Here is a 72,089-nt window from a genome sequence, read left to right as displayed (position 1 = left end):
TTGTGGAATTTTTAACTTGTGTTCAATTCATTGGCTACATCTTTTACTAGGATAACAATCCTGTCAAGTATGAGCTCGGTAAATATTTCAGAAAAGAAGATGGAAATGTGAAAGTTTCCGTGCGTCAGGTGCAACAGCATACGAACAGCTAACATGCCTCGTCAGAGTGGAAGCTAAAAAGTCCACGAAAATTTGATTTAAAACCTTTATTCGTTCCAACAAAGTTATTGAGATTTTGTTGAGGATTCAACCATCTACGACAACAAATTTTTTTTTTTTAGAATTTACAGCTCTTCTAAAATATATGCAAAGCAAACTATTGATCAAATTGCTTGCTATGATTGTTTGGATGTTTGTAAACGACAGGCAAGTAGTCTGTTTACTATATACTAGAATTTGTTTGGACAATAAATATTAACTTCAATTCCTGTCAGTTTGTATTTGTCCAATCAAATCCCAGTATGTATTGAAACTCCGCTTACCTATTGTTTGAAAACATCCAAGCAAACATAGCAAGCAAGTCAATCAAAGTTTTATGTGTATGCTTTTATAGAAAAGCTGTACTATATAATGCAAAGAAGCGTTTAAGTCTTTCGCCAAATCCATTTCTTTTTGTCCTATGTAAACTTCCGTACCATTTTCTTCCATTCATGATCATTAAATTGAACAGTAAAATATTTCTTGGTACGTTCTTAATTCCTTTATAAGTCTTATGTAAATATAATTATGACAATAACTGTTGTGAGCACAAGAATCACTGCACACTTTTAAAGTTCTGCTTCATCAAACATTAAAATGTGAACTTAAGTTTTGAGACCTTTTTAATCGACACGATTGGGATTTTTGTATATGAGAACATGGTTTATCTATTAGTTGAAAATGCGGCTTTGAACTAGCTTTCAGTACCTGCGAGCATTCGTTGTTCAATAATGTGTGTCTTTGTGTTATTATTTTATGTGATAAATTGTTGTGTTGGTATACCACTATAACAATGAAGGAGGAAACGAGGAGGGTTGGTTGGTTGGAAGTGGGGAGGGGTATGCGGAGCGCTAACAAACATGTCTATGCGGCATGGGCTTTGATCATTGTTGAAGCATCAATGTAAGGGTATTTAATATCTTAATAAAACTATTCTTATTTTAGATACTATATATTGGTATCTTATATTGGACGAAAGATGTTGCCCTTTTATGTAATTATGTAATACAAGTTACGATCATTTGAAAACACATATTAAACAGCCAAATGGATGCACAAGAGCTAAAATAGGAGTCATAGATCCTATTGACAACAATTATCTGCCCAATTTTATTGATTTTGTAACATTTGTTTCAAATATGACCAACTTCTTATCCAAAATCACCAGCACCGTATCAGGACCCACCAGCACAATGACAGGACCCACCAGCACAGTATCAGGACATGAATAAGTTGAGAAAATGCTAAATTTTAATAGATTGAATGGTTTTTTCAGAAAATAGTTTTGTCGTGTGGATTGCGGTATAGAAAGCGGACTCTATGAGCATTTTTGTTTTATTTTTCAGTTCTAGATTTTCTGAAAATGAGCATTTTTGTGTTACGCTTACTGAAACAGTTTAGAGGGTAAACTTTTTAATGGTTTATATATGAACTCCATAAGAAACAAAATTGAAAAATCTCAACTGTTTTCTTCCATTTGTTATGAGTGAAAACGTCAAAAATCAGTCATTTTCGTCTTTGTTTACATTTTTTCATTGATCACCAGCACCCGTCAGGACCGAATCACCAGCACAGAACGTTCTCTCGCAGGACAACCGTACCCACCGTGCTATTTATTGATGAATGGCAGTGTTATTCACCGCTGGTGTAAATTAGCACCTAATTTGTTCTTTGCAACTAAATAAAAATCAACTGAATTATTCCATGTCACGTGACGTGTTGCCCAATAGATTTTTTTTTTTATCAAATATGCAAGATATAATATGTGTTATAATCTTAATTACTATAAAAACAAACAAATATATATCAAAGAAACACAAAAAGGAATTAAAATAAAGCAAAGATGAAAAACAAGAATACAAAAAATGTTTATCAGTAACAATCTCAACAAAACTTTTGCCATCTTATATCGGAAACTAATACCGTCATTAAAAATTATATCTGATTTTTTTTATTTACGCTTTATATTAGATGTATATTTACTTTTTTTTTGTGGTTTTGTTACTTGAAAATACAAGACCCCCGTTTTATAGTCGAATCTGAACGAGAAAGACACCGAGAACAGGAAATGCAATAAATATGTATTAAATCCCGTAAAAGCAATCTATGTAATTTAGAGTAAGTAACTCGTAAGTTTCGATTGATTTATGAATGTAACAGAACTCATGGAATATAAGTAAATTATTCTGAACAATTTGACATAATTCCATAAAATTATAATATCAGTCAGTCGGTACACAATGTTGTTAATACTACTTTATATACATTATTTCAAATGTACAGGTTTTAAAGCCATGTGTATAAAAGAGAAAATATTTTTTTGGAGCCCTATATAACTTGCTATTCAGTTTGAGAACAGGCTCCGTGTTAAAAACCGTACTTTGACCTATAATGGTTTACGTTTAAAAATTGTGACTTGGTAAGAGAGTTGTCTCATTGGCACTCTTACCACATGTTCTTATATCTATGTATAGTTATACTACCAGTATTTGTTTTTGCATTTAGTTAAGAATTATTGTCTAATACTTTCTTTTTAATACAAATTAATATTTTCAAAATATTTCGAAGTGAATTTAACTTTAAGGTTTAGCCTTAAAACTATGGCCCTTCGATTATATGCGGATAATTTTTTTTTAAGACTTCCAAACAGCAACCGTGATACCATGACATGATAAAATAACATGCGTATAATTTATATTATAAGCCAGGGGCCGTGTCAATGAAAGTATCATAGGACATGTCCTAAGATAGGTCTTAGGACATTATTTAGGATGGTCTTAGGACGTGTCTGAGACATGTCTTAGGATGTAAAACAAAGCTGTCTTAGGACAGTCCTAACTACGATGGTCCTAGGACCATCCTAACACATTTATTTCGTTGAAAATATATGTAGAGATTTGTATGGCATAGATTGAATTGTATTTTAGAAGCTATATGTAAAGAGAGGGAGGGTGACGCTTATATAGAAAACAATAAACGCAAAATAAAAGTTAATGTTTTTACGGAATACTAATAAATACGTTATTTAAATATGATAAAAGATATAAATGAATTTAATACGAAAACAAAAGTAAATGGTCACAAAACTTTGTGATATTCGTGCTGCAATTTTAGTACATAAACTAGTTTTGTCCTTAGATCCACTCGATTTCATTACATGTATCGAATCAGGATTAGGTAAAAAAGAAGAAAACTTTTTCCCATATTTGAAATATTTAAAATATGTTGCTTATGATGATAGTATTGTTTAGGCTTCAAAAAAGGCAGCACGAAATAATTTAATATAATACAATTAAATCTTTAACAAACATTAAACAATATTTTTTTTTATCAATTTTATCTAATGATAGTTTAATATAGTATTAGTATTTTTAGTATTGAGTTTATGCCATATTTGTTGTTTTTATTACGTTTTAGGACGATGTAACCTTTAGGACTATCCTAAGACACCTAATTGTATATCCTAACTTTAGGACCAAATTTAGGACATATCTTATTTTAGGAGACTTTCGTTTACCCGACTTAGGACTAAGACGTGTCCTAAGACCATCTTAAGACATGTCTTAGTCCTAGGACAGCTTCGTTGACACGGCCCCTGGTAACTTTGATAACTATTAACAAATATATTTTTTAAATGACAGGACGTTATGAGTGTCTAATTATCCCTCACAAACTGATAGATATACCTCACTTTAGCTAGTTATAATATTTCTATACAAAAGTCAATTAATCTTTATGAAACTAAAGATGTTTACGTTTATGTGTACTGGAATTACATACTGGATATTTATTGTTTCACTTTGATTAGCTTACCCATTTGTTTTTAAAAAGAATAAAAGTATAAACAATTATCTTACAAGTTTGCGGATTGCTATCAATCAAGGTTTTATCCGCCATTTTTGTGAGAAAGGTATAAATGCTTAACCATTAACGCCATTACGAAAGTATAAGCAGACGACAAAGAGATTAAAATCAAATTTACATAGAAGAAAAGCAATTTCCTTTAACTGTGGTATAAAATATTAGAAATACAAAGTAGCCAGTCACCTTCTTAATATTCTATTTATTTCTAGTTATCATGAAAAACATGAAAAACACCTTATTTCCAAGAAATTGTTATGTACGATCGATGTATAAAGTTATTTTTAAACAACATTTGCAAAACGGGGAATTTTATGACAATTCCAATGCAGATGTCTTACTCAATTATTTTTGTCAGAACTAAGAGTGAAAATCTGAATCTTGCTTTTCGTGATGGCATGGGATGTACTAATAACGATGAGTAAACTGTTGATTGATAGGGTACCGGAATTTAAAAAGGGTGTTTTTTAAACGAGATATCACAGCCCTAAAGTTTCATAAATGCATTATTTTACTTAATGATTTCATAATGCACTTTTGTGTCATTGAGAGAAATGATCCCTGTTATATTTGATCATACACATTTTGATCATATAATTGATAATGGAAACGAGGAATGTCTAAAAGAGACAACCACACATGCTTGATAAACAATCTGGTCGTTGCTGCTTTTATTGACGATGCAAGTTCAGCAAAATACGATAAGCATTTTTATTAAACGCAACATTTAGATTTTGAATTCCAATTTTACGAATTTTGCAGTTGAACTCTAATACCCCAGTCCCACTAGGCCACGATCGCACTACGATCTGTGAAACAAATGCAAATTTTGATGATCATAGTGCGATCGTGTAGATCGCAGTAATGTCGTATCACGGTCGTGGTGAGGTCTTCAAGATCGTGAAGAGCGTGGCCAACTTTGAACATGTTCAAAACAATCATGGTGCGGTCGTGGCGAAATCAGGTCGTAGTAGAAGCGTAGTGAGAGCGCACTAATATCGTAGTAAGATCGCAAAGGTTGCTGTACAATCGTAGCGAAAGCGTGATTCTATTCGAAGAGACTGCGCTACGATCGCACAGCGACGTTATCACGACCTCACTACGACCATCACGTTCTCACTGCGACCCAACTACGCTTCCACTACGACTATACCACGCTGTTCACGACCATAGTACGATTCTAGCACGCCCTTTTCGTCCTAATCACGCTCTTCTTACGAAATGACTACGTTCACACTACGACCATCATTCTCATTGTCATTTTCACATAAAATATATGAAAAAGCTCCCTAGATTGTGTTTGTTTGAATGTAATTATCCATTTGCTCTAACAGCTCAACCATGATTCTCGTTTTTATATAGATTAAACCGTTGGTTTTCCCGTTTAAATGGTTTAACACTAGTAATAATTTGGGTCCTTTATAGCGTGCTGATTGATGTGAGCCAAGAATCCGTGTTGAAGGCCGGACCTTAGCCTATAATGGTTTACTTTTATAAATTGTTACTTGAATGGAGAGTTGTCTCATTAGCACTCGTACCACATCTTCCTATATATATTGATACATCTATGTCATCTCTGCTATCGTTCACTAAAAATATCGTCATTGAGCTTTATGGACAAGCAATAGGATGTTAATAAACTCGACATCATAGATACCAGGACTAAATTTTATATATACGCCAGACGCGCGTTTCGTCTACAAAAGACTCATCAGTGACGCTCGAATCCAAAAAAGTTTTAAAAGCCAAATAAAGTACGAAGTTGAGGAGCATTGAGATCCAAAATTCCTAAAAGTGTTGCCAAATACATCTAAGGTAATCTATGCCTGAGGTAGAAAAACCTTAGTATTTCAAAAAATTCAAAATTTTGTAAACAGTTAATTTCTAGATATAACAATATCAATGATAATTCATGTCAGCACAAAAAGTGCTGACTACTGGGCTTATGATACCCTCGGGGAAATAAATCTCCACCAGCAGTGGCATCGACCCAGTGGTTGTAAATAAACTCCTCATAGATCCCAGACTAAATTTTATATATACGCCAGACGCGCGTTTTGTCAGTGACGCTCGAATCCAAAAAAGTTTAAAAAGCCAAATAAAGTACAAAGTTGAAGAGCATTGAAATCCAAAATTCCTAAAAGTGTTGCCAAATACATCTAAGGTAATCCATGCCTTTTATGTTGGATTGGTCGGTCTGACATCTCTGCTTGATCATGATTCGTTACTTTGCTCCCTCTGCCTCTACATCAACTTCCACCACCATGCCCACGTGTTCTGGTAGATTTTGGCGGCATGACTTCATTGTTTCCGAGAAATCTACGATTTAATCAGAAATAGAAGGAATTGAACTGCATTGATATGGAACACGATGTTGACGTTATTGATGAGAACGTAGTAAGATCGCGCTATGAACGTAGTATAATCGTGGTAAGAACGTGTTACAATCGCAGTAAGATCGTGTTTCAATCGAATAACTCGTGGTATGGTCGTAGTAAGAACGTAAAGAGCGTAGAAAGATCTTAATAAGCGTAGTGAGGTAGCAGAATAAGCGCGGTGAGAACGTGGTATAATCGTAGCGGGATCTTTGTAGAAGCGTAGAGAGGACGAAGTAGCATCGTGACAGCAACGAAAATTTACATTTTCATGCCGCTCATACCGCGTGGTGCGATCGTGCTCTAGTGGGACTGGGGATTTAAAATTCTTAAACTTAAATGTTAGACGGTATAATTTTCAATGATTTTTATTATATCATTCATTTTGTATTTACAACTGGGCGTTTTGCCCTATCAAATTTTATAAAACGTTATTCTAGGAAAACAAAACATACGCCCTGCCAGAAAATGATGACGCTGTCATTGATTAAATGCATTCGTGTATTGACCCCTTGTAGATCCTTATGTGGGTAGTAGATTGTATTTTTATATTTCATTTTTTTCTACAAAACGCGACAGGAAAAGTCCAGTGTATTATAAAACTTCGTTAAACGCTTCTCTTCTAACCCACTAAAGAACCATAGAGGTTGAGTAAAATCCATCTGCAATTGGGCCTCCCCTAGGGATTAACTATCCCTCTATGGATTTGTAGAGAGTCAGTAGTGAACGAAATAACTTATAATATCATGCTCACTTGAATCGACATCATACTACGCACATATAACACACTAGTCAACGCGGGAACGCTGCAAATATACTTCATATGTTGCTAAATTATACACATTTGTTCAGAAATTAGAAACTAGTTAGCTTTACCCTTAGTACCATTTTATTGAAAAAATCTTTGTATAAAGTGTACAAAACAAATTTAAATGATTAAATAAGTTCCTGATAGTGACTCCGATAAATGCAAATAGTTAATGTTCAGTATAGGTGTTTTACCTGAAGAAAATAACAAGGGAATACTTATTGTTCTTGATTGTAAATATTTAGGCCATGGAAAAACTTTATTACAAATCCGCATGTACGAGAAAATTAATTAGACATTAAAGGAGTAGACAAGATTTCCTGACACGATTTGGAAGATTTATATTTAATAATTAATTTTAATTGAGAAGACTTTCCTTTTTATGGTCTGCATTTTTAATAATCCATTTCAGGTCGTTGTCCCTTGATTCGGTACCGGTATATATTTGAAACAAGTACACGCAAAATTATACTGGAATCTGCTTGTATTTACGCTACACTCAAACTATAAATGAAGTATAAAATTAAGTAAGTCGAGAACCAGCTTACACAAAATTATCTCATTGAGGTAAAAAAAAAAAAAAAAAAAACACTTTTGAAATAAGATATTTCAGACATATCGTTAGTGGTTTTGTTTTGGTTCCACTGCTTTCTTTCTTTTTTGGTAAACTTGAAATTGAATGTAGTTCTTTGCTAGTCTCTGTTATATTCACATGATAGATTGGTGCATTGTGCGGATACCTCATATGGTTCAGGACAGTAATAATTCTAGATATCTTGTGTGTTGTGTTTATGCATTATCATTGTATTCAGAGATTAAAGAAATTAGTTTAGAGAAATCTATTTCGGAATAGATTGTTTTACTCGGGATTGTTTTCTTCATCCCTCTACTTTTTTTTATTTTTGCGAACATGAACAGTGTTCAGGATGTCACGTTGTTTATTAATGGTTTTAATTGCTACAAGTAACCAGGTCATATATTGTTGCATGACCTTCGATTACACAATCTCATTTGCTCATAATCAGCTTCAAGAAAGAGTTATCTTCTTTATTGTGTTATCTGATCAGTTAATTGGCTTTTGCACAAATAAAATAGTGTAGTTTTTTTTTATAAATTTGTCTAATGAAATTATTCTGAGATCCTGTATTATTTAACATATGAAATCTATATTTGTTTCACTTTCATACTTTCCAAGTACAAAGGTGTGCAGTTCGATTTCTGATAAGCAATATTTACCTGTACTATTACTTAAATAATTTAAATATAAAAAAAAAAAAACAAAAAAAAAACCAGAACAATCAGTGGTGAAATAAGACAACAAATTAAAAAGATAAAGAAAAATGGAGACACTGTAATTTCTATTCCACTTCCCAATATGTTGCCATTTGTCAACTAACCGGTCCTTCTTTGCGATTTCAAATTTATGATGGCAGAATGTATTCAAAAGAGAACAGTTTGTGAACATCTTGATCGACCGATCGAGATCGATAGATAAACAATAAAACGCAAATAACCAAATATTTATAAAAGATAGCTCAAACACTTCAGAAATAGTTGATGCAAGCTATACTTAATCGTAGTTTTCGCTATCGCTCGGGAAAAAATAATCACGAATATAATACTTACTAATTTTAAGGGCATACTATACAGTTACAGGGAAGGTAATGACGTTGTTAACGTAAAATGTTATTTTCACGACGTCAAACTGTGACATGTCAGGAAAAGACACATTTTCGACTGATTTTTATCATTCAAACTGATTTAACTTTTAAACGAGTTCATGGATCCCTCTTTTTAAAATGACATTTGGTTTGATTACGTATGAGGATTATTTGTACCAATTTTTTTTTTTTAATTTGAAAAATGACGTTTTTGTTCTACATTCATGAAAATTTGATAAATATGAGTTATTTGTAAAAATCAAATATATAAATTTATAGGCCAATTATATTAAACAGAAATTACAAATAATTTTATAAAAGCAGCTTGTGTTTATCTTTTAAAACATAAAAGTCATGTATTTCAGTATAAAGGAAAAACTTATGTTTAGTAAATATCTGAAATTTCGATCTCATTTTACTAAAAAAAGTAGCACATGAAGGTATATTTTTATTACATATTTGATTTAATCAGGTATAAAAAATAGCCTATATGTAAATTTTCATCAAAATTTGAATACGGGATCAAAACTGTATCGTATGGCCTTAAAACTACATTAACGTATAGCTTACATCAATTATTTCGATTCTGATTTAGACAATTAAGGTAATTTCTATATCCGATGTGTATAAGTGTAGAGCGTTTGTGTAGGCTCTTACATCAACATCCCTTTTTTGTTTGTAAATAAGCAGTCGACTGGCTGACAATTTACGAAACGTGTTCACTGTATAATGATAATTTTTCATATGAGAATACCTCATCCAATTCCTCGTATTTTTATCAAAGCTAAGTATTACTTTTGGTTATATTGAATATCATTTCAATTTATGTTGCAATATTCACAATGTAACCATACATACTCAAATAAATTGACAGAAGAGACACGTATAGCAATACACGAAGTCCTGAATAACAAATTTAGTTTCTATGTATGTTAGCGGTTTTTTTCTCTCAAGTCAGTGTCTCTGTTGTTTGTTTGTTTTCCTCTTATAGTTGATGTGTTACCCTCGGTTTTAGTTTGTAACCCGGATTGGTGTTCTCTCAATCTATTTTTGAACTTTGAACCTCGGTAAAATAGTGTTGCCTTTATTAATTCGATACCTTGACGAGAATTTTTTTTAGAGCAATGAAAAGAATTTAAGAATTGCGTTGCTGTTTTGAGGGTACTATAAACAACACATGAATCAATCTAACAAGCCATAATAACATGCTAGGATAATTCTATGATTTAACTTAATACAAACAACACTTAGAACATTACATTTAATACGATCACATTCAAAGTTTATCCATAGTTCTATTCACTTGGAAAATAAAAGTTAAGTTTTCAAGGACTCACATGGAAAGTATACCTTTGCTATAAAACATCCTTATGTATTACATGGTTATCAAATATAAGCAAATTATCATTTCTAATCAGAATTTAAACATTTAGTTTTATATCATCGCTCCATTATTTGTAAGACATTATGTAATTTATAATAAAGATGTACGGCATATTTCCCATTAATATATTTAACTATACACCATTTTTCAATATTTCTTTCAATCTCTATTAGGGACCTCGATGGTCGAATTGTTTGTGAGTTGGTATCTCCTGTGACTTGTGCGTTTGACTCCGATCGTTATTGACTAGGAATGCCAGTTTTCAAGAAGATTTCGATGGTACAAGAGGCAGATTAAGCTAGCTATAATGCAAACCATGTTTTTTTTCTCTCTTTTATCGGAAAATGTCTGCTCCAGATCAGAAGTATGATTGTTGTTTTTTCACTCTTTCCGATGATTGATAATGGTTTATATGGATTTACCCTGTTTTAATTTACTTTTTGTCATGTTCTGAACTCCGGGGTCATTTGAAAAGTCGAAATGCCTTATATAAACGGCATTCAGAAAGTATAAACATACTATCAAGTTATTAAAAGCAAGTTGATATTACAGAATAGATGCACTCCGTTATCCGTGTAAAACGTAAAATCACACAAAGGAAAATTCAAACCGGAAAGTTAACCAAATGGCAAAATCAAAAGCTCAAACACATCAAACGAAGGGATAAAACTGTCATATTCCTGACTTGAAACAGGCATTTTCTTGTGTATAGATTATGGGTTGAACCTGGTAAATTTATCAAACATTACAAATACATAGTGACTAGTCAAAACTTTTTAAAACATGTTTACAATTATTATGGAAAACATGAAACGATGTATAAAGTAGTTTTTGGAGAACTTTCGTAAACTGAGAAATTTAATAACAATCCCTGTACAGAATTTATCAATTTGTGTCAGATTTATGACAGACAATCTGAATTTTGCCTTTTCTGATGAAAATTTAAAAATGTCTTTTCTGACCAGATATAACAGCCCTTAAATTTCATGAATGCAGATGCAAGTTTTCTAATATTGCTTCACGGATTTCAATATGTACTTTGGTTATGAATACTTTTGGTTCCCTTAATTAAGAGGGCTTCGTGTAAACCAATAGAAATATTATAACGTGTATTTAAAATAAAATTTGTCATTATCGCTTTCATTGATCGTGCGATTTCTTCTTTTTATGATAACTATTTATATATTAATTATTCGTAAACGAAGCATATTTTTTTTAAATTTAAATGTGCTTGTTTTTCGCTATCAAAATTTTCCTAAAAGGTATTACAGAAACACAATGGGCCTGTGATGTGAAGTTGAACGGCATATTTTCATTATGCTTGTATAACATGTTAGTGAACAACGCGAGAGTGCGGCACATATATATTCCACATGAGTTTTTTGCTAAATGCGCATTTAATTTCAGAATTTTTAGAAATTAATTCGCATTCCCCATAGTAAAATTTCAATCAGAAAGTCTATGCATAAAGTGCACAAAGTCTATGCATAACGTGTACAAAGTTTATTTTAAACGACAAGTAAGTTCTTGATAATGACTCTGGGAAATGCAAATGTTTAATATTCCTAATAGGTGTTTTACCTTAAGTAAATAACAAATGGGAACAAGTTGTACTAGATTGTAAATATTAGGCCATGGGAAAGCTGAAATTACAAATCCGTATATATGCAGAAATTGATCAGAATTTTTTAACTTAATTCGGCACCGGATTATCATTAAAATTTATAAACAAGTACACACAAATTTTCTCATTGAGGACACAAAACCGTTTTGAAAAATTGGTTAGCAGCTGTGTTTTGCTTTGTAATTTTACTACTTTTGTTCACAATTTGGTACATTTAATGTTGAATACATGTCTTTTATAATAGTATATATTGTTTAATTTACATGCGTTAATTGCTGATGGAGATAATGTCTTCAATCGGTACTGCGCAATAAGGTATACAATTGGTGATAAATAAATTTGATTCCTTCTTATAGATTGATCAATGCACAAGTACCACAAAAAAACTAAAACATGTCATCGATCGCGCAAGAATCGCACGGAAAGCCAATTTGCTTATTTTGCTCGATACAGTTTTTCTTGCCCTTTTGCCCTGTTTATGAATATGTTAATACATAAGGAACTTATAAAAAACATAGATAAGATTGAGGAAATCTTTTCCGATTGGCTCTTTATATTGAATGTCCATTATATTATATTAAAGAATACTTTTATGTACATTTATCTATGTGACAATTTACAAAACATGTTCCCTGTGTTTTGATAGATTTTTAACATGATTTGACTTCATCCAATTTTAGCTAAGAATGATATTTGGGTATATACTAAATAACAATTTTAATTTATGTTGAAATATTCAAGTGTAATCACACCCAGTCAACCACATTAACAATAAATAAGTTAATATCTGTTTTGTCATACAAACATAAAATGTGTACATCAAATATCAGGTTTTTTTTCTTTTCAAAATTCAGCGATATATATTTTTTAAATCATTTATAATAAATATGTTGAAAATATATGTTTAAAAAAACAACGAGAAAAACCCCCTAAAATTGACAAAATTGACTGCTTGCATAATTTTATAAAACTATTCTAATATTAACACGGACCTATTATATTTTTTAGAAGTTAAATTTATTCAGATTGGTCCACTTAATCTTTAGTGAAAGTATGAAAAAACGTTAAATTGTGAAACTGTGAATTTTCTCTTTCTAATAGCACACAAATTGATAAACATTGATGAAAAGTGGGAAAACCATTAAATGAGATACTTTTGAACGGCCGTGACGAAAAATGATGTGCACCACAGTATGAGTATGATTTTGTTCTCGTCAATTAATTCCTACAGATATATTACCCCAACAGTCCATATAAGGAAAAAGTTTAATTTAGAAATTTTTGGGTCACCCAGATGTGTACATCATTAAGAACAAAGCGTTTTTATCCACCAGCAAGTGGTACATTTTACATATTATATCCTTTATTTGAATTTCCCACAGCAATACACGAGTTTTTAATAATACCTTTTTTTCGATGACAGGACAAAAATAGTCTATAAAAAGCAATAAAACAGACTTCGAGAATTTAATAGCACTGCAATTTCGAAAGAGTTTATCTACAGAGATCTCCGTAAACACGTAGATTTTGAGTTGGAATCCAACACTTGGCAGATGCGTTTGACTCCGATCACAATTGACTAAAAATGCCAGTTGCCATGCAATAGTTTGGTGTTTCTGGTCGGCTTCCTCGGATTCATCTTCTATTAAGCACTGGCTGATATAATAACAAAAAGAGTGAGTGCTGAAAGTGGCATTATAAAGATATTTTGAACAAAATACACAAAGAATGAAAGAAAAAGACATTTGTATTCAAAGCTAAAATAATTTCTTATGGACAAATAAATACTCATTTTGTAACTGGTTTAACCAGCTAATGATACATACAGCAAAACAAACTAACGTCATTAAAATTCAAAATCATTGCAGACTTGTATAAAAGCTTTGCAACATTTTTTGTATAGCAGCCATTATAAAAATACTCCGTTCGTAATTTCTGGAGTGTTGGAGAATCCCATTGATGTATCCATCTCTTACATTTTTATGATAAAATTTGTCTTCATTTGTAATTGTTCCATTCCTATGCAATACACATAATATATTATAAAGTTTGTATCGAATTCGGTGTAGAATATCCGAAAACGCAGCATCCTCTTCAAGCCAAATTTCATTTTCGATAAACAAAATAGCTAGTATGGTTTTATTCGCATAATTACTGAGTATCACGTCCTGAAAAGAAGAAAAACATATCAATAAAATCGAATATAAAATTGACAACAGCTGACTTCCCTTAGGTTACCTTGGTCGTATTTGGCACAATGTTTTGGAATTTTTGGTCCTCAACTTTATACTAGTTTGGCTTTTTAACTATTTTGATCTGAGCGTCACTGACGAGTCTTATACAGACGAAACGCGCGCCTGGCGTATCAAATTATAAGCCTGGTACTTTTGATAACTATATCTTCCCACAGGACTTCAGGTGTTAGATAAAGACGTACATGGGCACTGTTTAAAAAATGTTTTTTTCTATAAAAACAAACACTTCCAGTTCATCTGTAATAGTTAATCAAAGTTTTCTATTAAATTACAATAACTACTTATTTTTCGTAATTTTGGGAGAATTCGCATTAATAATGCTAAACAGCAATACTTAAACGCTCGCAGTAAAAAGGTAGAAAAAAGAATTTGAACTCATGGATGAAATACCAATTCCCCTGTATTTCTATAACTTGTATGATAAAAATAAGTTATCGAATTAGGTTAATGATTTAAGTACAAGAACATTTTGTTCACATAAAGCCTGTCACCCTTAAAAAATAGTTGGATAATCGAATCTGAATTTGTAGAACGTTCAAAACAAAACATTTCAGTCAAATCAGGTAAAGGCAATCTTCCAATTTATTATTAATAACCCATATTATTTCTAATGATTAAACTCATTAAACAACTTGAAATGATAATGTTAGTTAGCCGCTATTTAGGGCTACAATAATCAATTATAGCATTTTTCATTTTTTTTTCATAAATTATTCAAAGTGTACACTTTTTGAAAATGACCAGACATAGCTGTGTAATTGTATTAACGGTACAACCAGTGGATGATTCCTCTCTTTAGCATGGAATTTAATATTGGACAGAAGTGCATGCAGGTGACCATTATTTCTATACACAAGTCAACAAATCTTTGTTAGTGCACAACTAATTATTCGCGTTAACCTATTCTAAAAAGTAAGTACTTGTTTAAAACATTTATGATTTATCGTTGTAACATTTTAAAAGTAGGTTAAGGTTACATGTTTAATATGTGACAACATTTTCATAAAACTACCTTCCGTGTCATCAACACTTTGAAATCAGATAAACATTCATTCAATCATAAAATCATGTAGTCAACTCATTTGTCAACAAATTGATAACATAAAGCATGAAGAACAGGAATCGAAGACATTTAAATTTACCTGACTGGTATTGTTTTTTACTAGCAGACATACTGTGCAACAACAGGCGACTATGAATATTAAACGTTAAGTCAGTGTAAATATTTGGGTATGATATTAGCAATATTATAATAATTACAGAAGGACCTGTAAAAAAAGATTGATGACTTAAGAAACAGAAGATAATGTAAAAGGGTAAAAAAGTTATACTTGACAAGAAAACAAGGAAAATATAAACAAAATTAAATTTATGAGACCGTGAACAAATGAAAATATATATTTCATGAACAATAAAATATAGTCCATGAATGTATAATCTAATACCACAAGGTTAAAGACAAAAAGAATAATAATTAACATTGAACAATCCATCTTGGAACGTGCAAATAGCAAATAACACCGAGTCTAAATGTTAGACGTCGGATTGGTTAGTTGCTGTTTCTTTATCACAAGGAATAAGATGATGTGGTATGACGGTCAATGAGAAAACTATCCATTTCAGTGTAAAGGACAGCGATGTAAATAACTAGTATATGTCACTATACGGTATTAGATAGTTAAAAGGGAAAATGCTTACCATATAGTAAGCTGAAATGGAAAGCCCTGAATGAAAACTTTGAAACAATTCAAAAGAGAAATCCAACACCTTGGTTTATGCTAGAAGCAATAAACGAAAAACAAACTCATAACCTCAGTATTGACAGGCTACTGATACATTTGATGGACTTCTTAGATTATTCGGCCACCGAAATAATATTTTAATGTCGTAATGTCCTTATGTTGTAACTACAATACCCTTTCCTTTTCACGAATGTGACCTACCGAATAAGACTATTTACCGGATTTGTAATAACATAAGTAACACGACGGGTGTTACATGTGGAGCAGGATCTGTTTACCCTTCCGGAGCACCTGAGATCACCCCCAGTTTTTGGTGGGGTTTGTGTTGCTTAGCTTTTAGTTTTCTATGCTGTGTCATCTGTACTATTTGTGTGTTTGTCTTTTTATTTTTAGCCGTGGCGTTGTCAGTTTATTTTCTATCTATGAGTTTGACTATTCTTCTGGTATTTTTCGTCCCTCTTTTAAGGAGAAAACTTCTTTAAAAAAATAGAAGTGTGATATAAAGCATTTAATGTATTATTTTGTAGGCAGAAATCAAACTGATTACTACAACATTGATCAGATACACAAGTCCTGGTTCTCAGTGACAAATATATACATCCCATTCTTTGCCTCTAACACGAATAAAATAAATAAAAACCTACATGAATTACCTCTCTTTCCGCTGTAAAACATGACAATTGATAGAACCAATAAAGACTTATTGTAAAACTGGTAAAAAGGAAATATAGTTGCGTCACGGCAAGATTATCACTTACGATGAAATACTAGTAGACTAATGGAATTATAGTTTCAGGAATATATTACCCCTTCAAATTGTTATACACTACTCTCTTTTTATTAAATATCTATATTAAAAGATTTAAATAGAGTATCTTTACATTTGTCGATACAACATCATATTGTATAAAAAGAGATATGTGATATCAAGGGGCAAATCGAAATTAATTCGAAAGTCCAATGATAAAAAGACGGAAATGTATTCTACAAAAATATTCCTTAACGATCGCCCATGATTTCATGATTGCGTCCATAAAACTTTTGACTTGATCACTTCAACTTTGCCGCTGGTAACCCTTGCTGCGATAACTTCCTTGTAAGTATAGTAACCCTCAAAACAATAATGGTTGCTTGATTATCCAAGCAGGAGCGTTTGACCGGTTGTACACATAATTGGAAATTTCACAATGGGAACATTAAAGTTCAGTCTATACATTTTGTATATTTCTTATTTTTTTTTAAATTTCAAATTCATTTGAATATATACAGTCAACTAACTTACAATCTTTGAAACATTTTTTGAAATGACAACATTTTTATATTTCTTGAGAAGCTTGAATCTGTTTCGATATGGATAAAACAGATGTTTTCATTATTAAAACAGACACAAAAGCCTGCGTTTGGTCTAATTTTTATGAATTATGTCATTCAAATGACGCCTATTATATGGATATCTTTTGGTTTACATTTCTCAAATAATTTCAACATTTCCAGAAAAGTTATAAAGTTTCTAAACTTCTTTATTTTTTTTATATCTCAAATAATACAGTGTTATACATTTTTGTAAATTCCTTAAAACTTTATGAATACTTACGGTTGTATTATTTTGTGATTTTGTCGAGTCGAACAATGTCAAGTTAAAGCGAATAATTGCCTGATATCCTCTGCAACTATAAATACGCTGAAAAAAAAAGAATTGTATTTTTGATATAATGCTGTGAAGACCAGATTCTATACTCAAAAGCTCTTGAATTCTATAGGAGGGGCGAAAGATACCAAAGGGACAGTCAAATTCATAGATCTAAAACAAACTGACAACGCCATGGCTAAAAAAGAAAAAAAGACAAACAGACAAATAATAGTACACAAGACACAACATAGAAAACTAAAAAACTAAGCAACAAGAATCCCACCAAAACGCGGGGTGATCTCAGATGCTCCGGAAGGATAGGCAGATCCTGCTCTACATGTGGCAACCGTCGTGTTGCTTATGTTATTACAAACCTGTGTGAAAGGTCACATTCGTGAAAAGGAAAGGGGATTGTAATTACGACATAAGGAACATATTCGATATCATCTGTGAAACGGTTATTCCATAATGGTCAACCAACTCGGGATGGCGTCCGTAAATTTTACGAAGGGATGATTTCTACTTCACCACTTGAAACTTCCTTGTTAGCAGCAACTCTCTATCAAGGAAATCATGATAGGAAATACAAGTCAGTGAATATTGTATCAATTGAGAGATATATACTCCGTATGTAGGTTCTGTTGGAATGTTGCTACATAGAAATTGAAAGTTTACAATTGGGATGCTGAAATCATCTCTTTTGTTGTAAAGTTTTGTTTTCAACTGACCCTAATTGTCAATTTCTAGATGTAAGTTAAGATATGAGGCAGACTTAACTGTATCTGTAGTATCCTTTATCTCTAGTTCGATGGGATAGATTTGTTCAACATAGTCACTAAAATTATTTAGTTAGAGAACATCATCTACTAGTATGTAGCGGAAAGTAAAATTTAATTTCTTATCTTTCGTCTTAAGAAGTTCCTGTATGAAGTCAGCCTCGTAATTATAAAGACACAAGTCGGCAAGAAGAGGGGCACAATTGGTTCTCATTGAAATTCCGATGGTCTGATGAAAAACACGTTCTCCAAACGTAAACAATATGTTGTCAATCAAGAAATCAAGCATCTTGATAATGTCAGTTTCAGATATTTTTTTGTTCGAATCAAAGTGATTCTTTACAATGTAGGATTTATTCCTCTCTGAGACAGGTTACTTGTATCTACGTTTGCCATTCGTTTTTATGAAACAAAGCAATACCAACTCTTTCAATTTGCATTTTAGTTTGGAATGGGGAATACTTGTGTAAAGTGTAGATAGGAAAGTCAAATGTTTTAATACCATTGCAAGATGAAACACTCTTACTTTGTATGTACTCTAAAAGATCTTTGGATTCTTTTAGTATCTAGATATGATTACGCCACCTCTAGAATCGGCAGTTTCACAATAACCTTGAAGCCCGGCTTTGATTGCTGATAAAATAGATGTTAATAATTTAGAAAGAGGTTTCTTGGAGCACTTAGAAGACCCATCAATATACCGTTGTTTGTAAAGACATTTATGTAGTTTAGATATCCATTACAGTGTTGGAAGATCCAGTTCTTTGTCTTTGGTTGAAATTCTAAAGGAACATAGAATAGACCTATGATTAACCAGGCATTTCCTCTTTGGTAAGTGTCGTGAGGGTATGTATCAGAAATATAGATTTTGAAAGGACACACACAAAGGAAAAATATATTTAAACAATTTATGACTAAATAAATAAACTGCACATGCTGACAGTCTTGACCTAAAGACTTACCTGTCGTGACCGCACTAATTTAGCTCGATAGAATGTTCTATTAAAGCGCAAATTCGAACAAGCGTCTCTACCTGTCATCAAAATAAACATGTCTGCCACTCGTTCGGCTTCATACACTTCCATTCTAAGAATGTCATTTTTCTCTTGTCGTGACAGTGATATCTCTTCCTCAGATTGGTCATCTATATCATATTTTATTGCTTCTTCGCTGTAGCAGGGATGTCTCAGGCGATCACTCAATTCTGGTCGGCTTGGAATAGGTACACTTTCTGTGCAATGGTGGAAGACAACAGCATATAACACTACGCTGATAGTTTCTGTATCTAAAGGAATTAAGATAAATTAATTAGTAATACATACATGTACGGTTTCCAATATCAACTTTACTACAGACCTTTATATAATTGGTATAAGCGATAAACAAATGTTTTCATTGGGTCGAATTTAATCAGAAAAAGTTTGAGTCTTACTAATATGTTGATTTATGTGATATCACTTTTTCATGATTATCTAGGCAGTAAAACATTATACTGCGCTACAAAGTGATGTCGACAAGGTTTGGATTAAAATTTTGAGAATCTTCATATTTGGACAAATGTTCCCATCTTTTAACAAAATTAAGTAATGGACATGAAAGATGATTTAAGAACCTAAACATGTTGAACTTTGGTAATATTGTAGTCCAAAATATTCTTCTGGTCTATTATGCAGATAACAATTCAATTACTATCGAAATTTCTTTCATGAAAGACATTTATGGACTTATGATAAGGTCGTTTTTTTTAAAACGTGATGCTATAGTAAGGAGCTCAATATAAAACTATAAAGCTGTTATACACTTAACGGCAGTGCAAATCGTTTTGAATAACCCTGGTAGGGAAGATATTGAGGTGGAATGGTCATTTATAATAGTTAAAGAATAATATTATATCACTATAAAATTGTTGTTTAAAATTACCCTTTTGGTATACTTATAATAATGAGAAAAAAACCTACAATCTTGTCATGATTGTAAATTATATTTTAAATACGCTTACTATTTGCGTTAAGAGTATTTCAAATTTTAAAATAAATTAGATTTGTTTGTTTTAGATTGTATTAGTTTTTTGCATTCTGATAAAAATGATCACGCATCGCTTCCGTTTTCCTCTAAAGGCGAAAATACTTGCATTTTCTACAAATACTACATTTAATAATAAAAACCTGGACATATAGTTATGTGTGGTAAAAGTACTTTATACTTATTATGTTTTATATTGAAGTCGGTGGCATACCAATATCTAAACGGAGCTTAATTAAAAAATTGAGAAAGGAAATGGGGAACGTGTCAAAGACACAACAACACGACCAAACAGCAGAAAACAGCCGAAGGCAACCAATGAGTCTTCATCACAGCGGCAAAATCACGCACCTGAAGGCGTGCTTCAGCTGGTCCCTTAACAAAAATGTGAACTAGTTATAAAGGACGTCATACTAAACATTGAAATATATAAATAACTAAAGTTAAAAATCATACAAGACTAACAAAAGTCAGAGGCTCCTGACGTTGGACAGGCACAAACGTGCGGGCGGGGTTAAACATGTTTCTTTCCTATACCTCTAGCCAATGTAGAAAAGCAAACACGCAGCAGTATGCATTGGCACCGGCATTTTACATCAAACTGATTAAAATTTTGAAGATTTGACCAATAGTTCCAAAGGAAGTATTTCAATGTGTTAAGAAATGTCACGAACTTCACACCCCAGTAATATATCAGAAGAAATGGTGCGATGTGAGATCGGCTTTTATTTAGTTTGCTGTATATGTCGTCTAAATGACGTATTTTGCCTTATAGTAACAACGATGTGAACAGATATAGTTTATCTAATTTTCACGTTTCTGTGAATTAAATACGAATTGTGGATTATTAGTATTTTATAGATATATGTGTGGAACTTTAAACAAAGTAATATCGAAGTTTTCGTAAAACAACTACTTACAATAATTATTCATGATGGCATCGGTTTGCATGTTAACAAGAAATACGATTTCAAGCATATTTATGGTCGAGAACTTGAAATTTTGCTATAAGAAACCACAGATCAACGTTCATTTGGGACTTTCAGCAAACTTATATTCTAAATGAAGTAATTCTAATTTCAATTTCTATTGTGATCTATATTTGCATTGTTGTTAATTATATAACATACATAAATTGTAAGGTATACAAAATGAGGCCCCTATAGGTGCATTATTCTTACAAAGTTATTTTAAACATTGTATCATCGATCAGCAACGCTGCTAGTCGAAAGTTTCTCTTATACTAGAAATGCTCTGAACATTAAACTGATTTGCATTTCTTTATATTACATTGTTATTTTATGCATTATTGAAAATTGCCTGCAAATGTGAAAGTTAGTTGTGCCAAATTCAGGAGACGTTTTTTGAAAATGTGTGACTAGTGTATTTTTCAAATTGGAAAATATTTTAAACTGAAAGAAGCAAAACTGAATATTTATGGTGTTATCAAAGAACTTTGTTCGCTTTACAGGATGGAATTTATCAATTTTCAGTAAGCACTAGGAATATAAATGACTTGAAGCATGAATTCAAGTTTCTACTTTGAAATGAATTTTAGTGTATCATAAATTAATGATGCTTCAAGTTCGGCGTTCAAAAGTAAAAAGCTTTTATGAAGTATGCTGACGATTGTGAAGGGGTTCCTAAATTTTGAGTTGATTAAACCAGATACCATGATACCTATACGTTTTTTTTTATACAGCTCAAAAACTAAATGCAAAATTTACTTAGACGGAAAAGCATAAACAAATTCTACTGACTTGCACAAAAATGTGTTGGTTTTTTTTCGAACGGAGTGTTAAAAATGTATGGAAATAATATATATTTTACCTTATCGATTTTTTTTATCAAATATGATGATATGCAATATGGTAATTAGGCACTTATTTATTTGTTTTTAAGTTGTTTTGCATTGATGTTAACATAGTTGATTGTCAAACAATGTGCATCATGAATGCTGTTTGTTTTGTTGTAGAAAGGATCTTATACACTAAAACTTGGTATGTTATCTTGTTTATTGAAAGTTATTTAATTCAAAACCAACAAAATAAAAAAAACAAATAGTATACACTTTAAAATAATATCAAATGCGTTTGACTTTTATGCCTTATGGTGAAAATATGTAACCGAAGATGTTTGTCCACACTTAAAATCTTTTGAACTCCATTACATTTTGAGCTTGTACCTGACTATGTGATGTTCGTTGCGTTTTTGGTATCTCTGTGTAAACGTGTATTTATTTTGAGGAGTCCAGTGACTACGTACCACCATTTATAATAAGAGATATCTCAGCATTAACATACACTTCCACCCTGTCGTATGTCGTAATTCTTTACGCTCGTGCATGTTCACACAACAAGAAAGTAGAGGCATAGCAGGAGACACTCACCCGGTACAGTTCATTCAATTCCTTGAGGTTTTTTTTTGTTACCTTAATTTGTCTCTTTATTAATCAATTGACAAGATCTGACTATCCGACTCGGTAAACCACTGTCGCGTTAAATATTTCCGATTCTAGATAAACTGTAAATACAATTAGAATGAATATCTGAATTCGTGCAAGATATCGACCTTATTATACTTGCACTGCTACACATTTTTTTTAAATTATGTTGATATATATATTCATTCATTTGTTTATTTGTTAAATAGAAAACGCCAATTATGAAGAACTTCGTAGTATGTTCACGAAGATAAAAGGAACAGGGCAAGGTAGTTTTGTATTAATTTTATCTAGAACTTCATTTTACTGAAAATTACAGGCACAACATAATACAATATTTAAAACAGATGACATGTATTTTACTCTTGTACAGACTGTATATACATGTATGGCGAATCAAAGTAATTTGAAATGTGTGATACAATCATTTCATTTACTGTTGTGAGATGTATGCGTAATTCTTTAATTTAAATTAGTTAGTCCATTCTTTGTAACTATCTACCCTCGTAAGTACTTACATTAATATGTGCGTGAAATAAATACGAACACACACACACACACACACCCACACATTTTATAATTTTATAATAATATCTTGGATATTGCATTTTAATCTGTTCTCTTCGAAACACTTCGTCGCCGGATAATTTAATCTTTTTACGATTCATTTCTATTTAAATGCAAAATTATACAAAAATATTTTTACCATTTTTATCGTAAAGAAATGTATTTAAAACATTTATTTAAGCTACTCCAACATAGAAGAATTATAACAAATCCACATGTACTTTGAATTCCAAAATCACATTTTTCGTTACAGGGATGAGAGAACACGAGGAGAAATTTTCAGCCTTTGCGGCTTCCTTAACTGATCCGAAGACCCTGGGAGCTGGCCAAATTGTCAAATTTAACAAAGTTTGGAAGAACATCAATAATGATTATCATCCCAGTACTGGTGTTTACACGGCTCCAATAGCAGGTGTATACCAGTTCGCATGCACCGTAATGACACCATATAGTAAAACCCTTCGTGTCTTCCTATGGAAAAATAACACACAGACAGTAGCTATTTATCCTGGAGATTCTGGTCATAATATGGGAACTCTTAATATGATATTAGAACTTAAGAAAGGCGACAAAGTATACATCAGGCAAGGACGAGGAGAGAGGCACATCCACAGCCAATCTACAAGCAACTTCAGTATGTTTTCTGGTTATCTTATTCGTTGAACTACATGTGTACGAATAAAGATGAGATGAAAAAAGAAATGTTGTCTATTTTGGTGGTATACCTCTGAAACTGATTGCTAACAATAAGGAATTTCAAAATCACTTCATGTTTCTTAAAAAATATTTCAAATCTCATAATTAAAGACATTGTGATCTGTTCATGAAGTTTTAGATTCTGGTATTTTGGTTTAACCCTTTTTTTGCTACAGCCGCATGCGTATCGTTCACCTGTTTCGTTTGTCATAGTTTCTTAAGAAGAGTTTGAGTGCATAATCAAACAAAGAAAAAGGTAAGGTTTTACGCTTAATGCCCCGATATTGCTCTTAGTGAAATGTTAGATGTAAAATAGGGTTATGTTATTTTTTGGTAAAGATGGAAGTCGTTTTGTGAAGTTGCACTCAATGAAATTTTGCTTCTAAGAAGTGTGTTTATTTATCTTTTGGTAAAGATTAGTTCTTATTTTTTTTAGTTTTGATTTGCACTCAATTAAATTTCATTTCAAAATGGTGCGTTATTTATCTGTTGGTAAAGAATGTTGTATTTATAAGGTTTTTTGCCATCCTAATCAAAATAGCCTATTGATAAAGCAGATAAAGCCCCAAACAACATCGTGTTTATGTGTAAATCTCATTACATTAACTGCTTGATAAACGAATTAGGTATTGACAATTCACTTGGAAACCCAACACGACACTTACCAAAGAGGAAATCCTGGATAATCATAGGTCTGTTCTATGTTCCTTTGGAATTTCAACCACAGATGATGAACTGGATCTTCCATCACTGTATTGGATACCTAAACTGCATAAGTGTCCTTACAAACAACAGTATATTTCTGGGTCTTCCAAGTGCTCCACGAAACCTCTTTCTAAATTATTAACATCTATTCTATCAGCAATCAAAGACGGGCTTCAAAGTTATTGTGAAACTGCCTATTCTAGAGGTGGCGTGAATCAGATGTGGATACTTAAAAATTCCAAAGATCTTTTAGAGTACATACAATCTAACTCTCTTTCCTCTTGTAATAGTATGAAATCATTTGACTTTTCTACACTTTATACAAGTTTTCCACATTCCTCACTAAAAGACAAATTGAAAGAGTTGGTATTGCTTTGTTTCATAAAAAAGAATGGCCAACGAAGATACAAGTATCTTGTCTTAGGAAGGGATAAATCATACTTTGTAAAGGATCACTCTGATTCAAACAAAAAATTCTCTGAAACTGACATTGTCAAGATGCTTGATTTCTTGATTGACAACATATTTGTTACGTTCGGAGGACGTGTTTTTCAACAGACTATCGGCATTCCAATGGGAACGAATTGTGCCCCTCTTCTTGCCGACTTGTTTCTTTATTATCATGAGGCTGACTACATACAGGAACTTCTTAGGAAGAAAGATAAGAAGTTAGCAATATCCTTTAACTCTACTTTCCGCTCTATAGATGATGTTCTTTCACTAAATAATTTAAAATTTGGTGACTATGTCGAACGCATCTATCCCATTGAACTGGAGATAAAGGATACAACAAATACAGTTAAGTCTGCCTCATATCTTGACTTACATCTAGAACTTGACAATGAGGGTCGATTGAAAACAAAACTTTACGACAAAAGAGATGATTTCAGCTTTCCAATTGTGAACTTTCAATTTCTAAGTAGCAACATTCCAGCAGCACCTGCATACGGTGTATATATCTCCCAATTGATACGATATTCGAGTGCTTGCATTTCCTATCATGATTTTCTTGGTAGAGGGTTGTTGCTCACAAGGAAGCTATTGAATCAAGAGTTCCAAATGGTGAAGTTGAAATCATCTCTTCGTAAATTTTACGGACGCCATCACGAGTTGGTTGACCGTTATGGAATAACCGTTTCACAAATGATATCGGATATGTTCCTTACGTCGTAACTACAATCCTTCCCTTTCAAAAATGTGACCTACCGAATTAGACTATTCACCGGATTTGTTATCTCATAAGCAACACGACGAATGCCACATGTGGAGCAGGATCTGCTTACCCTTCCGGAGCACTTGAGATCACCCCTATTTTTTGTTGGGGTTCGTGTTGTTTATTCTTTAGTTTTCTATGTTGTGTCATGTGTACTGTTGTTTGTCTGTTTGTCCTTTTCATTTTTAGCCATGGCGTTGTCAGTTTAATTTCGATTTATGAGTTTGACTGTCCCTCTGGTATCTTTCGTCCTTCTTTTGCACACTTATTTGTCACGTGACTTTCATACCTCTAGAAAATTTTTAATCTGGACAATGTTCTTCTCATATATGTTATGATGGTATGATACTAAACCCCTAACGGGAAGGATTGTGCCTGATATTCATATGATGAAATCATAATCTTTCAGTCAGTTTAATTGAAGTCTGGAACTGGCATGTCAGTTAACTGCTAGTAGTCTGTTATTGATGTATTATTGTCATTTTGTTTATTTTCTTTGGTTACATCTTCTGACATCAGACTCGGACTTCTCTTGAACTGAATTTTAATGTGCGTATTGTTATGCGTTTACTTTTCTACATTGGCTAGAGGTATAGGGTGAGGGTTGAGATCTCACAAACATGTTTAACCCCGCCGCATTTTTGCGCCTGTCCCAAGTCAGGAGCCTCTGGCCTTTGTTAGTCTTGTATTATTTTAATTTTAGTTTCTTGTGTACAATTTGGAAATTAGTATGGCGTTCATTATCACTGAACTAGTATATATTTGTTTAGGGGCAAGCTGAAGGACGCCTCCGGGTGCGGGAATTTCTCGCTACATTGAAGACCTGTTGGTGACCTTCTGCTGTTGTTTTTTTCTATGGTCGGGTTGTTGTCTCTTTGGCACATTCCCCATTTCCATTCTCAATTTTAATGTCCACAAACATTTTTATAATAATTCGGAAACAATATATGATGGTTAACTTTCGCTCATGGTTTAGAAACCTAACTATGTTGTAGAATAAACAATATCAAAATTTTCTAAACCAGAAATGCGTTTACTTTTCTACATTGGCTAGAGGTATAGAGGGAGGGTTGAGATCTCATAAACATGTTTAACCCCGCCGCATTTTTTGCGCCTATCCCAAATCAGGCCTATGTTAGTCTTGTATTATTTTTAATTTTAGTTTCTTATGTATAATTTGAACTAGTATATATATGTGTTTGTGGGCCAGCTGAAGGACGCCTCCCGGGAATTTCTCGCTGCATTGAAGACTTGTTGGTGACCTTCTGCTGTTGTCTGTTCTATGGTCGGATTGTTGTTTCTTTGACACATTCCCGACAACTTATGGCTTCCCAGTCATGCTTGAGGTCAAAATAAAGAAACGATTCCGATCTTTGTTTCCTTGACTGATACCTGTAGGATTGTTTTTTTTATTGCTTCCTGTGAATTTTTCTCCTCTTTTTTTGTAAAATAAGTAAGACTAAGTTCTGTGCGATTCTCTTTTGTGCTGGATAATCCCTCGTTTTTGTTCTGGAACATAATAACTGGTAAGAGTTCCATACGGCAACCAATGAAATAAAATGTAATACTTCTTAAAATAGAGGTGCCATATGGTACTCTTATCAAATAAATATTTTTATTGACGTTCACAGAAGTGTATTTTAAAGGAGGTTCACAAATCTATGGAAATTATATATTTCACATTATCGAATTTCAATATCAAATATGGCAACACGCAATATGGTAATTAGGCAGTGATATGTTTATTTTCGAAGCAGTTCTGCATTTTAAGTGTATATTTTGTCATAGTTTATTGTCAAACAATTTGAACAATGAATGTTCTTTTTTTTTGTCGTAGTTCTGATGTTTATTAGTTGCTATGGTAATAAGACGAATTCTGGATCTTATACACTAAAACTTGGTATGTTATCTTGTTTATTGAAAGTTGTTTAATTCAAAAACAAAACAAAAATATAACATGAGAAACACCTTAACATGTGCAAAAATATCAAATGTGTCTAATTCTTACGACATATGGTGAAAATAGGTCACCGGTGAGGTTTGTGCTCACATAACACCTTTGTTAAACTCCATCATATTTTGAGCTTGCACCTGGTTATGTGATGTTCGATGAAAGTTGTTTTGTATCTCTGTTTGTTTGTGTATTTATTTTGAGGAGTTGGGAGTGTAAATTGTTGGTGTGGTTTGTTTTACTGTCAAATATTTTTGGTAATTCTTGTGACATACTTGCCAACGCATCATTTATAATAAGAAGATATCAAACGTCCGGTTTCTCATTTCACATTTTGCTATCACCCCTTTGAACCTATCTCCTACAAGGGAGTTAAAAATAATCCTCTTTACAAGAAAATTATTCTATTTTTAAAATATTTCATCATTTGAAATTAGATTTAAGATGGGTAATATTAGCCTATAATACAGCTACATGTATCTACCGAATGACATCTGCTAGATGTTAGCAACTCTAGGTCAGCGTACAGCCTTTAACATTTTACCGGACCCAAACCGTATAGTAAGCTGTAGTAAAAAGTCCCCGACATGATACAATGTAATACAAATCAAAAGAGAAAACCAAGTGCATGATTTATTTTTTTAAAACAAAAGGCAAAACTAAATTGTTCTATGGTATTTTCTGTGTCTGATTTGCACTGTAATGCAACAACAATATTTTTTTGTTAATCATTGTCTAATTATCATTAATTAATCATTTACTGTAACAGTACTAGTATAATAAAGATTTAAACAAACAACGGTCCGCAAAATGGCAACCTACACGGGTGTCATTCGGTTTAACGAGAGAAATGATCGTGAAAGAATATCTAACGGCGGTCAAGTATTGAGAGACGATTGTGAAAGCTCTGGTAACGGATCGTGAAAGAAATTTAATCGAGAAGACATATGAAAGGTCAATAAATATTCTAATTTAAATAATTACACCGACAAATTAACGACAAAATAAAACTGTCTGTCAAAATGGTTCAACATTATGATCAGTATGTGAGAATATCCAGTTTTAAAAGTACATAGTTATTACAAAACAACAAAAGGCTGATTGGTTCTCGACATTTCAATAACATAAAAAATGTAAACAAACATGATTTTTTTCACAAATTCGACTAGAAAAACTACTTTTATCCGAATAAGTACATTCTATTTGAATTAACCAAATGGTTCTCATAGTTATTTTGTATAAACATAATCTGAAACTGGGTAAATAAAGAACTATTTACACAAAAATTGATTTTTCGGATCGTGAAAGATCACGTACCGCATTTTTGAAGATCGTGAAAAGGATCGTGAAAGATCTGATGCTACGAAGACGTTCAAGTTATTCTTCAATTATATCATAATTAATATTTGTTATTGGTAATGAGAAAAGCTAGGTGGTCAACATCCTCAATAGGTTTAAGCATTTCAAAATATTAACATTTTCAGAAAATGAAATGTAAAATAGTTGGATGATTGTAGGATGAAGCTTTTTATTGTCATGTGAAGTACTCACTTATCACGAGTTATAGGATACCCACATTTATATTAGATCCTATAAACTACATGTCCGTCAGACAGGATTCACCTGACCCCGAATTTGCCTCATTTCATGGATGAAGATTCAATTTTGTGGTCAAGTCCGTATCGTGGATTCGTTAAGCTTTAGGATAACTGTCTGTTGTTATGATTGTAAGGTGTACATTTTCTACTTCTGCAAGGTTTCAAATAACATCGAACTCATTATCATGCCTCATTCGGCAATGTTCGTTTTGTGTTGTTTAGCCTTTTTGATATATACCTGTATGCTATAGCTCCAAGGTTTTTCGTGTATGGTGTACATGTCTGTCTGACTTGTGGTGGACTATGTAAATAATAAATTTGTAAATAACGTTTCCAGTTACTGTTTTTATCGTATTTTGTGTTGTTCCGTTACCGTTGTATTTATGAATTAAAATTTAGATGGACGTTCAAACGACAGTATTTTAACCCTGTATATAATCAGTTTTATAGAACAAACACAAAATAATGTTTGCTATCTTTTTAATAAAGCAGCAGCAGAAATGTCAGACTTTGAATGTGATGATAATGAGACACCCCAATTATTAAAACCTCGAGATGAATCTCCCGACCGAGAAATCATGTTTAGACGGAGCATAGGGCCGAGTGGCAGCGGTACCGCAGGGGACGACGACGAAGCGGGTCAAGGTGACGTACAGATCAGAGACGAATACCGAGGCGTAGGCGAGAATTTTTACCGTAAAGAATACCCACTTGGACCAAACCAGAGAGATTTTCCAGACAGAAACCAAAATATCCGTGGCAACAATCCAGATTTTGACAACCAGATACCGATAGGATTTCCAAGAGGAAATATAAGTATAACTACCATTAAACCAGAGCCCTACAATGGAAAGGACAGTTGGGAAGAATATATTTCTCACTTTGAAAACTGTTCAGACCTTGGAAGATGGAAAGAATCTGAAAAAGTTCTTTTGCTTGCTGCTAGCCTACGGGGACCAGCTAGGACGTTCTATATAAGCCTTACCAGTACCGAGAAAAAATCCTACTGTTTATTAGTCAGAACCCTTGAGCAGAGATTTGGAAATGCCAGACATCAGAATAGATGGCTTTCAAGATTTGAAACAAGAACCAGACAACCTCAAGAGCCCATTGCAAATTTTGGAGATGACTTACGCCAAATGGCCCAAAAGGCATACAGTAACCTAGACACAAGAGCCCAAGAAGTCCTTACCCTTAAACAATTGTATGAAAATATTTCCCTTGAAATGAAGTGTCGTTGCATAGATGGGTCAGGATCCCTAATAGACCTTGAGATGAGGAACTCATATGACGTAATTAAAAAAAATATTAGTCCGCCATACAATTGTGGATGCTGTGATTTGAAAAATGGACATAAATGAACAATAAGAACTGTTTTATAGAGCTGATGTGATGAGCAAAGAAATATTTAGATTTGACCTGAAATAAATTATTAGAAAGGACAATTTTTTTATTGAATTTTATGATCAGAATTTTGGGATTATTTCATGAGGAGAGTGACATTTTTCACCATCTTCCGGGTTCCAGCAATTTGCGAAAAAAGTCATCTCACTTGCCACCCCGAAAATTTAACCAGACATGTATAAATGTATCATCTTCGATATGAGCCATCATACATTTTCAAGTAAAAGATATGGACTGAGCAACGGAGGAAAACGTTACCATTACCGCCTATGGAGAATTAATTGTAAATGTTTACCCAAATTAGAAGCTTAATTCCAGAAGTTGACAGACTGATTTATGGATGATTTCACCTTGCACACCACCGAAAATGATGGTTTGTAGTTTTTTATTTATACCTAGTCATTATAGATGGTTTAAGATAAATATTAATGATAAAGATCAGCAAAAACTCAATGAAATTTTCACTTTTAAAATTCATTACTGGCACGGGGCTGCACTTTTTATAGGCACAATCATAACTTTGTTTACTTCCGAGAGATCCGAAAGGAATTTGTTTACTATATTGGAAAAGGCAAGAAATAACTTTTAAATATTATTAAATTGTAAGTAAACATGACACAATATAGTTTTTGTTATGTAATTATCACTCTGGTCTACAGGAATACCTGATAATCAAGGGAGATAACACACTTCATTCGAGTAAAGTGAGATACATCATCGCATGTGCTTTTATCCAATGATTTGACCCCTGATCAGTAGATATCATATGCAAAAAAACAGAAAAAACATGTACATGTTTTAAGAAAATCATGAATTATTATTTTTAATGCACTTGAGCAAAACAAAAGATATTGTCATTTCTCAGTGAAAAAGGGGGAGGGTCAAACCTTTTTGAAAACAATATTTCTGCACCTATTCAACTATTAAGCTAGTTAGCTACTACCCATTGTTTCTAATATAAAAGGTTTAAATGAAGGTGGCTAAGCCACAAGGGAGAAGCATTTGTCTTTCTTTGTGATTAAACTTTCAAGAATTAGATTTTTCACTCTCAATAATACTTATGTATTTAATACAAATGATAACACAGCTTGAGTATTTTTTTTGTCTTATTTCAGTTCCAGACATATCATTACTTTTTAACATGAGATGGCAAACTAGAGGTTTTAAAAAAGTCCTGAATAACTGGTAAGCATTTTGTTTTATTAGGCAAGCTCTAAATTGTTTATTTATGGTATTTATGCAATTAAAATTACAGTCGGTATGCTAAAAATATACTAATATGAAAACTGTTGCTATGGTCTTGGTATTAAATGAAAAGGCTTGGTTACAGATCGTTTCGACTCAATATTTCGAGTTAAATCTTGCGGCAACTGTTTCTCACGTAACACTGCAAACTATATTTAGCACTATTTTGATCTGTCGTTATTTAATGACGCCATAATACATGTGATGTCACAATGTTTCCTTTAAAACCTCATGTGGAGTTCTCACTGATAAAAGGTTTTCACTGAAATACATGTAAAACACATTTTTTCTCAAATAGAATTATGTGAAAGGACAAGTTTTGAAAATTTGCACTATATTGCACTCTAATTATATGATAAGGATGACTTTCCCAGTAGTTTAGAGTGGTTTCCACAGTATTAAATACCAGATTTCCACTAGTAAGAATAATTATTTTGGTGTTGTTTTTTTTTATAACATCTTCATTTTTGCATAATTTCTCTGTCAAAATGCACTTTAAGGCACAAGAAAATTTTATAGAATGCTTAAACAGGGTCTGTGAATTGTAATTAAAGTTTATAATCAGAAGTTTTGTCCTTGTTTTGACTAGTGAAGGTATTCTGGAAGAAATTAATTATACATACACATTGTATTCAAAATAAATGAATATAGCGACGAAAGTGTCATTGCCTTATAGTGCTAAAACAACTTTCTTTTTTTTTTTCAGAAATGGACAAAAATACACAGATTTATTCAGAATGCTGTACCGATGAAGATCACATAAAAATATTTGGAAAAATCAGAAGTATGGATTTCAATATGGGTCAGGATCCCTAATAGACCTTGAGATGAGGAACTCAGATGACGTAATTTAAGAAAAAATATTAGTCCGCCATACAATTGTGGATGCTGTGATTTGAAAAATGGACATAAATGAACAATAAGAACTGTTTTATAGAGCTGATGTGATGAGAAAAGAAATATGTAGATTTGACCTGAAATAAATTATTAGAAAGGACAATTTTGTTATTGAATTTTATGATCAGAATTTTGGGATTATTTCATGAGGAGAGTGACATTTTTCACCATCTTCCGGGTTCCAGCAATTTGCGAAAAAAAGTAATCTCACTTGCCACCCCGAAAATTTAACCAGACATGTATAAATGTATCAGTTTCGATATGAGCCATGATATATGTTCAAGTAAACGATATGGACTGAGCAACGGAGGAAAACGTTACCATTACCGCCTATGGAGAATTAATTGTAAATGTTTACCCAGATAAAGATTGTCGTTCAGTTACTGAAGCAGTAGAACTAAAAGAAAGATATAAGGCTCTCTTGGGGGATCCTAATGATAGAAAAAAGGGGAATATAAGACAAGTTTCAGATACTAAGACCTACCTAAACACCCAAGATACTGACATGCCAGTCCAAAGCAAAGAAAATGAATCAATCCTACAACAACTTATTAACAGAATAGATCGACTAGAACATGGTTCAAATAGTAGCCAGACCACTCAAAGAGGCCCAAGAACTTGTTTTACCTGTAACTCTCCTGACCACTTTTACAGGAATTACCCTTTGTACAAGAGACCAGCAGGACCAAATCAAGCTTCCCCACCAAACTCGAATTGGTCGAAAAAAAGTCCTAGTTACCAAGGACAAAGAAGTGGAAATAACCAACAGAACCAGGGAAACGGTTACCCGTCAGCTCACCAGACCGGAGCCAGACGGAGTTAGAAGGGTCTGACATGGATAGAGAGAGTAATACGGAATTTAATGACAGAGTAATACAAGTAGTAAAACATTTAGACCAATGGGACAATGGATTGTATACAAATGGTACAATTTCCGGATACAAGCTATATTTTCTGATAGATACTGGTTCTACAGTATCTCTTATATCAAACCAAGTTCATAAAGATATTTTCCAGTCCTGTCCAGATGTAAATCAGGAATACCTATCAAATGGTATCCAAACCAATAGTTTTATTACCCAAATATTGAAAGTCCACAGGATGAATACAGTCTTCAGAACGTAAATGAGATCAATTTGACTACATATGGAATGGTAACTCTTGAGTTTTCCTTAAGAAGCCCCATCTTTCGTCACCAATTTATTGTATGTGATATCACCCCTGATGCCATTTTAGGACAATATTTCCTGCTTGAGCATGTGAAAAAGATTGACTACAGATCTCATATACTCCAAACAGAAAATTTTGATATTAAATGTTGGGTAGGGGGAGAATTTAGAATGACCTCTCGTGTGTTAGCCAGAGATACTGTTGTTGTACCATCACACTCTAGTATGACCTTACCTGTTAATGTACCAAACAAGGAGCATGTTACTAGCATAGCTATAATAGAACCCTGCAATCTTTTATACGAAGAAAAAAATATCTCTGTAGTTAGTGGTATAATAAATTCTGATGACGAATACCCGTTCGTCCAAGTGGTCAATTACAGTGACTCAGATGTTAAGCTTTATCCTAACACCATGCTTGGTACTTGTTAATCTGTAGCCGCCTTCCCGGAGTTAAGACAAGACAGATGTGCAGGCGTCAACATTATTCCAAGCAGGCAAGTAGAAACTGATGAAAACGGGGTACCAGAGCACCTCCAAGACCTTTTGACAAGAGGTAGCACACATTTGACGCCCAAAGAAAAGATGACCCTTGCAGAGCTCCTGAATAAATTCCAAGATGTATTCTCAAGGTCCCCAGAAGACATCGGAAGAACTAATAAAATCAAACACAGCATTGATACTGGAGATGCTCGTCCAGTTAGAGTACAACCCACGAGACTACCAATTGGTAAGAGAGAAATAGAAAGGACAGAAGTTTCAAAAATGTTAGAACGTGGCATTATTGAGCCTGCAAACAGCCCCTGGAGTGCACCTTTAGTCTTAATAACCAAGCCAGATCTAACTACCAGAGTATGTGTGGACTTCATATCGTTAAACCAGCTGTCCAGAGTCGATTCGTATCCAGTTGGGCGAGTAGATGACTGTTTAGAGGCTTTATCCAACTCTAAATTGTATAATTTAATGGACTTAAATTCAGGATTTTGGCAAGTGGATCTTTTGGAATCTGATAGAGAGAAAACAGTTTTTTCTCTACCAGTCAGGGCCTGTACCAATTCACTGTAATGCCATTTGGATTGTGTAACAGCCCAAGTACCTTTCAGCGTTTAATGGAAGATGTCCTCAGGGGTCTACAATGGAGGGAATGTTTAGTTTATATGGACGACATCATAGTACCTGGATCAACATTTGAAGAATGTGCCAAGTGACTGGAACATGTTTTTGAACGCCTTTTAGAAGCTAATCTAAAACTCAAGCCCTCAAAATATAGTTTTTCCAAAAGAAAGCAAAATTCCTAGGTCACATTGTTTCAGAAGAAGGTATAAGCACTGATCCAGGAAAAGTAGAATCTGTTAAAAACTGGCCAGTTCCCAAAACTATCAAGCAAGTTCGCAGTTTCCTAGGCCTAGCCTTGTATTACAGACGATTTGTGGAAGGATTTGCAAAAATAGCCCGCCCATTAAACAAATTATGTGAAAAAGGGGTAAAATTGCCTGGACTGACGAGTGTAATGACTCATTTCAGACCCTGAAAGTGGCACTTACAACGTCACCCATTCTTGCTTATCCTGTACCGGGCCAAACTTTTATATTGGATACGGATGCCAGTCAACAAGCTGTTGGTGCTGTACTTTCACAAGAACAGGAAGGAGAGGAGCATGTGATAGCTTACATGAGTAAAGATTTATCAAGGCCTGAACAATCTTACTGTGTAACTAGATAAGAACTCGTAGCAGTCGTAGCAGCTTTAAAACATTTTCATTCATATCTATACGGTCAAAATGTACTTTTAAGAACAGACAATGCTGCAGTCAGTTGGATGAAAAATTTAAAGAGACCTACAGGTCAGACTGCAAGATGGCTCCAGGAGCTAGGTACCTATTATCTGAACGTTATTCACCGCCCTGGCCTGAAACATACCAATGCAGATGCCCTATCCAGAGTGCCCTGTACGTCTTGTCTCAACCAACAGACACAGAATGATGTGCAGACTATTGAATAAGACAGCAAAGAGACAGTAATACCCCAATGCACCCCACTTAATCAAATCAGAGCTGTAACCAGATCCAGACAGGTTATTCCAAGTGCAGGATTAACGAAAATTAAACACCTAGTGATAGATGGTTGGGACCAAATCAAAATTAGATGACCATGAGATATCTGAATTTCTAATGAGAATAGAAGACAAAAAGCGCCCAGAGTGGAACGAAATCTCCAATCAATCGGCAGTTATAAAAACCTTATGGAGACAATGGGATCGACTGGAAATACACCAAGGTCTTCTTCACAGAAAATGGATCGAAAATGAGACAGAAGAATTTCTGCAACTAATCGTACCAACATCAAAAAGACATGATATCCCAACAGGAGGTCACTTAGGCATAGATAAAACCTTAGATAGAATGCAGAAAACTTTTTATTGGCCCTCAATGAAAAACACCATTGTCGAATACATAAAACGATGTGACAGTTGTTCAGCCCAAAAGCAACTACAGGCAAGAAAGGCCTCTATGGGAACATTCCTCACTGGTGAACCTATGGAGCGATTCGCCATGGATATACTTGGTCCTCTCCCAATGTCTAAAAACAACAATAGATTTGTACTAGTTCTACCAGATCTGTTCAATAAGTGGACAGAAGCATATCCTCTACCAGACCAAGAAGCAAAAACAGTGGCCCAGGTTCTAACCAATGAATTTATAAGCAGATTTGGAACACCTCTCCAACTATACTCAGACCAAGGTCGGAATTTCGAGTCAACACTTTTAAAAGAAGTATGCAACCTGTTACAAATAGAAAAAAAACGAATGCGACCAGTATGAGGCCACAAGCAAATGGCTCTTTTGAAAGATTTAATCGCACATTAGTATCCATGGTTAAAATGTATTGCCAAGACAATCAAGACTGTTGGGATGAGTTTATACCCCAGTTACTGATGACATACCGGTCATCAAAACATGCAAACACCGGTGTAATACTAAATAAAATGATGTTAGGAAGGGAGATAGCTCTTCCAGTCCAAGCCTTTATCCAAGAACCAGAAATAGAAAATGAAAACAAGGTTAAACTTCATGAATATGTAGAATTACTCCAAAGTTCCCTTATCAAAGCCCATGTCCATGCAAGAAAACACCTTAAAGGAAGTCAGGAATATCAGAAAAAATAGTACGACCAAAGTGCCAAGAAGAGAGAATTAATTGCAGGACAACCAGTATGGCTACATGACCCAGCCAAGAAACCAGGCGTTTGTTCAAAATTGTTGCCTAAATGGAAAGGACCCTTCATTGTTTTGAAGAAAATTGATGATCTTATATATATGGTGAACAAGTCACCACGGCAACCAGCAAAAGTTTACCACATAGACTGATTAATACCATACAAGGGCAGAAACCCACCAACCTGGTACAAGGATAAAGTAGAAAAAAAATAATGAGAAATAAAAATTGTAGTGATTGGCAGAAGATTTAACACATATGTATATACTGTTTATTGTTAATTTTGTATTATGAAGAGAGACAGGAAGAGTAATACTGGTGACGATGCGCACTTGCCAGTAAATGTTTTTGTTATAGATCCTGTGACGTCTAGACTCATTGGATACGTGAAGATAATCCTTTATTTTTAGAGTGGAATTATAGGATTGGCCATCCTAGGAAATCCGCTAAATATTTTATGTTAAATTTTATACTCCTGAAGGTAGGAGAGCTCGAGAGATGAAGAAGAGAAGTCCTGTACAGTCAGCGAAGAGACTGCTGATGATGTATATAATCAGTTTACCATCCCATATGTAAAGATAGCCATATTATAATCCTTGTACCAGTGTTGAAATGTGACAAAAGAAATAAAGTTATTTCACTTGTAATTGAATTAGTTTTGTGTGTATAAAAGACCTGTCCTGTCCAAGCCTCCCTTGTAGCCAGGTACTCAGTGTGGATATACTGCCAGTATCCTTTACTATAGTAATACCTTAGTGTAGAAATATTTGAATGTATAATATACACCTGTATCATTTGCCATACAGCCAGTTCCCAATGAGAAGTAGCTGAAGGGCTATATTAAACAAATAAAACAAAAACCAGATTCTAAGCCATCCTATTACCAGGATTCCAGTTGTTCCAGCCATTTAATTTCCATGAGTTATGTTATAATGAATATTCCAGAAAAAAAGTATACAGTTATGGGGAGATAATTGAAAAGAAAATATTATTTAATTGCTACCGCTTACAAACAGCCACAGAAATTACTAAGGCAGACCAGTTCCAAAATAACAAACCATGATTGCTTACCTAAAGAAAAATAACCAGAACTACATGTAGCCATAAGAGAGACAGTATAAAAAGATATTTATGTATATACCTATAACCAAGAAATAGATATCATACTGTTCAATGCTTAAATAAAATACCATGTTAACACCCTAACTTACCATCCGGTTCAAATTGATATCTTTCAGAATGAGACCACTGAACTTAGATGAGTGCTGGATTTGTCAACAGCAATTCCCTGACCAGAAGATATTAAAGAGACATCTAGCCAGTAAGGGAACGCATGGAGGCCGACTATCTGTTGTTTGTCTGTGGTGTTTCTCCTATGAGAAGAGGTTCTCCAGGATCAGTGACCTACAGTGCCACCTAGACGAGAATTACCCAGATATAGCATCAAGATTAGAGAACACCTTCATGTCCGAAGCCAATGGATATTGGTTTAGCGTTTTTCCAGAGGATTATAGGAGAATTGTCACCAAAGTAACCCCAAAGGGAAGTCCTTCAGCAGTCCAGGCACGGAGCAATGTCACCAGTTGGTTGGGGAAATGCAAGTCAATACGCAGATTAAGACAGAGCTGGGTGGAGGATTGGGCAAACCATCCAAGAGATACAGATGTGGTTGGAACACCTAGACAGGGGATCAGGGAACCATCTGTGGAGTCGGCAGTGAGTGTGTGGGAGCAAGACGTGTCCACCATCACCTTGGAAGAGGACGCACCAATGAAGGAGTATGGACCCCTGATTTCCCTATTCACCATAAGATCTAAGGAGATGATCTGGTACAGGATCGAAATTGACTCAGTGATAAGAATGGTGGAGAAGTTTAATGCAGCACTAGAGAGGAAAGCCAATACCATCAGGCCAACTGACATTTCCACCATATCTCATAGCGGATCACCAGTTTACGGGGAGGAATTCTATCATAAACAACAGATGTGTGCTAACACCCTTAACAGCTCTCCTGCCTTAATAACCAGGATACAAGGACGACCAGACATCTTCTCCTCAGTCTCCAAGACCAAACCCATCGTGGCTCCAACCAACTCTCCACTCGCACCAACCAACCAGTCCCCATCTGCAACATCATCTGCACCCAAGTCTCCATCATCTGCACTCAAGCCTCCATCTTCTGCATCCAAGCCTCCATCATCTGCACCAAAGCCTCCATCATCTGCATCTAAGCCTCCATCATCTGCACCAAAGCCTCCATCATCTGTACCCAAGCCTCCATCATCTGCACCAAAGCCTCCATCATCTGTACCCAAGCCTCAATCATCTGCACCAAAGACTCCATCATCTGCATCCAAGCCTCCATCCTCTTTGACAGCCAGCCTTCCAGTGGTCCAACCACCTGCAAGTTCAACAGATGTGACCGTCGCAGAGGAAACCCCTATCCCGAAGAAGGCCAGGGAGATCTTAATCCTGGGTTCCATGCCAGCCATACCACCTGCCAGTAGGGACTGGAAAACCAAATCCATTAAGGTACCAACTGGAACCACTTTCTTGCAGTGGCCACCTAGGGAGTGGGAAACCCTAACACCAGACAGCAAGCTGTTGGCCTGGAAATTCGCCGCTTCCCAGTTTGAGTATCACTCCACTGGGAAATTTCCAAAACTGGATAGAACTGATTTGTTGGACGAGTACAATTTCCTGGCCCTTCCTGTCACAAAAGAACAGAAGATAAAAGGCAAGGAAAACCTAGTTAGGAAATGTAGGTATTATAACTACGAAATCCTTAGAACCATCATCAACAAAGACAACCCTGACTTCCAAATAATAGTTAACCAGTTGTACACCACAAGGGATCTGAGGGACACTTCAATCGACAAATTTATTGATCTTTGCAACCATAGCAAAATTCCGTTACGCCTATTATGAAAATAACATACAATGTACTAACTTTACCATATATAGCAGATAGAATTTAAATCACAGTGAAAGTAATATACCTTTTTGCGTTTTTAAATAATGTCTCATACATTAACTGTATAATATCTAAAATTCAGGAGAATTTCCGTTTCTAAAGAGGGGATAGTGTAACAACTGGAACAAATATAACATTTAATAATTTTGACAACCTGGAATTTACCATGCTGACAGAAGAAATGAGTCAACTACAGATGGATATAAACTTTATTGGATGATGGCCTACAACAGAAATATTATTGACTTGATGAACATTTATTTGAATTGGACATACTGTTATATTTGCAACTTTTTAAATTTAGGCATTTTGTTTGGCAAGTGCCCCTTCCACTTGTTTACCATACTCGTTTTACTTGATAACATATTTTTCATAGATTGTAAGGTGTCTGGCACAAATATGCATATACCTGAAATTATATTTCAACCCATGATAAGTCCTGAAAGTGTCTCAGTAAGGAAATATTTAAGTTTTACTATCGGTCCAAAGCATTTATGTTGTTTCTCCGTGAAGAGCCATTTTACAGGTCATGTGACCGCAGTAAGAAATATTTTTGTCGTTGTCATTATATATCTAAAATCTCTTAAGTATTCTATAAGAGTAAGAAATAAGTCATTACATTAATAGTTTTATTAAGGCTTCAATATTTATATCTGTTAAAGATTAGTTTCTAGGGATTATATTGTAACCAGTTTACCGCTGGAATTTAATATCAGTACTCCCGGCGTCTGCTAGTCCTACGCACGGGTAGAAATTGGAATCAAGTAGTAACGAAGTTTTAAGCTTCTTTTGCTAAATTTAAATAAAGGAAAAGTTAGGACTTTGGCCCATTTGTATAATAATTAAAGAACAGGCATTTTACTGTCCATTTTACGTGTGATTTTTAAATGTGCAGGTTTTCCTGTCAATCCCCTATTTTATCGGACATTTTCCTGTCAGTCCTGACAGGGTTCTCATTGGCCCTCAGGGATCCGTGGCTAGATCCCTTATTTTCGATTGGCTTTCAGGGATCACAAAAGTATATAAATAAGGTTCCACTCAGTGAAATGGGGGATAACTTGTTAGCTCAAGCCTAACTAGTAGCTTAACAACCTAATAGTTTGAAAGTTTATCTTTACCAGACCTAGTCCAACAGAAAAGCCAAGCAGGTTAATATGCTTTAATTTTATATAAGATGAAGTATATTTAAGGAAATGTAGATATAGCGGCAGTTATCCCCCACCACACTGAGTGACCTAAATGACCCGAAAACTAATTACTGATTAAGCGTCTGCATTTGTCCGTGTATATATATATGAACATGTAATAATAAATATAATATACGTTCGAACTTATAGTTTATGGAGTAATATGAGTGCATTGCCTGGCATCCATTCATCTTTAGAGGTAGAAAAAGGAGAAACCCCAAGATGCAGAATATTCCTGACGAGAGCCCCAAAACTTGTCAACAGACTCTTCCACAATTACTCGGCCTGTGGCGGCGGTTTGTTTCAATATGTAAGCCTTCTCCGTAAGTTGTAGTATTGTTTAATTCTAAAGGAACCATATCATATTTCAAATACTAGAAATTTGTGAAAAATTTTAGAAAAAAAAAGTGTTGAATGTTAATTTTTAGTTATAATCATTGATCGATGAGAGGAATAACGATCTCTACCATGGACATAACTTAATATCATGTACTCTCTTGATGTCTAAGGATTTATAGATATTAGATACAAATTGTAAAGTGATATAAAAAGTACTGCGCTTGTAAAATAGGTTTATTACTACTGCTTACAGTTTCTTAAAACCGCCCCTAATAAAGAAGTTTTAACTTTTAAATATTCATAGACTTACACGTACTTTAGAACAAACATCGCACATTCCTTCCACGTTGAAAATTTCAGCAGTATTGAATGAATCTAAGCTTTTACTGACACCCTGATATTCATGGACAATTGCGGACATCGACAACGAACTTTATCATGCTAATGTCAAACAATTTCATTCATGGGTCATTCATTATGAACAATCTGCCTCATTTTTGATAATAACTTTTAGAAATATCTTTTAAAAAAATAATCACCACACTTGTTGTTCAATGATAACTGGACTGTTGGAGGTTCAGCTTTCTACTACTTTTGCCCAATTTGTAATGATTTTACACAATTTCAACATCGGTCTTTTCTGCGAATCATGTGTATTTGGCACAAGCATCTAGCTATCATTCAATTTTTGCCGTTCGTGTTTCAGACGAAAAAAAAACCATTTTACCCTTCACATTGATTGTAGCCCAAGGAGGAAAGAAGGATATCGGCCGTTAATCTTTGCCAAAAAGTCAATCCAAAATGAACTGTTCCGTCTGTCTCGCCTCTATAGTAAATACATTCATAGCATTGTACATATATAAGATGCGAACACAGCTGATTCTGTGACTTTTCTAGTACCATAAAGGGCCCCCTTGAAGAGATTTAATTTGGATTGTTTAATTTTTACATCTACAAATCCCATTTTATTCATACAAAACTTATGTGGTGCGTACAAATAAAAACATCTTTTTGCAAATTCCTTTGCTGTCAATCCTTTTCAAGAAGTCGTATAAATATTTATGTGTAAGTTTGAGTTGTCGTAGATATACACTGTCTTTCATTTATCCATTGAAAATTATGATTGACAGAACAAAGACAACATATAAAACAATTGTATTAAACATTCAGTGTTATTTAAAATAAAGAAATCAGTATAGACATAACAATATTTCTCAAATAAATTAATTACAATACAATTTCTAAAAAAAATAATTTCATAAAATTAACAACCAACATACTATTTCTCAATAAATAACATATTTTACAATTTCTCAATAAATAACATATTTTACAATTTCTCAATAAATAACATATTTTACAATTTCAATAATATCCTATAATATTCAATTTCAATTACATACACACATGCACACATGCATACATGCATACATACACACTCGAATGATACTTTGATTGCATATTATCATTTTGTAAATTAAATGATGTTTTGAAATAATGGTTGACCATTCTGTAGGTTTATTGATTTAGTCTAAATAGTGCGTTGGTCCGCATTGTTCATCTTGATAAAACATAAAACATGAGAACCTCGGAAAACCATTTATCAATTCATACCTCTAAATAATATCTAAAACATAGTTGTAAATATATTGACTTCTCTAAGATTATTAAACAAATATACATTTTGCTAAAAATTGGCTCAATGAAAAGCTATATTATGTAACATTTAATCAATCACAACGAGGCTGTTTATAGCATTGTATCAATCAAATCGAAAACATAAAAAAATTCAAATGACCTTATAAAAAAAAAGTAGCGTTAAAAAATTAAATCTTCCTTGACATTGTCAAATTTCATTACGAAACATCAACAAAATATACAACATATCAATAAATAAATAATCACCGGCATTTATCATTGTCATGATGCAGGGACGGAAACTAAATTAACTACAAGTTCCACATAGACACAACACAATACAAAATACAATACAAAAACGTTAATTTATCACAGTTGTCCGGATTTATTTTCTTCGGGAAGAGATCATTGGAAGAGCTAAGATTACCTGGTATGTTAACTGTCGAATTTTCCATTCTGAACACTATTTAAAACAGAGCGGCTGAATCTTTTTAAATCTCTTAAGAGGATATAGTTCCAATTATAAAATTGTGAAGCGGTAAAAGTCTCGTGTTGTTGATTGATGATTGTGTTTCTGTCTAAAGTGTCTATTGGTCTATATCCAGAAATGTTCACTAAAAAGGAAAACTCACAAAGAATATCGTTTAATGAGGCAATAACTCTGTTTGATAGATCCTTCAACTTGTTGTCTATTTCAACATTTAAATTTTTATACACCTCCATCAAAATATACACCTTTGAAATCTTAATGTAATTTTCTTTGTTGACATCAGAATCCTGTAGTAGATAAATATAGAAACATTTTACAAATATGTCATCTTAATCTTACAGGAAAGGTAAAAACCTTAACTGAAAAGGAAGAATGCGTTACCAGACAAAATTGTACACGAATCCAGCTGTTAAACAAACCTTTTCATAGGCAAGACACTTTAATGGGAAAACTGAGTTTATCCCTTTTTTTTTATTGAATGTCGTAAAAAATTCTTCTTTGAAACTTTTATTTGCATTAGTGAAAGAGAGATTTTATTTATGAAATTTCTTTATTTAACCGTTTTTTCTCATCTCGATTTTATAGTGAGTTATTTTTGTAATAAGATACACACGGAAAAAACAAGTTATTCAGATCTTAAGAAAAAGCTAATTCCTGTTTTCTAGAGAAATTACACAAAGATAAATAATTACATTTGATGTATGTTTCGTTATTATACGTTATTCTGATTGGCTAACTAGCAATCTCGTGATATTCCTTAATCAATTGCATTACACAATGCAACTCTTCATTCATGATGACACGAGGTCCAACAATAAAGTGCACAGGTAAATGAAATAAAAACTTGATAAAAGGCGTGTTTTCATGATCCTATAGGTAAAAATGTAATTATAAGTATTGAATGCGTTTTTTTTTGTAACTTTATAGGGTTGTAAAAGCGTTGACCGTGCGCACATTTGTAGTATGAAGCGCTTCCGTGCTTCATACAAAATGTACTTCGGTCAACGCTTTTACACCCCAATAAATTTACAAAAAAGAGCATTCAATTCTTAAAACAATACTCGGGTTTTTCTTTTTTTAATTGTTTTGTCCTTACCTGTGCTGGAGTTGGTACACAATCTTCAGGGAAATTTGCTGTTTTTGGATTTCTGTCCAACAGTGCAAGCATATCTTTATCCATGATTAAACTATTTTTCTGCAAAAACAAATAAAATTAAAACATTATAATTTTCAAATGATTGTTTTGTATTATTGCAGCCTATTTCTTCCGGGTTACAGCGTCAATTAATTAAATGTGCTCTCAATTTCAGTATTGCTTGCTGTTGTATTAAAGCCGATTTTTAATTTATCTTTTGACTAAATTGGTGTTCTTTCACTAGTTGTTGCTTCTCTACTCTCATTAAAATTCTTTTCTACTGATGAGCGAGCCATGATATTAGAAGGAGGGTTAGAGTACCCGAAAAATATCGTAGCCTGTAGTATATGTTTTGATCTCTAACCAAGTCATGCATGGATTGTGTTAGTGATCGTCGGTGTTGTTTGAAGAATATTGGTGTTTATTGTTGATGTTAACTATTAGATTTCCGTTCATCTCTGAGAAATACATACACGTCTTTACTAGACTAGCGAGAACAAGAGTATGACATGCAAATATTTGAAATTAAATTTCCACTTTATTGTGACTCCTTCATTTGTTTCAATTGTTTGCTTGTTTGCAGTCTTCCTGGGAGAATCCAACATACTTCTTCATTCAGTTACATAAACGCACAGAAACGTGCTATCATGTAAATATTTGAGATGACGCTTTATCAATCGATTGATTGATTGATCGATAATGTCCGCCATTTGAGCCCTATTGGATATTTTTAGGGAACATTTTATTTATGGATGCAGCTAGGGTGGTCGGAGATAACCCCCGACCTTCACCTGAAAACTTACCATTTCATTCCTTTTGAATAGAGTCGAATACACCTACCACCCAGGCCACCGCTTTCTAAATAGTAAAGCGTCGAATAATTATTCATAAACTTGATCGTTCTCTTCTTCACGAATTTGAAATATGTTGTAGGTCGAAAACGTTGAAATAAACTTTACAAAAATATAGCTATTTAAAATGATTGCTTCATTCTACTTACAGCATGAGAAAATATTTCGTCTATTTGGCTTAAAAATAATTTGGTTTTTCTCGATAGCCGTTGAACCACCTCTGGTGTATTTACGTTGATGATGGTTCTGATTAATTTGACACTAGATGGCGTTCTTCCAGCACAAGGCTTCATCCAAGGGTTCGAAGACTGTATAGGAGCTGCGTGTACAAAGGTATAGAGTCCACAAACAGCAAGGTCTGTTTGAAATAATGAATCAAAAATTAATTATAAGCATATTAAATCTTTACAATGATACATATTTGACACGTTTTTATTTTTAAACTGTGGATTGATGTAACACAAGTAAAATTTGAAATCGTCATGGATTTGCATTAAACATTTGTCAATGAACATTTAACAAGTATCAATCAAATATTCAAAGTTTAAATCAAGTTCGTAATAAAACATATTTCTCTGGTTTTGCTTTGATTTTGTTCAGTTGAAGATGTCACGCGTACAGCCGAACGAAAACAAGAGCAAGTGGATTAAATCTGAAGTAAGAATCGAATGTCTTTTTTAGTAGCATATTTACAGTAACTGTTTAATCATTACTATCATAAGATTTAAGTAATACGAAACATACTCGAATTTATATTTCAAATTATAATGAAAATTATTGCTTAATAATTCAAAAAAATCCGAAATATAAGAAGGCAGATTAGATAAAAAAAGAATAGTTGTGAACTTGGAATACCTACATGTTAAAATAATAAATTTCATTTTGCAAAACTTTTCTTTTCTTTCTTAATATCTATCTGTAAATTGCAATATAACTAGAGAATTGAATCTTGTAAGTATTTATATACAAAATGCTGTATTTACCTACTTTTTTCCGGAAAAGTGTAAAAGATACCATTCCTTTTCCCGTCCGGATTGTCCGAATCATTCTCACGTCCAATAGAAAGCAAGGGCCACGTTGGACTACTATATCTATTCATAGCAACCGTAGCTTTCCAAATCAACAATAACGTTTAGTATCGCCCCCCTGTATGTTAGTCATGGTGTAATCCTTGATTATGATTTTCTGATGACAAAAAAAACTATCTTCCGGAAAGTGGTTTTAAGATTGCTATTTTGCGGTTTGTTTACGTATGCTCAAAATATTACTTTACTATGCCCTTTTGTTCACTTCATTAGACTTGACTGAAATGTATAGAGATATTGTGCAATAAAAATACGCTAACCCGTTCAAGTGCAAAAAAACATAGAAATGATTTAGCAAGATGTTAAATATTGCCACAAGGAAAACGAATGATGCACTTTTATTTTTAGCAGTTATTATTTTACGAGTGTAAGCATAATTATGTAAGCATATGTGTACTTATGGTTTTAATCAGGATTGATTGTTATGCAAATTACTTCAATTGCGGATAAGGACAAAATAAATTAATTGAAAAGGAGGATGGATAAAAACACTTAGAAAATAGTATAGTAAATAAAACGTAAGAAAGTGATGAAGGATATGACGCCTACGTTTAATGAATGAAAGATACTTTGACTTCGCGGAAGTGGTAGGATGACCTCCGTGATTTTAACCAGCGGAACACAAAAGTACAAGTTTGTTAATGTGTTATTTCCGATATATTAGGTATAAAACACTTGCCCTTAATTGGGATTATTTCTTGTATGGTTTCACAATTTGTTTCTGTAATAAAGTTATCTCTTTAAATATAATTGATTTAAGATTGTTATTTTACTCGTAATTAATCATGTTTAGCACACATAATAATTTACAACTGACAGGACTTCATACACTATTTCAACCATGTACACTCTTGACATACTTATACATTTGTAAATGTAAGGACTTTTATTACTTTCACGCTTTTTAAAATAAGTGTTCTTTTCTTGTTATAATATCATTATATTTATATTAATAGAATGACATTATAATCACGATAATGTTATCGATATGATTATGAACGCATAACGTCTCATTGCTGTCGTCAGCTTAGATATTCTAAACAAATCGGAGCGATCAGCCCCACGGATTGACTACTGTTGCGAGCTAACGGTAATGCCAAGTCAGGAATATGATAATTGTTATCCATTCGCTTGATGTGTTTGAGCCTTTGATTTTGCCATTTGTTTAAGGACTTTCTGTTTAAAATTTTCCTCAAAGTTCAGTATTTTTGTGATTTGACTTTTAATGTCATATAACTGTTATTAAATAATACGATTAAAACACCCCTAATACTACCAAAACGGCATGTGTCATACTGATGACGTCGTCCTGGTCATATAAATTCAGTGATCTATATTGCTTTCCGGCCCGGTCCAATATTTCCAATACGGACTTGCAATAAATCCTAAATTACATGTAAACAGATACTGTGCATGTGATTAAGGATTCATTGCCAGTCCGTATTGGAAATATTGACCCCTTATTCACTTAATTGCCAGTCCGTATTGGAAATATTGGCCCCTTATTCACTTAATTGCCAGTCCGTATTGGAAATATTGTCTCTATATTCACATTTGATGTATGTAATACAGCATTCAGAACAAATATGTATTGAAAAACTTGGATTATTTAATAAAAGTGTTATGAACTGGCTGTTTCTGTATTAGCACTGGTATATATTCTCGGTCAGCTGTATTGGCCCTTGACCCTACGGGCCTCGAGGCCAATACAGCAAACCTTGAATCTATACCAGTGCCAATACAGAAGCAGCCAGTTAATAACACTATATTACACGATAGTTTAATTTGGGGTCCTCATTGCGGTCCGCGTTCAAGTCGTGTCGATTTCATTCAAACACAAATTCAACGATTGGGACGTGAAAACATGTACAATGATTTTTACTCTCTGGTCGGGTTGTTGTCTCTCTGACACATTCTTCATTTCCATTCTCAAGTTTACATAACAAACAGCAGTATAAAGACAATTTGTTTAGTTGCTGCATTTCTACTCGGCTCGAAAAGGGAATAATAGCTCGCTGAAGCACACTTAACACCTGTATTTTAAGCCTCGTACAAATACAGGTGATATTTGAAGACACTAAATAGTTATTATCTGTAATGATTTTCCCTAGAATTCTCTTGTCCAGCCGTAAAACATGTGCTAAAGATAAGCGACCGTTTGATTTTACCTAATTTACAAATATCCAGCAACCTGCTGTCATAATTGGCCGATGCATAAGGTGAGTCACACACGCCCTCTAAAACTTAAAATTATCTTTGTAAAACCCTTTGAGGGGTCAGTAGATAACTAGCCGGTAAATTTCTGCCATTTCCATCATACTGTCATTTTCCAGTGCGACTGTCCGATTGTTGAATGTATATATATGTTCCGGACCATAATAGTATTTGGACTATATGCGTATGGTCATGACCGTATGGTCGGGGTAATTTACACTCTGTTACAGTTTACTTTTACTACTTCTAAGCTCTTCATATGGTATGGCCGTTCAGTAAAAAGACGCTATCATATAGGTCATTTTATTATTAAATTATTATAAAAAAAATTAGCTAAATAAAAATTAGAAGTTTCATAAAGTTAATTATACTTACTTTTTAAAACTATAATAAACCCATTTTATACCCTTGGTCATTACCGATTTGTTATTACGAGTGAATGGCAATATGTCACCGTAGACATATCGGAATGGCACAAGACATCGGTATCACTGTACGCAGCTGCAAAAAGGCTAGCTTTTCACTCGCAGACGTAATGTGTAAATCAAAAGGATCGTGCACAACCAAGACTTGAAAATGCAAAAAGAGCTATGATACCGTATGGAAGTAAATGTCACCCCAAGCCTCGTGCAAGAATGTTATATCCAGATAATTGATGTGCATGGTTGAAGATGCATATTATTGTGACTTTCAAAAATAAATATAAAACTGTTATGTAGTCTGGCAAAAAAAAAAAACACAAAAAAACATACTCATGTAAAAGTGTCTGGATGATGGTCTTTTTACGCAATTTTCTTTATTTTTTATCAAGGTTGCTCTCTATTCTCTATTCTTTATATATTTAGACCTCGTCATTCTTTTTTCTTTATTTTGTTTGCCTGTTTTTCTCTAGTCTTTATTCCTTTGGCCCTTTATTCTGCACATTTTTTCATTATTCTCTTTTCTGTTAACCCATCCAAACCCTCATATAAACGCAAGATAAATAAAATTGTAATCCTATTTACCCGGATTTGTAGTTTTGTTCGCAGATTTGAAAAATTTCGATACTTTTCTTTTAAATGATTGTTTATTATTTCAGAAAACTTTAATGCTTCCTACCGGACATACTATACCCATACTTGGTTCAATCGAACTCCGTGAACCATACAAGGAGTGTGAAGATTTCAGATGTTTTAATTGTGCATGATAGTTATGCTTTGTAATTTTGATTGGCTATGAAACTATAGCTGCCCAAATTAACTTAATCATAGAATAATACCTACTAAAGGCTGTTCTCAAGATAGATAAGCATATCGTCTATTATTTTATTTGACCTTGTAAAATATTGAACACAGATGTATGGCTATTTTCCCTTGTACTTTGATGGAACAAAGTTTCAGCTATAATAATTTTATAAAGCATTGTTTTTATTCGGTCGCTTCTAATGATTCTTGTGTAGATGGAACGCATGTCTGATCACCAGTCTAGTATTTTTATAATTTTAAAACAACCATTTTGTAGATGCCACTGCTGCTTGACTTTCCGTCCCCGAGGATAGCAACAGCGTTGTAGTCACCGCTCCTGTGCTGTCATAAAGCATAATGGTTGCAGTCGTTTTCTGAAATTTTTCTAATAATAAAACGATAAAATGATTCGAAAGACTAACGGTGTCTTTCTCCATAAAGTAATACTAGTAGTCTTATCAGGATTGGCATAACGTTTGGTTTTCATTGATTACATTTTCTCTATTGATTTTGCCTCCTAACTGTTTTGCTTAAATTGCCACTGCAAAGACGCCTGTCACATAAAAGACGAAACGCACGGTAGGCTACCTTAGTTATTTCATGCAATTTCTATACATTATTTTGTTTTGCAACGAAATTCAGGGTTAATTTTCTACAACTGTTAAATGCAAGATGGTTTTACACCTTTTTTAAAAAGAGCAACAATGAATTTAGAACAGACCAACGTCCCATTTGCTAGTACAGGTAACTGAATGTGAATTGTCCATTCCAGTCGGACGTGACAGTGTTAACACACGCAGAACATAAATTCATTTTCAGCAATAGTCTTAAAAATATATAAATTAATATGTTACAGGGAATTTGAGATTGGCATGGTTTTCTTAAAATATAAATGTTCTTGAAAGAATGGATTTATATTGAATAAGTATGCCAGTCGTAAGACTTTGCGATTTTGACGTCATAAATCTCGGTCACGACAGTCAGGTAAACATATTTCATATACATTGAACATATTACTTAGCAATTTATATTTATGTCTTATGTAAAACAGTGATATCATCACATATGTCTTTTATTCATATTCACTGCAAAATACTTTTTAATCAGTTGTATCCATTAAAACTATAGATTTAAACGACCTACTATTTTTAGAAAAAAAATATATACTTGTAGACTAAACCACTTACACAATTTGCTTTATATATTTAAATAGTTTCGTATTTTATATGCATAATATATGATTTTACGAATTTACTGTAACAAATAGAATGGTACTTTTAGATTCAGCATACCAAAGAATCATTTTAATTAAAAGTTTGAATTTGTTACCTTTGGACCTAAACGTGGGCAGATTAAAAACTGTCAAATCCTGAATCAAATACACAGTAAGATTTAGTTATTAAAGGGTCCCAATAATTAAAAACGTGGAATTAAACCAAATTTCAGTCAGGAAACAGGCTCTGCGTTGAAGGCCGTTCTTTGACCTATTATTGTTTACTTTTTATACATTGGATTTAGATTTGTTTCATTGTTACTCATACCACATCTGATCAATTAAGAATTAGACACGTATTTTTTTACACTTTTATTAAACGACTATGGTGATAGCCCCGAAAATAAATCACAAATCAATATTTCATTTCCACATTTATAGTTTTTTTTTTGTAATGTTAGCTCGTAATCGAACGAATGAGTCAAACCCTATGATGATACCACGGGAACTCAGTTAAAATCTCAAGTTAGAAAACGACAAATTAGGATGAATAATGTAGTAGTCGGGGCAGCATGTTTACATGTTTAACCCCGCCGCATTTCTGCGCCTGTCCCAAGTCAGGAGCCTCTGGCCTTTGTTAGTCTTGTATGATTTTTAATTTTCGTTTCTTGTGTATAATTTGGAGCTTAGTATGACGTCTATTATCACTGAACTAGTATGTATATTTGTTTAGGGGCCCGCTGAAGGACGCCCCCGGGTGCGAGAGTTTCTCGCTGCATTGAAGACATAATGGTGACCTTCTGTTGTTGTCTTTTCTATGGTCGGGTTGTTGTCTCTTTGACGCTTTCACCATTCCCATTCTCAATTTTTTGTTCATAATAACTTAATTTTTCAAAGTTAAAATCACGTATTGGAAAACTATATCTCTTTCGAATCTACGGACATAAGTTTTTGCCTCTGAAAATGAGACATACATAGGGTAAGTAATATTTGAAGGGAGAAGCAGTTACATTATAAATTATGAGAAAAATATCATTCTTTATTAAAAAATCATGTATTATATACAAACAAACATTTCTACAAAAATACGTGCATAAGCAAAAAAAAAACAGTTGTAAAAATAATAATCAAGATTGCCATCAAATATTTTATCGGCTCAGTTGGTGCTAAATGTTAAACATTAACGACTTGTGGGTGATATGTTTTTGTAGCTTACTTGAATGACACAAATTCGAAAACGGATTTGAAAATTTTCATTTCATTGAAATATCCAACATGAATAAATTAATTGAAAAAAACAACCAATAAATCATGATAAATAATTGTATGATTTTTGGTGGAAAGTAAGATACAATTTACGTCAAACGAAAATCTGCACCCTTTGAAGTAGTAAAGGATTGTTATATAATAGATAATCGAGATATTATTTTGTGTTCGACATATAAGGTACACACTTATTGTATAGTAAAATTCAAAAGTACTTTATGACACGGTTAAAGAATTTCCCTCTGGGTACGAACGATTTTGTTTGAAATAGTTGATCACGAACTTGTATGCCCTATAGTAATGGGAAAATACCTTTCTAGGCTTGAAAATATGATTACAGTATCATTTCTATTAATATCAACTTTGTATTATTATCACACCCATTGTGGTTGTTTTTTTACACCTTACATATAATCTGTATAAGAAATTTCTTTTTTTTATATGACCTAGACATATGATTACTAAAGTATATTTTACATGTAATACATCATTCAAAAACTAACAGATGCATTGTACTGTATCCGCTTGTTATAAATAGTTAAGGGAGCTACCATTTGATTTTAATGGGGGGGCTAGGATGAAAAATTTTGTCCTGCTTTTTTTTAGTTGTAATCTCTGTCCTGCCTTTTTATTTTTCACTCTATTCGGTCCTGCCTTTTTTTTATTAGTTTTTCCTGACTTTTTTTTACCTAAATTGTCATCCTGACTTTTGTTTTTGCAAATGTCTCATCCTGCCTTTTTTTCCCCTCAAAATTCCTGTTCTGCCTATTTCTTTCAAATTTCATCCTAGCCCCCCCCCCCCCCCCCTAAAAATCAAATGGTAGCTCCCTAAGGGAAAAAATATGCGTATTATGATGAATTGAACTGCTTAATATTAACTTTGTAATTTGTTCGTTTTGTATTATACCATTATTTATTTAAGGAATGACTGTAATATTTTTTTCTGTCTATGAAGAAATAACATAAAAAAAATGGTGCACACTGAATAACGCGCGTAGCGGGTTATTTAACAGTGTGCACCACATTTTTAATGTTATTTCGAATAGACAGAAAAAATATTACAGTCATTTCTTATAATTTGATACTAAATTCCATTTTTAACCGTAGAAAACCACGAAAAACGTTGATGACGTCACGGTCACGTGACTAAATTATGTCTATGGGCTGATAACAAAATAACGTCAGCCAATCAGAAGACGCGTTACATCCAAAATCAAATTATTTTGGCTTACAAAGTTTATTTCGTATTAAATGTCGAGATACATAGTAAAAAGGCCATACCACAGATTTTTTTAAAATTAGATCTTGCAAACAGCTTTGTCATGTAAAACGAACTAAAAATCAGGAAAATAACGGGCTTAAGTTCTTTAAGTTCTGAAATAATGTTTTCTTTAAATTCAATGGGTAAATACATTGTTTGCTTGCTTAACTGTGATATTTATTTCAAACAAATGCAGGTCGACAATCAAATAGGTACAATATGTAGCTGTAGGCTCTGCCCGATGCGCCTACCTTGAAGAAGGGAAGGACAAGGCATACTGGATAAGTGTCAAAATTTTTCCTTCCAATAATACTTCATTGAGACCGCTCTGAAGGTTCATTAATGTGCATAAAGCGTGTCATTCACTCTTCACGATGCATCAGATTCAACGTCTCCATTGCGACCACACGGAATTGCATTACATCCCGTACAATAAAACGAATTTTCCATTTTAAAGCGTTTGATTGCCGGAAGCGGAAAGTTCCAAGGGTGACAATATTGCTATAACTGATAAAACTTATCTATTATAAAAGATTTTTCATGAATATCAATATGTATGGTTAAATCAAATTTCTCTTTTCCGTGTAAAATATTATATTCTTATATTTTCTAATTATATACATTTTCCTGTATTTGAAAAAAAAAAACATTTGAAAAAAATAGTTCTCAACGACTTCATTTACTTTAATTAAAAACTTAGTTTTCTTGGAACTAAAACGACACTTCATTCCTCTTCTTTGTAAAAAGTAAAATAACAAAAAATACCGAACGCCGAGGAAAAATCAAAACGGAAAGTCCCTAAAAATAAAAAAATAAAAATCTAAACACATCACAGGAATGGAAAACAACTGCCATATTCTTGACTTGGTATGGTCATTCCCTCCTATTTACAAAATGGAGGACTAAACCAGGTTTTATAGCTAGCTGAACCTCTCACTTGTATGACAGTCGCATAAAATTCCATTATATTGACATCGATGTGTGAACAAAACAAACAGACATTATAGGTAAATGTAAAAAATTGGGGTACATCAGTCAAAATTATACAATTATGTCCCGTAGAAAAGGTGGATATCAAAATTTTTAACACGGAAATGACATTTCAATGTGGGTAGGGTTGACAATTTTGGATATTGGACACAATTGATTTCTATACCCAACTAACAGTGGAACTGGAGGACCTTTTGAACAAAGTAAAAACACTTAAATTACTGTATGCTGAAGTGCATTCTTACAAACACAAAATTAAATAGGAAAATGCATTTCTCGTATGTACAAAAATGGTAGAATCTATTTGTAAAATATTGAGGGCCCTGAAAAAGACCGTTAATAAGAGATATCCAAGACAATAGATGCATTTGCAAATCTTTGTTTTCTTGTCACTTGATGGGCTTCCTGTAACGTGGACATATTGTTTACTTATATCTTTTGTGATGTCATCTTATAGGAGATAACTCGTGTACACATCAAGAAACTTTAAAAGCTATTTATTGATGAATGGCAGTGTTATTCACAGCTGCTGTAAATGAGTGGAAACGTCCTTCTTTGCAACTAAATAAAAATCAACTGAATTATTCCATGTCACGTGACGTGTTGCCCAATAGAATTTTTTTTTTTTTATCAAATATGCAAGTATAATAATGTGATATAATCTTAATTACTATAAAAACAAACAAATATATATCAAAGAAACACAAAAAGGAATTAAAATAAAGCAAAGATGAAAAACAAGAATACCAAAAATGTTTATTAGTAACAATCTCAACCCACCTTTTGCCATCTTATAATTTTTTATTGATTATTTACGCTTTATATTAGATGTACATTTACTTTTTTGGTGGTTTTGTTACTTGAAAATTTAAGACCCCCGTTTAATAGTCGAATCTGAACGGGAAAGACACCGATAACAGGAAATGCAATAAATATGTACTAAATCCGGTAAAAGTCATCTATGTAATTTAGGGTAAGTAACTCGTAAGTTTCGATTGATTTATGAGTGTAACAGAACTCATAGAATATAAGTAAATTATTCTGAACAATTTGACATAATTCCATAAAATTATAATATCAGTCAGTCGGTACACAATGCTGTTAATACTACTTTTTATACATTATTTCAAATGTACAGGTTTTAAAACCCTTTAAACATAAATTGCCATGTGTATAAAAGAGAAAATATTTTTTGGGGGCCCTAATTAACTTGTTATTCGGTTTGAGAACAGGCTCCGTGTTAAAAACCGGACTTTGACCTATAATGGTTTACGTTTAAAAATTGTGACTTGGTAAGAGAGTTGTCTCATTGGCACTCTTACCAGATGTTCTTATATCTTTATATAGTTATACTACCAGTATTTGTTTTTGTATTTGGTTAAGAATTATTGTCTAATACTTTCTTTTTAATACAAATTAATATTTTCAAAATATTTCGAAGTGAATTTAACTTTTAAGGTTTAGCCTTAAAACTATGGCCCTTCGATTATATGTAAAAAAAAAATTTAAGACTTCCAAACAGCAACCATGATACCATGACATGATAAAATGACATGCGTATTATATTGTAAGCCTGGTAACTTTGATAACTATTAACAAAGATATTTTTTTAAATGACAGGACGTTATGAGTGTCTAATTATCCCGCACAAACTGATAGATACCTCACTTTAGCTAGTTACAATATTTCTATACAAAAGTCAATTAATCTTTATGAAACTAAAGATGTTTGCGTTTATGTGTACTGGAATTACATACTGGATATTTATTGTTTCACTTTGATTAGCTTACGTATTTGTTTTTCAATATAATAAAAGTATAAACAAGTATCTTACAAGTTTGCGGGTTGGCTTGCTATCAACCAAGGTTTTATCCGCCATTTTTTTTAGAAAGGTATAGATACTTAATCATTAACGGCATTACGAAAGTATAAGCGTACTAAAAAGAGATTAAAATCAAATTTACATAGAAGAAAAGCAATTTCCTTTAACTGTGGTATAAAATATTAGAAATACGAAGTAGCCAGTCACCTTTTTAATATTCTATTTATTTTTAGTTATCATGGAAAAATGAAAAACACCTTATTTCCAAGAAATTGTTATGTACGATCGATGTATAAAGTGTGTTTGCAAAACGGGGAATTTTGTGACAATTCCAATGCAGATGTCTTACTGAATTAGTTTTTCAGAACTAATAGTGAAAATCTGAATCTTGCTTTTCGTGATGGCATGGGATGTACTTATAATGATGAGTAAACTGTTTATTTATGTATGCCGTCATACTTTGAACGACAAAATTATTTTTATGTCTACCTGTGCGAATTTCAAACGCGCAATTTTACACCAGTACTTAAAACCTTCTGTCCTTTATGGGTAGACTTTACATAGATAAATTAAGTCGTATAAGAAAAACAAAATGAGTATGTTAAATTTGATGTATGCCTTTTTGTGCTTCTTCGTTACATTTGTTGTTTTTATAGTGATATTAAGATGATAACACAATGTTGACTGCTGTACCCCTATTTTTGACATTTTTTACTCTTTGAGTATGTTTGTTTTGTTCATGCATCGTTGACAATGTAATGGAATTTGATACGACTGTCATACAAGTGAGAGGTTTAGCTAGCTATAAAATCAGGTTCAATCCACCATTTTCTACATTAGAGAATGCCTGTACCAAGTCAGGAATATGACAGTTGTTATCCATTCGTTTGATGTGTTTGGACTTTTGATTTTGCCTTTTGATTTTGGATTTTCCTTTTTGAATTTTCCTCGGAGTTCAGTATTTTTGTGTTTTTACTTTTTGATAGGGTACCGGAATTTACAAAGGGCGTTTTTTTAACGAGATATAACAGCCCTAAAGTTTCATAAATGCATTATTTTACTTAATGATTTCATAATGCATTTTTGTGTCATTGAGAGAAATGATCCCTGTTATATTTGATCATACACATTTTGATCATAAAATTGATAATGGAAATGAGGAATTTGTAAAAGAGACAACAACCCATATTTGATAAACAATCTGGTCGTTGCTGCTTTTATTGACGATGCAAGTTCAGCAAAATACGATTAGCATTTTTATCAAACGCAACATTTAGATTTTGAATTCCAGTTTTACGAATTTTGCAGTTGAACTCTAACTAAGATTTAAAATTCTTGAACTTAAATATTAAACGGGGTAATTTTTAATGATTTTTATAATATCATTCATTTTGTATTCACAGCTGGGCGTTTTGCCCTATCAAATTTTATAAAACGTTATTCTAGGAAAACAAAACATCTATACGCCCTGCCAGAAAATGATGACGCTGTGATTGATTTAATGCATTCGTGTGTTGACCCCTTGTGGATCCTTATGTGGGTAGTAGATTTTATAGGATATTCATGACGTCAGGTCTACTGTTCATGATACATAGATGTTTTTTTATTTCATATTTTTCTACAAAACGCGACAGGAAAAGTCCAGTGTATTATAAAACTTCGTTAAACGCTTCACTTCTAACCCACTAACGAACAATAGAGGTTGAGTAAAATTCATCTGCAATTCGGACTTGGGCCTCACCCTAGGGATTACCTAACCCTCTATGGATTAGTAGAGGGTCAGTAGTGAACGAAATAACTTATAATATCATGCTCACTTGAATCGACATCATTCTACGCACATATAACACACTAGTCAACGCAGGAACGCTGCAAATATACTTCATATGTTGCTAAATTATACACATTTGTTCAGAAATTAGAAACTAGTTAGCTTTACCCTCAGTACCATTTTATTGAAAAAATCTTTGCATAAAGTGTACAAAACAAATTTGAACGATTAAGTAAGTTCCTGATAGTGACTCCAATAAATGCAAATTGTTAATGTTCAGTATAGGTGTTTTACCTGAAGAAAATAACAAGGGAATACCAATTGTTCTTGATTGTAAATATGTAGGCCATGGAAAAACTTTAATTACAAATCCGCATGTACGAGGAAATTAATTAGACATTAAAGAAGTAGACAAGATTTTCTGACACGATTTGGAAGATTTATATTTAATAATTAATTTTATTTGAGAAGACTTTCCTTTTTATGGCCTGCATTTTTAATAATCCATTTCAGGTCGTTGTCCCTTGATTCGGTACCGGTCTATTTTTGAAACAAGTACACGCAAAATTATACTGGAATCTGCTTGTATTTACACTACACTCAAACTATGAATGAAGTATAAAAGTAAGTCGAGAACCAGCTTACACAAAATTATCTCATTGAGGTAAAAAAAAACACTTTTGAAATAAGATATTTCAGACATATCGTTAGTGGTTTTGTTTTGCTTCGACTGCTTTCTTTCTTTTTTGGTAAACTTGAAATTGAATGTAGTTCTTTGCTATTCTCTGTTATATTGACACGTAGTTGTTGCTTTTATAGAATCGGTGCATTGTGCGGATACCTCATATTGTTCAGGACAGTAATTGTTCTAGATATCTTTTTTGTTGTGTTTATGCATTATTATTGTATTCAGAGATTAAAGAAATTAGTTTAGAGAAATCTATTTCGGAATAGATTGTTTTACTCGGGATTATTTTCTTCATCCCTCTACTTCTTTTTATTTTTGTGAACATGAACAGTGTTCAGGATGTCACGTTGTTTATTAATGGTTTGAATTGTTACAAGTAACCAGGTCATATATTGTTGTATGACCTTCGATTACACAATCTCATTTGCTCATAATCAGCTTCAAGAAAGAGTTATCTTCTTTATTGTGTTATCTGATCAACTAATTGGCTTTTGCACAAATAAAATAGTGTAGTTTTTTTTTTTTTTTATAAATTTGTCTAATGAAATTATTCTGAGATCCTGTATTATTTAACATAAGAAATCTATTTCTGTTTCCCTTTCATACTTTCCAAGTACAAAGTGTGCAGTTCGATTTCTGATTCTCAATATTTATCTGTACTATTACTTAAATAATTTAAATATAAAAAAACAAAGAAAAACAAAAAACAATTAGTGGTGAAATAAGTCAAACAAATCAAAAAGATAAAGAAAAATGGAGACACTGTAATTTCTTTTCCACTTCCCAATATGTTGCCATTTGTCAACTGACCGGTGCTTCTTTGCGATTTCAAATTTATGGTGGCAGAAGGTATTCAAAAGAGAACAGTTTGTGAACATCTTAATCGACCGATCGAGATCGATAGATAAACAAAAAAACGCAAATAACCAAGTATTTATAAAAGATAGCTCAAATACTTGAGAAATAGTTGATGCAAGCTATACTTAATCGTAGTTTTCGCTATCGCTCGGGAAAAAATAATCACGAATATAATACTGACTCATTTTAAGGGCATACTATACAGTTACAGGGAAGGTAATGACGTTGTTAACGTAAAATGTTATTTTCGCGACGTCAAACTGTGACATGTCGAGAAAAGACACATTTTCGATTGATTTTTATCATTCAAACTGAATTAACTTTTAAACGAGTTCATGGATCCCTCTTTTTTAAAATGACATTTGGTTTGATTACGTATGAAGATTATTTGTACCAATTTTCATGAAAACACAAATAATGGATTTTTTTTTTAATTTGATAAATGTACAGCGAAAATGACGTTTCTTTCTACATTCATGAAAATTTGATAAATATGAGTTATTTGTAAAAATAAAATATATAAATTTATAGGCCAATTATATTAAACAGAAATTACAAATAATTTAATAAAAACAGCTGGTGTTTATCTTTTAAAACTTAAAAGTTATGTATTTTTGTATAAAGGAAAAATACATCCACAAATCCTTATGTGAAATTTCGACCTCATTTTACTAAAAAAAGTAGCACATGAAGGTATATTTTTTATTACATATTTGATTTAATCAGGTATAAAAAATAGCCTATATGGAAATGTTCATCGAAATTTGAATACGGGATCAAAACTGTATCGTATGCCCTTAAAACTACAATAACGTATAGCTTGCATCAATTATTTCGATTCTGATTTAGACAATTAAGGTAATTTCTATGTCCGATGTGTATAAGTGTAGAGCGTTTGTGTAGGCTCTTACATCAACATACCTTTTTTGTTTGTAAATAAGCAGTCGACTGGCTGACAAGTTACGAAACGTGTTCACTATATAATGATAATTTTTCATATGAGAATACCTCATCCAATTCCTCGTATTTTTATCAAAGCTAAGTATTACTTTTGGTTATATTGAATATCATTTCAATTTATGTTGCAATATTCACAATGTAACCATACATACTCAAATAAATTGACAGAAGAGACACGTATAGCAATACACGAAGTCCTGAATAACAAATTTAGTTTCTATGTATGTTAGCGGTTGTTTCTCTCAAGTCAGTGTCCCTGTTGTTTGTTTGTTTTCCTCTTATAGTTGATGTGTTACCCTCGGTTTTAGTTTGTAACCCGGATTGGTGTTCTCTCAATCTATTTTTGAACTTTGAACCTCGGTAAAATAGTGTTGCCTTTATTAATTCGATACCTTGACGAGAATTTTTTTTAGAGCAATGAAAAGAATTTAAGAATTGCGTTGCTGCTTTGTGGGTACTATAAACAACACATGAATCAATCTAACAAGCCATAATAACATGCTAGGATAATTCTATGATTTAACTTAATACAAACAACACTTAGAACATTACATTTAATACGATCACATTCAAAGTTTATCCATAGTTCTATTCACTTGGAAAATAAAAGTTAAGTTTTCAAGGACTCACATGGAAAGTATACCTTTGCTACAAAACATCCTTATGTATTACATGGTTATCAAATATAAGCAAATTATCATTTCTAATCAGAATTTAAACATTTAGTTGTATATCATCGCTCCATTATTTGTAAGACATTATGTAATTTATAATAAAGATGTACGGCATATTTCCCATTAATATATTTAACTATACACCATTTTTCAATATTTCTTTCAATCTCTATTAGGGACCTCGATGGTCGAATTGTTTGTGAGTTGGTATCTCCTGTGACTTGTGCGTTTGACTCCGATCGTTATTGACTAGGAATGCCAGTTTTCAAGAAGATTTCGATGGTACAAGAGGCAGATTAAGCTAGCTATAATGCAAACCATGTTTTTTTCTCTCTTTTATCGGAAAATGTCTGCTCCAGATCAGAAGTATGATTGTTGTTTTTCACTCTTTCCGATGATTGATAATGGTTTATATGGATTTACCCTGTTTTAATTTACTTTTTGTCATGTTCTGAACTCCGGGGTCATTTGAAAAGTCGAAATGCCTTATATAAACGGCATTCAGAAAGTATAAACATACTATCAAGTTATTAAAAGCAAGTTGATATTACAGAATAGATGCACTCCGTTATCCGTGTAAAACGTAAAATCACACAAAGGAAAATTCAAACCGGAAAGTTAACCAAATGGCAAAATCAAAAGCTCAAACACATCAAACGAAGAGATAAAACTGTCATATTCCTGACTTGAAACAGGCATTTTCTTGTGTATAGATTATGGGTTGAACCTGGTAAATTTATCAAACATTACAAATACATAGTGACTAGTCAAAACTTTTTAAAACATGCTTACAATTATTATGGAAAACATGAAACGATGTATAAAGTAGTTTTTGGAGAACTTTCGTAAACTGAGAAATTTAATAACAATCCCTGTACAGAATTTATGCTTATCAATTTGTGTCAGATTTATGACAGACAATCTGAATTTTGCCTTTTCTGATGGAAATTTAAAAATGTCTTTTCTGACCAGATATAACAGCCCTTAAATTTCATGAATGCAGATGCAAGTTTTCTAATATTGCTTCACGGATTTCAATATGTACTTTGGTTATGAATATTTTTGGTTCCCTTAATTAAGAGGGCTTTGTGTAAACAAATAGAAATATTATAACGTGTATTTAAAATAAACTTTGTCATTATCGCTTTCATTGATCGTGCAATTTCTTCTTTTTGTGATAACTATTTATATATTAATTATTCGTAAATGAAGCATATTTTTTTAAATTTAAATGTGCTTGTTTTTCGCTATCAAAATTTTCCTAAAAGGTATTACAGAAACACAATGGGCCTGTGATGTGAAGTTGAACGGCATATTTTCATTATGCTTGTATAACATGTTAGTGAACAACGAGAGAGTGCGGCACATATATATTCCACATGAGTGTTTTGCAAAATGCGCATTTATTTTAAGAATTTTTAGAAATTAATTCGCATTCCCCATAGTAAAATTTCAATCAAAAAGTCAATGCATAACGTGCACAAACTCTATGCATAGTGTGTACAAAGTCTATGCATGACGTGTACAAAGTCTATGCATAGTATGTACAAAGTCTATGCATAGTGTGTACAAAGTCTATGCATAGTATGTACAAAGTCTATGCATAGTGTGTACAAAGTCTATGCATAGTATGTACAAAGTCTATGCATAACGTGTACAAAGTCTATGCATAACGTGTACAAAGTCTATGCATAACGTGTACAAAGTTTATTTTAAGCGACAAGTAAGTTCTTTATAATGAGAAATGCAAATGTTTAATATTCCTAATAGCTGTTTTACCGTAAGTAAATAACAAATGGGAAACAAGTTGTACTAGATTGTAAATATTAGGCCATGGGAAAGCTGAAATTACAAATCCGTATATATGCAGAAATTGATCAGATGTGAAAGGAATAGACACATGTTCAGTGATACGAAGATACTTATCTATTAATTAACTTTAATTTCAGAAGAATATTCCGTGCCAATTAATCCTCGCTAAAAAGTATTAGTACTCAAAAATTTTGATTCCATTCAGTAAATTAATTGATAACCTTTATAGACGTGTCTTATAACACGGTCATATACCAAATGGTCAATATTAATCATCAATGTATTTGCTCCATTGAATGTTTGCAAAATTTCAACGGAGACAATTTCTTGGCATATTTTTATGTTCGGCATTATTAAAAAATATTTGTTGTAACTTGATTCGGCACCGGATTATCATTAAAGTTTATAAACAAGTACACACACATTTTCTCATTGAGGACACAAACCCGTTTTGAGAAATTCGTTAGCAGCTGTGTTTTGCTTTGTAATTTTACTACTTTTTTCACAATTTGGTAAATTTGATGTTTAATACATGTCTTTTATAGTATATATTGTTTAATTTACATGCGTTAATTACTGATGGAGATAATGTCTTAAATCGGTACTGCGCAATTAGGTATACAATTGGTGATAAATAAATTTAATTCCTTCTTACAGATTGATCAATGCACAAGTACCACAAAAAACTAAAACCTGTGATCGATCGCGCGAGAATCGCACGGAAAGTCAATTTGCTTATTTTGCTCGATACAGTTTTTCTTGCCTTTTTGCCCTGTTTAAGAATATGTTAATACATAAGGAACTTATCAACAAAATAGATAAGATTGAGGAAATCTTTTCCGATTGGCTCTTTATTTTGAATGTCCATTATAGTATATTAAAGAATACTTTTATGTACATGTATCTATGTGACAATTTACAAAACATGTTCCCTGTGTTATGATAGATTTTTAACATGATTTGACGACTTCATTCAATTTTAGCTAAGAATGATATTTGGGTATATAAATAACAATTTTAATTTATGTTAAAATATTCAAGTGTAATCACACCCAGTCAAACACATTAACAATAAATAAGTTAATATCTGTTTTGTCATATAAACATAAAATATGTACATCCCATATCATTTTTTTTTCTTTTCAAAATTCAGCGATATATATTTTTTAAATCATTTATAACAAATATGTTAAAAATATATGTTTAAAAAAAAAGACAACGAAAAAAAGACCCAAAATTGACAAAATTGAGCTTGCATGGACAATTTGTCGCCAAAAAGCAGCATAGTTTTATAAAAGTATTCTAATATTAACACGGACCTACTATATTTAAAAAAAGTTAAAATTCAGATTGGTCCACTTAATCTTTAGTGAAGGTATGAAAAAGCGTTAAATTGTGAAACTGTGAATTTTCTCTTTCTAATAGCACACAAATTGGTATACATTGATGAAAAGTGGGAAATCCATCAAATGGGATACTTTTAAATGGCCGTGACGAAAAAAGATGTGCACCACAGTATGATTTTTTTCTCGTCAATTAATTCCTACAGATATGTTACCCCAACAGTCCATTTAAGGAAAAAGTTTAATTTAGAAATTTTTGGGTCCCCAGATATGTACATTATTAAGAACAAAGCGTTTTTATCCACCAGCAAGTGGTACATGTTACATATTCTATCCTTTATTTGAATTTTCCACAGCAATACACGAGTTTTTAATAATACCTTTTTTCGATGATAGGACAAAAAAAGTCTATAAAAAGCAATAAAACAGACTTCGAGAATTTAAATGCACTGCAATTTCGAAAGAGTTTATCTACAGAGATCTCCGTAAACACGTAGATTTTGAGTTGGAATCCAACGATTGGCAGATGCGTTTGACTCCGATCACAATTGACTAAAATTGCCAGTTGCCATGCAATAGTTTGGTGTTTTGGTCGGCTTCCTCGGCTTCCTGGGATTCCTCGTCTATTAAAGACTGGCTGATATAATAACAAAAAGAGTGAGTGCTGAAAGTGGCATTAAAACATATTTTGAACAAAATACACAAAGAAAAAAGTAAAATCACAAAAATACTGAACTTAGAGGAAGATCAATTGGGAAAGTCCATAATCACATGGCAAAATCAAATAACAAAACGCATCAAAAACGAATGGACAAAAACTGTCATATTCCTGACTTGGTACAGGCATTTTCAAATGTAGAAAATGGTGGATTAAACCTGGTTCTATAGCGCTAACCCTCTCACTTTAATGACAGTCTCATCAATTTCCGATATTTTTACATTGATGCGTTAAATAAACAGACACAATAAATATAATAGTCAAAATATGGGTACATCAGTCATCATCGTTTAACAATTTTAAAAGGAACAATTTAACAGAACACAAAAACATCTAATATCTACGAACACATTTATTGAGTGTCTGACGTCAGAAAATTTTATACGTCACATAAATTTGTCGTTTAATGTGCGTACAAACAATTTTAAAATTTTCATGGGAATGTTAGCATACAGGGTTAAAAAATCAAAAGTATGTAAGAATAAATTTAAGAAATAGACCGAGATTTAAACTAGTCCAAAAGTTATATATAGAATTGATAAGAGTCCAAAAATAGTTAATTCCACTACGCGATTGAATAGTTTTGACGTTTGTGGTTCAACGTATATTGTAATTCATAATGACATATAATAGAACAATATCATACTGACGGGATCTTTTAAAGTACAGAGTCACGTTATAAGAACAAAAGAAATACAAAAAGTCGCAAATACAAAACAAACCACAAAAAAAATGAAAGCCAATATAAACACATTGACGAAGACATTTGTATTCAAAACTTAAATAATTTCTTATGGACAAATAAATACTCATTTTGTAACTGGTTTAACCAGCTAATGATACATACAGCAAAACAAACTAACGTCATTAAAATTCAAAATCATTTCAGACTTGTATAAAAGCTTTGCAACATTTTTTGTATAGCAGCCATTATAAAAATACTCCGTTCGTAATTTCTTGAGTGTTGGAGAATCCCATTGATGTATCCATCTCTTACATTTTTATGATGAAATATGTCTTCATTTGTAATTGTTCCATTCCTATGCAATACACATAATATATTATAAAGTTTGTATCGAATTCGGTGTAGAATATCCGAAAACGCAGCATCCTCTTCAAGCCGAATTTCATTTTCGATAAACAAAATAGCTAGTATGGTTTTATTCGCATAATTACTGAGTATCACGTCCTGAAAAGAAAGAAAAAAAAATATATAAAATTGAATATAAAATTGACAACAGCTGACTTCCCTTAGGTTACCTTAGCCGTATTTTGCACAATGTTTTGGAATTTTAGGTCCTCAACTTTATACTTGTTTGACTTTTTAACTATTTTGATCTGAGCGTCACTGACGAGTCTTATGCAGACGAAACGCGCGCCTGGCGTATCAAATTATAAGCCTGGTATATTTGATAACTATATCTTCCCACAGGACTTCAGGTGTTAGGTAAAGACGTACATGGGCACTGCTTAAATGTTTTTTTTTTTTATAAAAACAAACACTTCCAGTTCATCTGTAATAGTTAATCAAAGTTTTCCATTCAATTACAATAACAACTTATTTTCAGTAATTTTGGGAGAATTCGCATTCATTATGCCAAACAGCAATACTTAAACGCTCGCAGTAAAAAGGTAGAAAAAAATAATTTGAACTCATTGATGAACTACCAATTCCCCTGGTTTTCTGTAACTCGTATGGTAAAAATAAGTTATCGAATTAGGATAATGATTTAGGTACAAGAACATTTTGTTCACATTAAGCTTGTCACCCTAAAATAAAATAGTTGGATAATCGAATCTTAATTTGTAGAACGTTCAAAACAAAACATTCAGTCAAATCTGGTATAGGCCATCTACCAATTTATTATTAATAGCCCGTATTATTTCTAATGATTTATGAAAGTTATAGGTCTAACATAGGCAATGTAAGTGAAAACTCATTGAACAACTTGAAATCTTAATGTTGGTTAGCCGCTATTTAAGGCTACAATAATCAATTATAGCATTTTTCATTTTTTTTCATAAATTATTCAAAGTGTACACTTTTTGAAAATGACCAGACATAGCTGTGTAATTATATTAACGGTACAACCAGTGGATGATTCCTTTCTTTAGCATGGAATTTAATATTGGACAGAAGTGCATGCAGGTGACCATTATTTCTATACACAAGTAAACAAATCTTTGTTAGTGCACAACTAATTATTCGCGTGAACCTATTCTAAAAAGTAAGTACTTGTTTAAAACATTTATGATTTATGGTTGTAACATTTTAAAAGTAGGTTAAGGTTACATGTTTAGTATGTGACAACATTTTCATAAAACTACCTTCCGTGTCATCAACAATTAATCAGATAAACATTCACTCCATCATAAAATCATGTAGTCAACTCATTTGTCAACAAATTGCTAGCATAAATAATGAAGAGATGCTTTATGTCAGTGGCGGATCCAGCCATTTTAAAGGGGGGGGTGTTCCCAACACAGAGTAAAGGGGGTTCCAACTATATGCTCCCATTCAAATGCATTGATCGGCCAAAAAAGGGGGGTTCCAACTCCCGGACCCCCCCCCCTTTGGATCCGCCACTGGAAGACCAGGAATCGAAGCCATTTAAATTTAACTGACTTTTATTGTTTTTTACTAGCAGAGACATACTGAGCAACAATAGGTGACTATGAATATTAAACGTTAAGTCAGTGTAAATATTTGTGGATGATATTAGCAATATTATAATAACTACAGAAGGACCTGTGAAAAAAGATTGATGACTTAAGAAAAAGAAGGCAATGTAAAAGGTTAAAAGAGTTATACTTGACAAGAAAACAAGGAAAATATAAACAAAATCAAATTTATGAGACCGTGAACAAATGAAACTATATATTTCATGAACAATAAAATATAGTCCATGATGGTATAATCTAATACCACAAGGTTAAAGACAAAAAGAATAATAATTAACATTGAACAATCCATCTTGGAACGTGCAAATAGCAAATAACACCGAGTCTAAATGTTAGACGTCGGATTGGTTAGTTGCTGTTTCTTTATCATAAGGAATAAGATGATGTTGTATGACGGTCAATGAGAAAACTATCCATTTCAGTATAAAGGACAGCGATGTAAATAACTAGTATATGTCACTATACGGTATTAGATAGTTGAAAGGGAAAGTACGTACCATATAGTAAGCTGAAATAGAAAGCCCCTGAATGAAAACTTTAAAACAATTGAAAAGAAAAATCCAACGCCCTGGTTTATGCTAGAAGCAATAAACGAAAAACAAATATGGCAAATAAAAGCAACAGTAGTAATACGCTGTTCGAAAGTCATAAATCGATTGAGACAAAAAAAAATCCGGGTTATAAACTAAAACCGACGGAAACAAATCAACTATATAGGAAAACAACAAAGCAACAGAAACATTGAAGTGAATAAAAACAAACGAAAATGCAACACACACAGACACGAACTATAAGATAACAACTGCCATTATCCTGACTTGCCACAGGACAGTTTAAGAAAAATGGTGGGTTGAACCTGGTTTGTGGCTAGCCAAACCTCGCATTTCTATGGCAAACACCAGAAAACAAATAGAAGACAGCATTATAGACAAAACTTCTCACTAAAAAACACAGAACAGCAGCTGTTATCATTTATTTACCTAGTTTCAATATAATTCCTGATAACTTAGAACTCATAACCTCAGTATTGACAGGCTACTGATACATTAGATGGACTTCTTAGATTACTGGGCCACCGAAATAATATTTTAATGTCGTAATGTCCTTATGTTGTAACCACAATACCCTTTCCTTTTCACGAATGTGGCCTACCGAATAAGGCTATTTACCGGATTTGTAATAGCATAAGCAACACGACGGGTGTAACATGTGGAGCAGGATCTGCTTACCCTTCCGGAGCACCTGAGATCACCCCTAGTTTTTGATGGGGTTCGTGTTGCTTAGTCTTTAGTTTTCTATGTTGTGTCATCTGTACTATTATTTGTGTGTTTGTCTTTTTATTTTTAGCCGTGGCGTTGTCAGTTTATTTTCTATCTATGAGTTTGACTGTTCCTCTGGTATTTTTCGTCCCTCTTTTAAGGAGAAAACTTCTTTTAAAAAGTAGAAGTGTGATATAAAGCATTTAAAGTATTATTTTGTCGGCAGAAATCAAACTGATTACTACAACATTGATCAGATACACATGTCCTGGTTCTCAGTGACAAATATACACATCCCATTCTTTGCCTCTAACACGAATAAAATAAATAAAAAACTACATGAATTACTTCTCTTTCCCCTGTAAAACCTAAGCAATTGATTGAACCAATAAACTGGTAAAAAGGAAATATAGTTGCGTCACGGCAAGATTATCACTTACGATGAAATACTAGTAGACTTATAGAATTATAGTTTCAGGAATATATTACACTGGACGTTTCGTCCCCGAGGGTATCACCAGCCCAGTAGTCAGCACTCTGGTGTTGACATGAATATCAATAATGTGGTCATTTTTATAAATTTTCTGTTTACCAAATTTAGAATTTTTCGAAAAACTAAGGATTTTCTTATTTCAGGCATAGATTACCTTAGCCGTATTTGGCACAACTTTTTGGAATTTTGGATCCTCAATGCCCTTCAACTTTGTACTTGTTTGGCTTTATAAATATTTTGATATGAACGTCACTGATGAGTCTTATATAGACGAAACGCGCGTCTGGCGTACTAAATTATAATCCTGGTATCTTTGATAACCCCTTCTCATTTCAAATTGTTATACTCTACTCTCTTTTTATTAAATATCTATATTAAAAGATCTAAATAGAGTATCTTTACATCTGTCGATAAAACGTCATATGGTATAAAAAGAGATATGTGATATCCAGGGGCAAATCTAAATTTATTCGAAAGTCCAATGATAAAAAGACGGAAATGCATTCTACACAAATATTCCTTACCGATCACCCATGATTTCATGATGGCGTCCATAAAACTTTTGACTGGATCACTTCAACTTTGCCGCTGGTAACCCTTGCTGCGATAGCTAACTTGTAAGTATAGTAACCCTCAAACAAATAATGGTTGTTTGATTATCCCAGCAGGAGCTTTTGACCGGTTGTACACATAAATGGTAATTTCACAATGGGAACATTAAAGTTCAGTCTATACATTTTGTATATCTCTGATTTTTTTTTTTTATTTCAAATTAATTTGAATATATACAGTCAACATAATTACAATCTTTGAAACATGTTTTGAAATGACAACATTTTTATATTTCTTGAGAAGCTTGAATCTGTTTCGATATGGATAAAACAGATGTTTTCATTATTAAAACCGACACAAAAGCCTTCGTTTGGTCTAATTTTTTTGAATTATGTCATTCAAATGACGCCTATTATATGGATATCTTTTGGTTTACTTTTCTCAAATAATATCAGCATTTCCAGAAAAGTTATACAGTTTCTGAACCCTTCTTTATTGTTTTATCTCAAATAATACAATGTTATACATTTTTGTAACTTCCTTAAAACTTTATAAATACTTACGGTTGTATTATTTTGTGATTTTGTCGAGTCGAACAATGTCAAGTTAAAGCGAATAATTGCCTGATAACCTCTGCAACTATAAATACGCTGAAAAAAAAGGATTGTATTTTTGATATAATGCTGTGAAGACCAGATTCTATACTCAAAAGCTCTTGAATTCTATAGGAGGGGCAAAAGATACCAAAGAGACAGTCAAATTCATAGATCGAAAATAAACTGACAACGCCATGGCTAAAAAAGAAAAAAAGACAAACAGACAAATAAAAGTACACAGGACACAACATAGAAAACTAAAGACTAAGCAACAAGAACCCCACCAAAACGGGGGGTGATCTCAGATGCTCCGGAAGGATAGGCAGATCTTGCTCTACATGTGGCAACCGTCGTGTTGCTTATGTTATTACAAACCTGTTTAAAAGGTCACATTAGGGAAAAGGAAAGGGGATTGTAATTACGACATAAGGAACATATTCGATATCATCTGTGAAACGGTTATTCCATAACGGCCAACTAACTCGGGAAGGCGTCCGTAAATTTTACGAATGGATGATTTCAACTTCATCGCTTGGAACTTCCTTGTTAGCAGCAAC

At 32.9% G+C, this 72,089-nt stretch overlaps 1 protein-coding gene and 5 long non-coding RNA genes across 7 annotated transcripts in view; 3 read left to right on the top strand and 3 right to left on the bottom strand.

The window, feature by feature from the left end:
• Window positions 1-13,380: 13,380 nt before the first annotated feature.
• LOC143070790 (uncharacterized) lies at window positions 13,381-19,445 on the bottom strand. Its single transcript, XR_012976707.1, has 3 exons — window positions 19,277-19,445; window positions 17,503-17,589; window positions 13,381-14,079 (listed from the first exon to the last, which is right to left on the bottom strand). It is a non-coding gene; the product is annotated as an uncharacterized LOC143070790 (long non-coding RNA).
• Window positions 19,446-22,309: 2,864 nt separating this feature from the next.
• Window positions 22,310-24,168, top strand: LOC143070789 (uncharacterized). Its single transcript, XR_012976706.1, has 3 exons — window positions 22,310-22,336; window positions 22,989-23,048; window positions 23,600-24,168. It is a non-coding gene; the product is annotated as an uncharacterized LOC143070789 (long non-coding RNA).
• A 6,137-nt stretch (window positions 24,169-30,305) lies between these two features.
• On the top strand, window positions 30,306-33,158 carry LOC143070788 (uncharacterized). The gene is made up of 3 exons (XR_012976705.1): window positions 30,306-31,286; window positions 32,029-32,098; window positions 32,865-33,158. It is a non-coding gene; the product is annotated as an uncharacterized LOC143070788 (long non-coding RNA).
• A 5,551-nt stretch (window positions 33,159-38,709) lies between these two features.
• Window positions 38,710-40,490, top strand: LOC143073103 (uncharacterized). The gene has a single exon (XM_076248414.1). It carries the CDS (start codon window positions 38,903-38,905, stop codon window positions 40,364-40,366), a length of 1,464 nt encoding a protein of 487 aa, XP_076104529.1. The 5' UTR covers window positions 38,710-38,902; the 3' UTR covers window positions 40,367-40,490.
• A 3,032-nt stretch (window positions 40,491-43,522) lies between these two features.
• Window positions 43,523-47,173, bottom strand: LOC143073104 (uncharacterized). Of its 2 annotated transcripts, none has more exons than XR_012977395.1 (4): window positions 47,036-47,173; window positions 46,202-46,410; window positions 45,163-45,261; window positions 43,523-44,353 (listed from the first exon to the last, which is right to left on the bottom strand). It is a non-coding gene; the product is annotated as an uncharacterized LOC143073104 (long non-coding RNA). The 2 variants fall into 2 exon arrangements; XR_012977394.1 differs by lacking the exon at window positions 47,036-47,173 and adding an exon at window positions 46,912-46,988.
• Window positions 47,174-66,878: 19,705 nt separating this feature from the next.
• Window positions 66,879-72,089, bottom strand: part of LOC143070787 (uncharacterized) — a 6,819-nt gene continuing 1,608 nt past the window's right edge. Inside the window, exons 2-3 of the long non-coding RNA XR_012976704.1 lie at window positions 71,500-71,586; window positions 66,879-67,139 (exon numbers count right to left, since the gene is read on the bottom strand). This is a non-coding gene — a long non-coding RNA (uncharacterized LOC143070787). The remainder of the gene's footprint in view (window positions 67,140-71,499; window positions 71,587-72,089) is intronic.

This window comes from Mytilus galloprovincialis, chromosome 4 (genome assembly GCF_965363235.1).
Source record: "Mytilus galloprovincialis chromosome 4, xbMytGall1.hap1.1, whole genome shotgun sequence".
NCBI classification, from domain to species: Eukaryota; Metazoa; Mollusca; class Bivalvia; order Mytilida; family Mytilidae; genus Mytilus; species Mytilus galloprovincialis.
This window is presented reverse-complemented; position numbering and strand designations above follow the sequence as displayed.

What these genes read in the sequence shown, in the direction of transcription:
- LOC143073103 (XM_076248414.1), top strand. Translation starts at nt 38,903, where the DNA reads ATGTCCGAAGCCAATGGATATTGGTTTAGCGTTTTTCCAGAGGATTAT.